General features: G+C 46.1%; 1 protein-coding gene across 8 annotated transcripts; it reads right to left on the bottom strand.

Moving 5' to 3' along the window:
* Positions 1 to 12,192: 12,192 nt before the first annotated feature.
* On the bottom strand, positions 12,193 to 67,715 carry ABCC5 (ATP binding cassette subfamily C member 5). Of its 8 annotated transcripts, none has more exons than XM_072640468.1 (31): positions 67,221 to 67,715; positions 63,451 to 63,634; positions 49,017 to 49,174; positions 48,701 to 48,856; positions 47,925 to 48,072; positions 43,202 to 43,435; positions 42,930 to 43,103; positions 42,354 to 42,501; positions 39,337 to 39,485; positions 38,666 to 38,773; positions 36,818 to 37,171; positions 34,854 to 34,925; positions 33,896 to 34,020; positions 33,696 to 33,768; positions 31,959 to 32,162; positions 30,937 to 31,080; positions 30,282 to 30,384; positions 27,942 to 28,126; positions 27,734 to 27,862; positions 27,299 to 27,445; positions 26,611 to 26,740; positions 25,949 to 26,102; positions 25,732 to 25,860; positions 24,869 to 25,055; positions 22,134 to 22,223; positions 20,144 to 20,333; positions 18,450 to 18,609; positions 15,602 to 15,680; positions 15,212 to 15,325; positions 14,765 to 14,929; positions 12,193 to 13,658 (listed from the first exon to the last, which is right to left on the bottom strand). In XM_072640468.1, exons 2-31 carry the CDS (start codon positions 63,577 to 63,579, stop codon positions 13,557 to 13,559), a joined length of 4,440 nt encoding a protein of 1,479 aa, XP_072496569.1. In that variant the 5' UTR covers positions 63,580 to 63,634; positions 67,221 to 67,715; the 3' UTR covers positions 12,193 to 13,556. The 8 variants fall into 8 exon arrangements, with proteins under 8 accessions (XP_072496569.1, XP_072496568.1, XP_072496570.1 ...); XM_072640467.1 differs by lacking the exon at positions 67,221 to 67,715 and adding an exon at positions 64,384 to 64,501; XM_072640469.1 differs by lacking the exons at positions 27,734 to 27,862; positions 67,221 to 67,715 and adding an exon at positions 64,384 to 64,491.
* Between the last annotated feature and the right edge of the window lie 3,667 nt (positions 67,716 to 71,382).

Below are 71,382 nucleotides of genomic sequence, written 5' to 3'. Positions count from 1 at the left end.
GTTTTTGTAATCCCAGTACCTAGTACAGTGCCTGCCTGGCACATAGTAAGAGTTTAATAATTGCTTAATGAATTGAATTGAATGTTGTATCTCTTTGAGGGTAAAGAGTCTTTCCTTCTTCCTTCCCTCCCTCCTTTCCTTCTTAGCTTCCTAGCTTCCTTCCTTCCTTTCTTCTTTGTCTTTGTACCCTCAGTCCCTAACTGCAATGCCTGGAACATAGTATGAACTTAATAAATGTCTGTTGATTTGAGTTAAAAGATGAAAATTATCCAAAGAGCTAAAGAGGAATCTTGACCTGTTCTCTAGAGGATCATGGGGCATAACATAACACAGAAAAGAAAGAGCAAAAGAAGGTCAGTTTAACCTTTAGGCCTGTGATACATATGGGGCTTTCCCTATTGAGGGATCCTCTGATTTTCTGAGGCAGAAGAAGGGATGGTATGTGGACCCACAAGCACCACATGGGAAAAGGCATCCTGTAATCACCACAGAAAAAAGACAGTCATTGTGGTCAGTGGCTTCCTCTTGAGAGAAACATAGGAGCTAGTCATACATGTTAACTTGACCTGAATAAGAAATGACACTGCTAGCCCAGGGCACTTCTCTGGGATGGGGCAGAGTCTCCCAAGACTTTTAGATTTAGAATGACTCCTCACTTCTGGGACTTGTGTAGAGCCAAATAATGCCACAGAAAGAATCAGGAGAGTACGATGAAATCCTGAGCAGGAAAATGGAGACATTATGGACACAAGAGCTTTTGTTGACTGCCGCTGATTGCCACAATAGAATATAAGCTCCTCGGGGGTAGGGACTTTGCCTTTGTCTTTGCTTTCATTAAGCTTATGCTCTGTACCAGAGTCTGTCAGGCTCCAGGGATATAGAGACAAAGGTAAAACATCTTTGTCATCTAGGAGATTCCATTACATTAGGGAAGATAACTGGCAGATTTATAGGCAGATACAAAATAGCTCAAAGTAGACCACAAAGTGATTGGGTCAGGGAGGGTATCAGCAGCTGGTGGAATCTAGAGAAGTCTCTTGTCAAAAGTAGATTTGACATTGTACACAGTAACAGCCACAGCCTTTGATGACTGATTTTGATAGACTTGGCTCTTCTCAGAAATGCAAAGACCTAAAACAATTCCAAAAGACTCATGATGGAAAATGCCATCCACATCCAGAGAAAGAAGTATGGCGTGGGAAAGCAGAGCAAAGCAGACTTTTCTGTTTGGTTTGGTTTTTCTTTCTCATGGTTTCTCCCATTCATTATAATTCTTCTATGCAATATGACTAATGTAAAAATGTGTTTAATAGGAATGTATGCGTAGAGCCTATATCATATTGCATGCTGTCTTGGGGAGGGAGGTAAGAGGGAGGTGGGAAAAAATTTAAAACTTTTGGAAGTGAATGTTGAAAACTAAAAATAAATAAACTAATTTTTTTAAAAGAAAGGTTTGAACTATAGAGGGAAGGAAACTATGGATGGATTCTAAAAGACAGATGTGGAAAACGGATGAATTTCAGGCATAGGTTCAATCAGTGCCCAGAGTCAGGAAACAGGCAGAAAGTCTCGCTGCCCTGATTATACCACATCTGGAGACTAGGTTTGATTCTGGATGCTTAAATTAAGGAGAGATTTTAATAAATTGGGGAACATCCAGAGGATGGGAACCAGATGGTGAAGGGAATTGTGTCCAGGTTAGAGTGTTTCACTTGGAGCAAAAATAGTGACAGACATAACAGCTGCCTTCAGAGGGATTAGACTTCTTTTGGGCCTCAGAAGGCAAAACCAGGAACAACAGCTTGGATTTGCAAAAAGGACAATTTGGGATTGAAATCAGACAAACTAAACAAACAAATTTAGCAAGTTAACCCTAAACTATTTGAGTAAGTCATTCATAATCAAAAATTAGAAATGGATAGCAGACATGACATCAGCACCAGCTAGGATAATTTTATCCAGAACAATTAATTGGCCAGGGTAAATTAATTGCCACAGAAAGGAGACCAAAAACTCATAGCAAATTGCTTACCAAAAAATACAGAGTTAGCTGCTGAAGTTGGCAACTGGATTTGAATACAAACTCTCCATAGAATCTTATGAAGAAAAAAGATAGGTGATTGTAGACAGTATTGTCTTCTAAAGTAGAGAAAGGTAGTGGAGGATAAAACTAGCTTAAAGAAACCTTGGCAACTCTATCCAATTAAACAAAGTCATCCCAAGGACATTCAAAGAAGAAAACAAAAAGATGAGCACGAGGAAAATGGAGAACTTTTGTAAAAATCATCATCGTGATATAGCTTGTAGCTTTTTCCCTGTTAAAGATTGTGGAACCTCTATACATGGCCCCTACGACCATCCTAGATTTGTTTATAAAAGAAGTAGAAATAGCACTAATAAGAATAAAGGGGGCGGAGCCAAGATGGCGGAGTAGAAAGACGCACATACACATAGCTCTGAACCCACAACCCATAGAATGGCTACAGGGAAGTAACTCACGGCGAATTCCGCACCGAGAGGCCACGGAACATTGGAGCGAGGGAGATTTCTGTTCCAGAGAGACCTGCAAACCTCTCGCGGGGGGGGGGGGGGGGGGGGTCCTTCGCGCTGCGGACTGGGCGCCGGGACTGGGAGCTGAGTGCAGCCCTGCCGCGGCCGCGGCACCGAGAGGAAAAGATCCGAGCAGGCTTCACAGACAGGATCTCCAGCGGCCACGCGGGTCCCTCCACCCACAGAGGGATCTGCAAACCTCTCGCAAAAGGTCCGTCGCGCTGCAGACACAAAGCCCAGCCCAGACCTGCTGCGGCCACGGCTGCGGCACCGAGAGAAACAGATCCGAGCAGGCTTCAGGGACCGGATCTCCAGCGGCCGCACAAGTCCCTCCACCCACAGGTGACAGGGGTGGGTGAGAGAGTCTCTTTGGCGGGTCGAGAGGGGAGTGGGGTGCCCCCATAATTCAGCCCCCCCCCCCCGGGAGGTAGAAGCTGAGAGGCGGCTGCAGACAGGGGCTCCCCAAGCGGACGGGAGCTTGAATCCATTGCGGAAGGTCTGTGCATAAACCCCCTGAGGGAACTGAGCCTGAGAGGTGGCCCTGCCCCGATCTCAGCACCAGAACATAATCTCATACTGAATAGCAGCCCTGCCCCCGCCCAAAGCCCTGAGGCTGGAAGCAGCATTTGAATCTCAGACCCCAAACGCTGGCTGGGAAGATCAGGAGGCGAGGTGGGTGTGAGGAGAATATTCAGAGGTCAAGTCACTGGCTGGGAAAATGCCCAGAAAAGGGAAAAGAAATAAGACTATAGAAGGTTACTTTCTTGGGGAACAGGCATTTCCTCCCTTCCTTTCTGATGAGGAAGAACAATGCTTACCATCAGGCAAAGTCACAGAAATCAAGGCTTCTGTGTCCCAGCCCACCCAATGGGCTCAGGCCATGGAAGAGCTCAAAAAGAATTTTGAAAATCAAGTTAGAGAGGTGGAGGAAAAGCTGGGAAGAGAAATGAGAGACATGAAGTCAAAGCATGAACAGCAGATCAGCTCCCTGCTAAGGGAGACCCAAAAAAATGTTGAAGAAATTAACACCTTGAAAACTAGCCTAACTCAATTGGCAAAAGAGGTTCAAAAAGCCAATGAGGAGAAGAATGCTTTCAAAAGCAGAATTAGCCAAATGGAAAAGGAGATTCAAAAGCTCACTGAAGAAAATAGTTCTTTCAAAATTAGAATGGCACAGATGGAGGCTAATGACTTTATGCAAAACCAAGAAATCACAGAACAAAGAGAGAAGAATGGAAAAATGGAAGATAATGTGAAATATCTCATTGGAAAAACAACAGACCTGGAAAATAGATCCAGGAGAGACAATTTAAAAATTATGGGACTACCTGAAAGCCATGATCAAAAGAAGAGCCTAGACAAGAATAAAGGTGGGGAAAAGCTGAATTGAACAGTGTGCACATGGAGAAGATGGGTGTTAAAGTTGATACAATTATGAAATTATTGGGGGATCAACACACAAAATAATAGAAGGAGGGAAGGATACCAAAGGCACAAGTAAAGTCTTGGGCATCAGTCGATAGAATGTTGGACTGAAGTTGAAAAGACCTGAGTTCAAATTCAAACTCAGACTGACTTGTGACTAGCTATGTGACCTTGGGCAAGTCACTTAACCTCTCTCACCCTCAGTTTCCACATCTATAAAATGAGGATTAAAAATAGCCCCTGCTTTAAAGGGTTATTATCCAATGAGATAACCTATATAAAGTGTTCTGGAAATCTTAAAGCTCTGAGAATGCTAGCTGTTGTTATTACCTATATAATGTACCTGAAAGACGATCAATAACCACCAAGCTCTATGTATGCTCTATTAGCTACATAAAATCTTTGAGCATCATCTATATGAATCTGGGGCATCCTTGATGAAAGTATAAAAGGGAACCTTCACAAGGCTTTCTCAAGCTATATGTGATGATGGACCATATTTTTACTCTTTTGCAATAAGCCAAAAAAGTTGAGAATATATAGTCTCCAGAGGTTATTATTTGTTGATTATGAAAAACAATATATTCTAAAGGAACAAAAATGTTCCTTTACAATAAGGTGTCTCTCATCAAAATCATTCAAAATTCCTTGAAATATACGAGAGCAGAAATAACTCAGCAATGTATGGAGGCAATCCATCTTTTAATGATTTCCTATTAATCCTACATATAGCTTGCTTTGTATATATTTGCTTGCATGCTGTTTTCCCCAGCTTAGATTGTAAGCTTCTTGGAGGCAGGGACTGTCTTTTGCCACTTTGTGTATTCTGAGTGCTTAGCACAGTGTCTGGCACATAGTAGGCATTTAATAGATATTGATTGATTGATCCAACACAGGGTCTAAGTTGAAGAAAGATTCCCTGTAGAGGCTCAAATCCTTTGGAAGCCCCCATTTGCATGGGATACTATGCTGATATCAACAAGACCCAGAGCACTAGAGTTTCTTGGAAAAGGTCTGAAGTAACTCAAAAGAGTTTGGCTTGAGAGCTATGGAAGAAAGAATTGGAAAAGAAATTTATGACTTGGCACAAGAGGTACAAAACATTGCTCAAACAACAAATTCCATGAAAATTGGAATGGACCAAATAGATGCCAATTACTTCATGAGGCAACAAGAAATATTAAAACATAGTCAAAAGACCGAAAGAAAAAAAAGAAGAAAATATAAGGTAGCAACTAATCTGTAAAACAGATTTTGAAGAAAGATATTAAGAATCATTGAACTATTTGAACACCATGATCAAAAAGAGCCTTGACATTCTATTTCAAAACATCTTAAGAGAAAACTGCCAAGGCAAAGAAAAATAGAAAGCATTCACTGGTCACCTCCTAAAAGAAACCTTTAAATGAAAATCCTGAACCAAAATCTAGAGTTTCCAGGTCAAACAAATTGCTGCAAGCAGCCAGAGAAAGAATTCAAGCAATAAGGAGCCACAGTCAGGATCACACAAGATTTAGCAGCCACCAATGTAAAGGAGCAGAGAAATTGGAATATGACAATCCAGAAGGCAAAGGATATAGGCTTACAGCCAAGAATCATCTACCCAACAAAACTGAGTATAATGCTACAGGGCAAAATGGACTTTTAATGAAATAAAGTACTTCCAAGCACTCTGATGAGAAGACTACAGCTGTGGAGAAATTTTGAAGTTCAAACATAGGAGCGAAGTATTTAAGGTGAACGAACAGTGACAAAGGACTAAAAACTGCTCATAATCTAACTCTAATATGGAGAGATGATACTTGTTTCTCCTATCTACTCTACTGTCTACTACTATCAGCAGGGTTCATAGGCGAGTCCAATTCAAGAAAGGCTGGGAGTAGTTCTATTATGTCTTGATGATCTTAAGAAAAGAATGAAAAGTGAGGGGAAGAGGAATACACTGAAGGGGGAAAACAAAAATAAGATTAGAGAAAATTATCATACAACGAGAGTGCTCAAGTAGATATCTTTATGAACAAGGAGAAAAGGAGGGGAACAGCTGACACTTAAAATTCATTTTCTTCTGAACTAGTCAAAAAAAGGAAGATTACAGAGAGAGAGAGAGAGTTGGATAAACAAATATATTTCATTCAAGAAAGAAGTAAGAGGAAGAGAAGAGAAGAGGGAGAGGGGGAATAGATTAAGGGAGGGATTAGTCCTAAATAAAACAAACTCTAGAAGTGTACAAAAATATCTACAGCTCTTTTTGAGGTGGCAAAGAATGGGAATTTTAGAGAGTATCCATAAATTGGGGAATGAATAAGTTATGTGTTTATAAATAAGTTATGTATATAAATGTGATGAAATATATTGTGCTAAACTCTTATAAGCATAATGAACAAACAGATTCCAGAGGACTAATGAGGAAATCATGGTACCCATCTCCTGATAGAGAAGTGAAGGACTCAGGCAAATAATGTTTTGGACAAAACCAATGTGACAATTTGTTGTGATTGACTGTACATGTGTTTTTCTTCAGTTCTCAATGAGGGAGGGGGAGGAAGACTGTTTAGGGTGGGAAGATAGGAAGGTAGAATTATTAAACAAAATGTTTTTCTAAATTTTAAAAGTTTACCTAGAGGCAAATTTAGCCTTGATGGAAGAGTAAGGGGGACATGGGCCTTTGTCAAAGCATGAAAAAGTTTGCCACCTCCAGCCTGGCAACTACAAATATTGCTAAGTGTCCCTCTGAGGTTTATCAAAGTTTGAAGGTACTTTTAATAAGTAATACACACTAAAGATATGTTAGGTGTTGAAAGGAATTCTCTCACCTTACCCTAGCTAGGAGTGAGAACTAGAGACTTTCCGTTGAGGGGAAGTCAATTTTTAAAGGTCTTAATCAGCCACTAGAGATTTAGACTGGGAGCAGGAAGGATTCCTACTTAACGAAAGATAGGAATATACGTTGATTCGACACTGGGGCAATGTCCCAAGAGTGATGTGAATTCTCAGCATCGCAGAGAGCTCCAGCAGATGGCAGCATCAGAGCAGTAGAGAAGGAATGGATGGTAGCTTGGGAAGCAGAGTGGGGTCAGGGAGTCACTGGCTTTGCAGGTATTCCAGCCATGGTATCTTCTTTATTCATATACATGATAATGACAACAATAACTGTCCGAAAGGTATTCCCTCTCTTGCCCATGAAGACTTCTTTGGAAGTTTGCACCTCTCTCTATATTTAGAAGATGTGGGAAATAATTCTGCTATTTGATTTTCCCTTGTTATCAGCCTATCTCCACTTAAACTGACAGGATGCTATATATTCTGTTCCTTTAACCAGGTGAAAACATGTCTGTTGAATCAATCAATCAACAAAAGACTTCAGAACACGGATTCTTAACCTATAGTCTTTGACCTTAAAAATGTATTTTTGATAACTATATTTGAATATAATTGATTTCCTTGATAACTGCATGCAGGGTAGCTAGGGGGCATCATAGTACGCAGAGCACTGGGCCTGCAGTCAGGAGGATTCACCTTCCTAAATTCAAAAGCAGCCTCAGACATTTTCTTTGTAGCTGTGTGACCCTGGGCAAGTCACTTCACCCTATTTGCCTTAGTTTCTCAATCTTTAAAATAAGCTGGAGAAGGAAATAGCAAACCACTTCAGTATCTCTGCCTAAGAAAACCCTCAATTGGGTCATGAGTTAGACACCACTGAAAAATGACCAAACAAAAATATGATCATATGTATTTTATTTTATAGATTTAAAAACATTATTCTGAGGAGGGGTTTCACCAGATGACAGACACACAAAAAAGTTGAAGAATTCCTGCTTTAGACTAATGGTGAAAGGTCTTTGATTAATTTAGAAGTCCTTGAAAATTATCGCATGAAATGGTCACCCAGGAGGTAATAGGATTGGTCCAGGAGACTAGTCATGCCCTGTGGGTTTATATAAAATAGCAAGCCAGTTCAAAGGTCAGGAATTTAAGCTTCTGACATGCTAGGGTTGAACACTGCTGCCACATCTCAGAGAAGGAATTGCTTGGGGGGAGAAGAACCCTGCCCTGGCCTTATACCAGCTAGAATTCGGTCTCTTTCCTCAAGCCCAACCCTGCTTGACTCAAAGCAGATGTCAACTTCAGAGTCAGAGGATTTTAGACTTCCTTTCTGAGTTCCAGTTTTAGCAAGGTTCCTGGAACAGCTGACAAAGTCTACACTGGGACCTGAGGACAAATGGAGAAAAGGATCCTGGCAGAAAAACCACATCAAAGCTAAAGTTAAATGGCTGTAAGGGGACTTCAAGTTACACCCTCCCAATGCGTTTTGTAAGCTTGGGCCCACATTCCCCTAAATTCTGCACCGATTCAAGGTGGGACCATGGGGAAGACTTTGAAGGGCATATTTTGTACTGTTTTCTCTTACTATTTGATCTTCCTAAGAAACTCCCTCTAATAGCTGGCTGTGGCTAACTAAAAAAAAGGAACCCCCACTATAAATGTCAACCATCAGCCATCCACACACATAATTCAATGATATCTGCCTGTTCTCTTTGAGTTCAAGCTGGTGTGTCCTGTAACATTGATAATGTCACTGGATCACAGATCTGAAGCTGAAAGGGGTGTCAGAAGCTACTGACTACAACCCCCTTATTTTACAGATGGGGAAACTGAAGCTGAGGAAAAGGGATTTGTCCAAGGTCTCAGGTGGCAAGTATCAAAGGTGAGATCACAGATTTTGAGCAGAAAGGAACCTTAGAAGCCATCTAGTCCAGCCCTCTTATTTTACAGATAAGAAAACTGAGTCCCTTCTCAGGATGGTAGATTTACAGCTAGAAAGGACCTTAAAGGGCATCTAGCCCAGTCAGTTCATTTTACAAATTAGGAAACTGAGGCCCAGAGAGTGACTTGCCCAAGGTCATACAGGTAGTGTCTAAAGCAAAATTTGAACCTGCCTTTCCAATTCCAAGTACAGGTTCTATCTCCTCCCCAGGTAGGGAGTGGGGCTCTGTGTGTGTTTCTGGCACACTAATGCTCATGCCTGGATTGGCCAATGGATTCAGGAGGGCTCAAAGCAAGGCCCTCTGACTCGCAGCCCAGCAGCTCCACATGACTCCTGGGTAATTCCTGCATGGCGAGTTTTGAAACATACCAGAAGTTTCTTTTGTGAAAATCCCTAAAACCACAAAGATGCTTCCTTTGCAGCAGCCACCACCAAGTGCACCTGGAAAGGGGTGGCCCACAGACACTATGCTGGAGAAGCAGATAACGCTGAACTTGAAGCCAAAGGATCTGGGTTCAAATTCTACCACGATGACCACGGTGAAACATGATCCTGACAGTGACTATGGGCTTTGAGAGGGGGAACCAAACAAACATTTTGGCACCTGGCCAAAATGGGAACTTCCTTTGCTGGATGACACATTTTGTTACCACGGTTTGTTTTCGTTTTTCTTCCTTAGGAGGGGAAGTAGAAGTGAGGGGGAGAGAAAATTAATGTTATTTATTGAAAAATACAATTTAAAATTTTTAATTATAAAAGAACAAATTTCACCTCTGAAGCTTACTAGCTATGTGATTTTGACAAAGTCATTTAATGCTTATGAGTTTCAGCTTCCTAATCTGTAAATGCGGACCATACCTACAGTCACAACCACCTAAGATTGTTGTGAGGCAGCCACATGGTGCAGTGGATAGAGCTCTAGGCTTAGGGTTAGGTAAACCTGAGTTCAAGTCTAGCCTCAAATACTCAGACACACCAGCTGTATGACCTTGAGCAAATCACTTAACCTGTCTGCCTCAGTTTCCCCAACTGTAAAATCGATGTGGTTAAAGCACCTTCTTCTGATTGTAAGGATCAAACAAGGTAATCTTTGTAAAGCGCTTAGCAGTGTCTGGCACATAGTAGGAGCTTAATAAATGCTTGTTCTTTTTCCCCTGAAATGAAATAGGCAAAATGCTTGACAAACTTTACACTGCTGCCGAAAGGTCAGTTATTCTTACACAGCGCGAATGTCTCACCTTGGTATTATTATTTTTTGCACTTTCCAACGTAGTTGTAGATCTAGGTTCAGAGCTGAAGAGGGTCTTAGGGGTCACCTAGGCCAATACCCTCATTTATAGATAAGGAGACAAGCCCAGAGAAGTGGTGTGCCTGGTGTCATGGAGGGACTACCCAGCAGGGCCAGAACCTGGATCCTCTAACTCCTAACAATCTTCTCAATACACCATGGCAACTCATTTCATTAAAGAAATAGCACCAACTGGTACAATCTCATGTTCAGTCATTTTCAGTCATCTGACTCTCTGTGACCCCATTTGGAGTTTTCTTGGCAGAGATACTGGAGTGGTTTGCTATTTCCTTCTCCAGTTCATTTTATAGATGAGGAAACTGAGGAAAGCATGGTGAAGTGACTTGTCCAGGGTCACACAGCCAGGACATGTTTAAGACCAGATTTGAACTCAGGAAGATGAGTCTTCCTGACTCCAGGCCTGGCACTTTACCTGCTCACTGCATTTCTTCAGAAAATACTCAGGGAATTTCATTTCTAGAAAGGAAGCTAATGAAAGATGCTGGTTGACTTAAATTGGTTTGGATTTTCATTGGAGAGTTTACAAAGGTGAAGCAGTAGTTCCAGTTTTAATTCCTCCTCTTCCTCCCTACCCCATACTTCTAATGTTCCCAGTTTTCCTAACAATCCACAAGGATTAGACCACTTGAAGGCCCTCCTTCCCTCCCCATCAGTTCCCTAAGCCTCTACCTGCCGCTCAGAAGATATTTTTGCCCTCTGTTCTTGGGTGAATAAACAACTACACTTTAAGGGACAGTCCAGTGAAAACTGTTTCCTCTCCCCCAGCTTGCAAAGGGCAAGGATGACACCTATGTTTTTATAATAACACATGGTTTTTGGTCATAACAGTTCAGCAAGCCCAGCTGATTTAATCTGTAAAATAGATCAAAATGCTGGCACTGGATCTCTCTGGGCCCTGGTCTCAGACAGGCCTTCAGCAGCTGCCCTCTCCCAACCCATCTGGCCTGTCCATGCACTCATTCCTCCCTCCAGGCTAGAATGGATGCCTGTGACCCTGTGCCTTCCTTTACGATTAGTGATTGGTGTCGACCTCTCGCTCAGTCTCAGCTGTCTTGCTCTCGCATTAAAGTCAAAGAGCTGAGAGGGTAGGCAGCTCCAAACTACAAGACTGTAGGAAAACTTCAATTTTCACCTTAGCCTCATTCCCAGTGGTGCTCTGAGCAGTCTTCTGAGGCCCAGGTGAGATGGTACAGCAAAGAGATGTTTTTCTTGTTTTGTATTTGAGGGGCTATCAGACGAAAGAAATTTGTGATTTCATGGAAAGAGGGAGCTAACTCCTTCTGTCAGAGCTGGTCAGCCCCTTCCCTACTTGAGGACAAGGGCCTGCTGACGGTCTCAAGGCCCAGGTAGGTAGGAGGCCAGTTCTTTAGGCCATGGCTTGCCCATCGTTCTGGTGATAAGTGTAGCGCTGGAGGCCAGCTCAGTAGCCAGAAGTGGAAGCAGGAGAACAAGACAGTAGGTTTGTTCAAGGCAAGACTCAGACTTCAGAGAACCCAGCACATCCTTGATGGGGACCCGCAGCCTTCATTACCCTTTCAGAATCACTTGGATCTGACTAGATTGGGTTTGCAAAGTGGGGATGGAAAAGCCATGTTGGGCATTGGAAAGGCTATCATCATTGATCCAGAGGGTAGAGCAGTAGCCAATTGCAGCTTGATGCCAGGAAAAGATTCTGAATGACTCTCCAAGCAAAAGGGGCTGATTTGGCAGCAGTTTCTTTTTCACTGCTTCAAAAATGACCAGTGCTTGTGGTACACTGCAGAGGACTTTCACTGACACAGCCCTGCTAGTCTGAGGGCTCTTACTCTTGCTTATCCTCATTATAGGGCCAAGTGTACCAAAGGAGACCAATGAAATTTCCCCCCCCAACGTGCCATACTCAAGGGGAGCCTAGCTTTGCCAGGAGGCACCATTTCTGCCAGGCCTCCACCAGTTGAAGTCACCCTGGGTATTAGTTTCAATGAGGACCAGCACATCCATTTTTAAAGCTCCTCTGTCGATCACTTTCACCCCATCCATCCAGATGAGGTGGGCTAAATTCAACCTGCCTTGACATGACTGCACCTAGGGCCAGCAACATACCACTGGCTGTGGCAGTGCCCACCAAGGAAAGGTTAGTGACAGAATCACCCTGAGAAAGCACTTTGTAAAACCCAAAATAGTTTTATTTTCCCCCCAGATATTTGTTTCCACAAGGAATTTAGCAAACATGCTAAGGTTATACAAATTGTCTAGCAGACAGAAACATGCAGCGCTGATTCCTCAGCCCATTGCTGCTAGATAAGCAGCAGCCCCGTCCCCCTGAGAGAGAGGCCCCATGGCCCTGGGACGGTTCCCAGAAATGTACTGTAGGTGTGTAGCACATAGTTGTCAACCACCGGAGGTAGGTCTCTTGACAGTTAAAAAAAAGGCAAACAAACAAGCTTCTACTTCAGTGTGTGACGGATCCCTCAGCAGGAGCAATTCAATGTGTTGCAGGCTTTGGATTGCAAAATCCTGAATTCTATCACAGAGTAGTAGTGTGGAGTGGGAGGTTGGGGGACAGGAGAGCTTCAAAGTACCACCTGAAAGCCGTCCCCCTTCTCCCGGCCAGCAGCGGCTGTGGTGGCCACTCAGCACCAGCCCCCAGCAAGGAGCTGGAAGGAGGGCATGAGGGCATGATTCTTCAACAGAAAAGTGTGTCCTCTGCTGTGTGCACTTCTGAGTTTCCCATTGCTGATGGGAGGCTGCTGCTATGGGAGCTGGGAGCTCAGGCTGTGGGCTGCCCCTGCCCCCCACCATGGCCACCACTCCTTTGACCAGTGCAGCCAAGTGAAAACAGAAGGGGAAGCAGGAGCCCTGAGAGTGCATCCGATGTGAGCCCCGCAGCCTTTGGCAATCGCCCCTTCCAGGACCCAACCTCGTCAGGAAGGCTGTCGAGAAGCCAAGACCTTGGCCTCCGAAGGGCAGACGGCTGCCACGCTTTACATCCATTATGACATGTAAAACATCTGCCACCATGGACAGAGACACAGGCTTTAAAAAAAAAAAAGCAAATCGCCAACATTTATACAGTCTGAGAGCAAAACCAGATCTCAGTACAGCAAAGTGTAGAGAAGGGATAGACAGGAGTATGCCCTATGAGCACAGGGCTCATTTGAATAGAAAATAAAGTTTACATTTTCATTGTCAATATAGGCTATGTACAGAAGTATGTAGAGATAGAGCTACATGGATAAAGCTTCATTCTAGGCCTCTGAGACATTGATAATAATGGTTCCCTGAACCTTTAGAGTGCAAGTAAGGACAAAAACAAAGTTTAGGTTTGTATGAATATGGAATAAATACAATAATTAAAACATGAATCTCCCTTATAGTGAAACACAAGCCAGTCCTGAATTGTGTCAAAGTTTAAAAAGTTGGGCAATGCAAGATCTGGGTCTCAATAGGAGAAAAAGTGATGCAGGCCCCGCCCCAGGCAGGGGATGTTAGGGGATGTTTCTAGAAGGCAACACCCAGCTGTGGACATCAGCCCTTGACAGCAACTTTGTTCTCTGCAGCAGCAAACATAGCATAGAATCGGGAGCTATCGTTGGACAGAAGCACAGATGGAGTGTCAAATTCCACCACCTGGAAGAGAGGAACAGAGCATGGACACGCCCATCATGGCTCACAGGACCCAGCCCTAGCTTGAGAGGCAGCCAGAAGCCTGGGCTGAGATCCCCTAGAGGAAGCCTTCTCTGGGGGCTTCTACCTCTCTCCACACAATCCAAGCAGGGGGAAAGCTGGGCCCTAAACAACAACAGGGCAGTGTTTCCCTGAACCAACCCCTTCTTGCACCTCAGGTGAAACCCGAATGTAACCTGCAGATCTGCCAGGCTGCTCCATGGGCAGCGAGCTCCTGGGCTCTTCACAAGCCTTTGCTATAAGCTCCATTCCACACTTTCTCATGAAAAGGGAAAGCAGGGAATGGATTCCACCAGGCAGTGCTCACTGCCAGGTCACACAACACTGGCTGCCCACAGAGAGCCTGCAAAGGCACCGCAGGCCAGTATCAGGCTCCGGCCCCACTGCTCCCTCCTGGGAGGACTTTGGAAGAGTCAACTCTAGGCCTGTTTCATCTATAAAACAAGGAAGTTGGACTCAATGTTCTGAGTCCCTTCCACTTCTAATAGTCTATAAATTTTTGCTTCCTCTCATTAAACAAGCACTTGGCATCCAGAATATTTCTCAAATACCTCACACACAAGGGGCCCTCAGTAACAACTAACTCAGGAGGCTGCTGCTGTTCACAACAAAAGATACTGGTGTGAAAGTGAACTTCAGCGTGGGAAAGAGAATTTCAGGATGCCCTGATTTCTTCCACACCTACCTCCATGTGCCCCTTTCACATGAGGACAGCCAGGCCCAGGCCCCAGGGAAGAACCCTTCCTCAACATTTCTGGGGCCTGAGAGCAGCCTGTCCTCATTCTCATCTACCTCTGTGGCCCAGTCAAGAACCTGGATGTCCAGCCACCTCATCTGCAACCTTTAAAAGTTACGAGTGCCACCTTGACTGTGTAGTGCCAACAGTGACAAAGCAATATCAGTCTATCCAGGAAGAGACTCTCCAGCCTTCCTCCAGTCAGCTTCTTAAAGCATGTCATCAGCTGCCTCACAGACATCATCTTGGACCTTTTAACAGGGGTGAGAGGGGCAACATGCAGGATGAGGCCCCTTGCGGGCTTGTGCTCTACCTGACCCTGCATCAGCACCATGATCCGGTCAGAGCCCAGGACAGTGTGCAGGCGATGAGCAATCGTTAACATGGTGCAGTTGGCAAAGGCCTCCCGGATGGTTTCTTGAATAAGTAAATCAGTCTCAGAATCCATGGCTGCCGTTGCTTCATCCAATATCAGGACCTATCAATGGACCAATGTGTGGTTACAGGCCAGTGGAAACCTTAGGAGTTTTTAACAATCATTTGTTTCAGACACAAGATCTAATCTGTCGTGCCCATCAAGAGAGCCTACATTATCAGAAGAGTGTAAATCATCAGATTTACGGAAGCAGGGGTGAAAGCTAAAGCCGACAGCTTCTTCATCCGTCTGGGCACACTTCCCAAAACCGCCAGAAGGTCTGGAAGGAGAGGAGCCTTGAGCACCCTCACACCCACACAGTCTTCAGTCACCCAGGGGCCTTACCTTACAGCGGCGCAGCAGGGCTCTCGCAATGCACAGTAGTTGCCGTTCGCCCACTGAGAAGTTATCCCCATTCTCCAACACTTCAGACTCAAGTTTCAGAGGTAGCTGAGCAACCTAAAGAGATTTAGGAAAGGAAATTCAGCTAAGGTCAGTGGACCGACTCCACCCTCCAGATCTTGTCCGATGTCTATATGGGAAGCAGGAGACAGATCAAGAGGGTCAACAGACAGCCTAAATTGGCCCTTACAAGCATTTGCTCAGAAAAGAAATACTTGGGGAGGAAGCAGGGCATGCCTTTCTCCAAGAGGTAACCATAGATGGGCAACTGCCCACTTCCAACTGAGGCAAAGAGTCAGCATACCCCTTCCGTCCCCCTTCTTCTCTACTTACACATTCTTTCATATGTGTTCTTTCTAGAGCATCCCAAATCTGGTCTTCACTGTACTGGTTGAAAGGATCCAAGTTTGACCTGGGCAGGAGGGAGGAAGGAAGTAGTCATAGGTTTTAGGAGCCCAACATGATCATAGCCATGGCTTCCCTCCCATGGCAGAAAGGGAAGTAAAGAGCATAAGTGAAAGCTGAGAGATCATATAAGCCTGTGGACAGCTAGAGTAACATCACATCTTAGAGGGCAGAAACTGAGTCTAATGTCACAGGAATATAATCAAGTCCTCGCTCCTGACTGAGAGACTCAGCTGGGCAGCCGACCAAATCAGGATTCCCTCAGAAAAGAGAGAACACAAGGAGCCCGAGTTGGCACAGCCCAGGGCCACATGAAGGAACGGAGATCAGAAGTCCGAAGGGGCGATGGTCATGACCAGGCTTCTCTTGCCTATTCCTATTGTGAAGAAACTCCCACTGTCCAGCGCATGGGGCCAACTCTGCTTTAAAATCATCTCCCCTCTACTGTCCCTCAGAAAGGTTTTCTGACATCCATATGATCCATTTAATACCATGCCCCATACCCAAACACAGACACAAGACACACATGCAGACACATGTGCACACATCATCCACATGGCTGTCCTCTTTCCTGACCACAGCACTTTACCAACTGCTTCCATAAATGGCTCAAGGTGATTTTCACTGTGCCATCCTCAGGACTTTCCTCATACATACAATACAGTAAGCCATCCTTCTTCAGCCACACTCCAAACATGACCGTGCTTTAGGTGCCTTCAACTCTCTGGAGTGGAACTAACCACAAGCTCTTGGCCTTGACTTCCCTCATTCTTAATAACTGACTCTGCCTGAATCAAGATCCTAAAGGCCCTTGACTCAGAAAAATGAAGCTCCTTCAGGGCAGGAGTTGCATCATGTCTGCCTTTGTCTGCCCAGAGCCTGGTACAAAGCAAGTGCTTAAAAGACTTTTGCTTGATTGGACTGGAAGAGGCCTAGGCTGCCGTCCATGGATCCTGCCCCTTAATACTGCCCAGTGGGGATGGTCAGATGTGGGCATGTAAAAATCTTTCAGGGTTGGGGAGAGGGCCTTGTCTTTGTGTGCCCAGTGCTTAAAACACACCTGACCCCTTTAAGTGCTCCATGAATTCTTGAATCAGTGAAGAAGCTCAAGAGTGGCGGGCATTCAAGAATGAGAGCTGACCCTTTCGTAGCTTTTTAAGTCGTTCTCTCATTTAAGCCTCACAACACCCTTGGAAAGCAGGTGCCCCAGTGAGGAAACTGAGGCAGAGAGGTTAAAGTGATTTGCCCCAGGTCACATCAACCTAGTGAAACTCCTAGCTCCCTCCAAGACTCGGTTAATATGCCACCCTCCTACTTAGGCCTTTCTCGATTTCTTTGTTCAGTCGCTTTTTCAGTCTTCTCCAACTCTTCATGACCCCATTTGGGGTTTTCTTGGCAGATGCTAGCCCAGCAGCATCCTTAACTTGAAAAGTGAAAATCAAGATCTGGGGCACAGATCTTGTCTACCTTGGTAGGCAGACAACCTACCAATAAGCAAGACTGTCACGCAAAAGGAATTCTGCCCTACAAGCTTCTGGGTACCATCTTGGCCCTGGCAGAGGCCATGTTCCAAGAGCCTACCAGGGACCTAAAGCCCAGGATTGCTCTTGGTCGTCTCCCCTATTCTCCAACCACTCAACCAACACCCACACCAAGTCAAAGTCACCACTTCAGCCACCATGCAGCACCTGCAAAGCCAACATCCTATCTTCATCAGTGGTTTGTTTCAAAGATTAGACCCCTTCCTCTTTCAAAGTAAAAATCATTCATTGCACTTATGATGCTTCTAAACTCATCTCATCTCCCCAATTGAGGCATTTCAGGAAAGGATCCCACCATCTCCTCCTAAGTTTGGCTCTGCCCCATCCCACCCTTTCCATTGATCCAACTTCTTTTAACATTCTGCCTTTCCTCCTTCTCACCCATGCTAATAGCCCCTAAGTTGTGCTCCTGGGACTAAGAAATTCTTCCATTTCCACACCATCCTTCACAAAGGTACCCAAAATAACTTCAGTCTTCTCGAAATCCTCCAGTAACTGCTCCTTCTTGCATTTAGGACAGAGAATGAACTCCTTCGCTTGCAATTTAAACCTCCTACACTTGGATTCCCACTTACCTTTCCAAACTTTTTTTCCCCATCACTCCCTTCACATAATACTCTACCTCCCAGCCAAGCTCTTTCTTTTTGCCTTCAAGATGTGGTCCAAGTGCTAAGGAAGCCTTTCCTGCCATGATCCCCACAGCTTAGGCTCTTTCCTTCCCCAAACATTTTACCATTCCCTCTCCTTGGCCCCCTCACACCCAAGGTTGACCTATACTTATTTATTAGATTTTACCTCCTCTTCCATAAAGGAGAGGCTCCTCTCCCCATTCCCCTTCACATCCCCCACCCCACCTCCTAGGCCTCTAGGCTTCACTGGAATTCATTGTAGTAATGTCAGTTTCTCATGCCAGACTTCGCACTTGGTAGATACTGAATGAACATCGGTTGTTTGCTACACTGAATCTTCTCTTCCACCCTGTACTGATGGCTGGCCCTTCCGTTGTATCCCTATGGAATCCCCTAAATTTGGCCTTTTCAAATCCTACCCATCATTCAAGGTTTACCTCACATGACAAAGAAAGCCACCAAGTAAAGCTCTGTCAAGAAGGCTCACCACAGAACTGTTTGAAAACAAAGCCCAGAAAAGACTCACAAGAAAATACAATGCGACATTTGCATAAGTTTTTGAGGTGACTTCTCAAAGCCTCCTCAGTTTGGTACAGCCTTCCTCACCTGACTGTGCCACTGAACAACACTGGCTCTTGAGGAATGATAGAGAGTTTGCTCCGGAGATCAGCAAGCCCAATGTCATTGATCTTCACCCCATCAATTTTGATGCAACCTCCTGAGAGCTCTACCAGGCGGAAGAGGGCCATCCCCAGAGAAGATTTCCCTGGTGAGACAAGAAAATGAAAAACAGTTTAACCCTCACATCAGTTGACAAAATCAAAGATGTTTTTTGTTCAGATTTCCTATAACTATTAATCATGTAACAAAGGCTTATAAAAAGTATCAAAAGCTGCCCAGTTTCTATTCTGTAATGGAGGTTAATTAAGTTAAATAGAGAGCTTGACAGAGACTAAATGTAGGAAGGGATTTGTCTCATTCATCTCCTGAGGATCAGGTGGGGGAAAATCCCTATTTAGTAGGAGAAAGACAAAAGTTTTCTGTTTCTCAAGTAAAGGGCCATTTTGCATCTTTGTACAGAAGAGACAGCTGCAGAGACAGGTGGAGGGAGAAGGGATCTTCTAACATCCATGGTCCTGGGAAATGAATACTCCATAACCTGAACACCAAGAGCTGGGCTGAGGCTACCAGGAAGGCCTTCAACAAAGTCCAACAGAGGCTGAGTGGAAGGAACCACTCAGAGGGATAAACAAATGAAAGAAAAACATTTTTGGTTAAGAAGAATTCAATAAATAGATCTGGGAAAATGTGAGGAAGCTCATGGCTTGATCTGAGTGAGCTTGAGGAAAAGCTTGCTTGCAAAAAAAAAAAAAAAACGTTTGCAGCTCAGACTGAGTGACCAGGGGCTGCTGGAACCACAGGGTCCCAGGGGGTGTCAAAAAGGCTTCCTTTGGCCACTGACTGAAGAATCTAGGTGCAGGATGTGCAGTCTGGACAGCAAAGACCTGGGTAGGAATGCCACCTCTGACAATTGGGCCTCAGTCTCCATTTGTAAAGGAGCCACTTGACACTCAGCTCCTCCATGCTGCCGGAGGCTCAATGGAATCATGTCTGTGCTGGTTTAAGGAAGTGATGGTCTGCTAACATGAGGTAAAGAATTCAACGGCTTATAGAAACTGGCTCCTGAGATAAGAGACACAGAGAAAGGGATGAGGAAGCCAATGGCTAGGGAGGCAGAGAGAATCTTGGAAAACTACAAAGAAAAGCTAACATAAGCCTTTAGAACGAATACCTAGTTCACAGAAATCCCTGGATGCAGTTGAGAGTTGAAGCCTGGGTCCCCAGGGATTCACCTGATCTTCTGGGGGTGCCCCAAGGTGGATGGGGGCCTGTGTCTGTCTGTCTGGTGGGAGGCAAGCAGTCACCTAGGTGGAACAGCCATTGGCCTTGGGCCCTTATCCTCCTAATTTCACTTCAGGTTGACAGTGCTTAATTTCTGACTCTCACTGCTGGCTTTTGCAGCATAGGCTGGCCCTTGTCTCTGGGACCTGGAAGGCCCCTCTCATTGGGCCAGGGCCTCTTCCTTTTTCTGGTTCTCCACTTCCTGATATCAGGATTCCCAACAAATCTGAGTTGATCCCACCTCTAGTTTTCTGTTTCTGTCCTCAAATAGAAGCCTGAGACCATGTGTACCCACTTATTTGAGAAGCTGGACTGAAGGATCCAAGGGCCCAAGTGGACCAAAGCCCAGAATGTAAAGAGAAGCTAAGGTCATTTCCCCTCCTGCCACGGTTCCTCACCTGAGCCTGTCCGCCCCACGATACCAATCTTCTCCTTGGGTTTGATGGTGAAAGACACTTTCTTTAGGACAAGAGGGAGGTTCTCTCGATACCTCATCTCTGCATTCTCAAAGACAACTTCTCCTTCCTGAGGCCAATCTGGAGGGGGAGCCTTGTTTTTAATTCGAGCTGGTGCTTCCAAGGCCAGAGTCTAGAGAAACAACAGATTCTTTAGAGCAAGTCACAGACCCCTTGGATAAACAGGCCTTCCTACCCATCTCAGTAAAAGCAGCAGTCATAGGTCATCCCTACTCCCACTGAAGAACAAAGTCTCCCAGTATTTAAATACTTTTTTCACTCCAGAAGCAAGACTATTCAATATAACAGAACGGCCATGTTGGACAGCTCATTTATTTATTTTCCAGTCCTGATTTTCTTCAGCTTTTGGACTAAATGAACTCTAATAGTCCTTTCAACTCTAAAGTTATAGCACTTGTGAATGAAAAGCCAATCTTCATCACCAACAATGCTTTAGCCCCTTGTGTGGTTTCTGAAACCAGAGTCTTCATGCCTTGATTATCCCCGCCCCCCAACCCAGCCCAGCAGTTAGCATTGTGACTCAAAAGTGGCGAGAATTCTGAAGCACTGCATTAGCGACTAAGAAGAGAGCTAGCGGATCATGTCCAGGCTACAGAACAAGAGATCCAAATAGACTCTGGGAAAACAAGGTCCTATAAAGTCAGGCCAAACACTGGCCAGGTTAGAGAAAAATATATACCTGTGTTTGTTTTTATATGCAAATTTTTCCTAAAGGTAATAGTGTGGAACTGGTACTCAGAAAGAAAGGAGCAAATCTGCATTTCTCTGTGGAGGGTAATCATCTGTTAGCTTGTATCAGATGTCAAAGCAACAAGTGGGATCCCCTCCTCCTCTTGTGAAATATGTGCAAGTCATCCACAGGTATATCCTGAGTTAATCTTTATGGATGTAATTCAGCTCTACTGATAGCTACTTAACAGATACAATGTGGAAAGCACTTAGATGACAAAGACCTGCTATGTGACCTCAAGGATTTGATAAATGTTTAAGAAAAAATAGACAAACACAAACCGAGGTCAAGGGAGAATGGAGAAGTGTGCTTGTAAACCAGCAATTTCCAACTTGTGATCATTTTTCCTTCCAGGTTAAACACTATCATCAGTTTTCCAGATCTACCTCAACCACACTTCACTTAACCACTGTTCCCCTGGAAAAGGCATTTTACGTTCCAACTTAAAGACTCCAGAGATGCATCCTTTCCATTCTGACAACAGATCCAAGAACTACCACATCAAAGATATGGTAACTCTACAGCTTCTTGGGAAAAGGTTCCTTTACCATGAAACAACAGGTTGTTACCACCCCAAACAGAGAGAGCCTAGACTCCTTTATATATAGTTCATTCCTATGTCAGGTGCTCCAAAGAAAGGGATTTTTAACATGCCTGTGAAAATTACATTCAAAAGACATTTATGAAAATTTAAGCATTGCTATATGTATAATGAAAGGCTATGTGAGCAAGAAAAAACTTTTAAATTTACTAATTCTACTACGATCATGTTAGAACCTAAGTCACCTGAGTATATGACAATCATAATCTGTTGCTTCTCAGTAAAATATTCCACATATGCTGAGAAACAAAAATCTGGAGTGGTAAGTAGGTGACACTGATGGATAATTTCAACATTGGTCAAAACGAATGACTCAGAATAATGTAAGGAAAATATTGATTTGGATATTGTTATATAAGCCAAGTTCCATAAGCTCACATTAGTCAGTTGAACTCAGTCCTCACAGAATCAGTAACTGCATATAGGGGTGACTTTCACTTCTCTGAGATGTACACCATATGTATGACAAAATATGACAGAAAAATCTATTTTTCTTCTACTTATTTTACTGTGTCCAAAACCAGAAAGCTACTTTAGGAAGGCCCACAGGGAAGGAAAGACCAACTCCAAGGTGATCTGACCTTAATGTAATGATTAATCCTCTCCACTGATGTGAATCGAGCTTCTGTCTCTGATGCCAGTCGCACTGTAAACTGGAAGAGCCCTGTTAGCTGTTGGTAAGTAAAGACAGTAGAGATGAAGGAGATGGTTTCAGATAAACCTGGGAAAACATATCTAAACTGATACAAAGTGAAGTGAGCAGAACCACAAGAACAATCCATGGGTAATGGTAACACTGTAACAACATTAAAGACTTAGTAACTGAGCAACACAATTCCAAAGGGTGGGATCATGATGAAAGAAGCTATCCACCTCCATAGAAGGGACAGATTCAGAGGGCAGATGGAAGCACACTTTTCCCCTCTTTCTTTTTCTTACTTTTCTTTCAGAACCTGGCTAATATGGAAATTTGTTTACAAGACTATATTTGCAATGGCTTTTATTTTTCTTTCCTTCTCAATAAATGAGGGAGAAATCAGGGATGGAATTTGGAACTTAAAATAAAATCGAATTTTTTTAAAAAGACAATAGAAACAAAGCCCCTTATGGCTCCCTGCTTGCCACTAAGTTTGTTCTAATTTAGCATGATGACCAATTCTTTCTAAACACAATTTCACCCAGATGGAAACAAAAACACTCCAAGCATTATGAAGAAATGATGAATTATAATTTTCCACATGGATTTTATGGGTCTTGTGATTCTTTTTGCCCCTTGTCCTGAGAGCACTGATTTTCTATGTAGACCAACATTCTTATTCTCACAGTTATACTGAATCACACATCAGACTTTTTAAAGCAAATTGTTTCTTTTAAAGTTTTTTAATTGACATGTTTTGTTTACAGTATATTTACAGAATATTCCTACTTCATGAGACTGATATCTCTTATAATAAAAGAAAACAGGTACTATTAATAATACAGTAACTCCATCTGAAAGCATATTCAATTTTTTCATTCTTTTCTCTCCCTCCTAATTCATTCCCCTTCCCCCGGACACATTTAACTTGGAGGGGGTGGAGGGAAGAGAAAGAAAAAAGAAAACCAGTTTCTTATAACTACAGTCAAGCAAAGCAAATTCCCTCGACTGCTATATGCACAAACATTTATGTCTCATCCCAGATCCTAAACCCTTCACCCCTGTGTAATGGAGGATGTTTCATCCTCATTGTACTACTCCTAGTTCTTACAGCTTCCTCATCATTACTTTCCTATAAATGATCCTCCCAGCTCTGCTCATTTTAGAGAAGCCCTCACCACACTTCATTTCTTTAACACTGATGTCACAGCATAAACTGCTCTTTGGTCTTTTGGTTTTGGCTCGTTCACTCAGTACCAGTCCCATCCCAGTTTCTCCCTATCACCCTGAAATCAAGAGTTTTCTCATTTCTTACTGCACAGCAGAATCCAACTCAGCCATTCCCCAATTTATGGACATCTCATGAGTTTCCAGGGATTTTTGGTTACCACAAAATTAGCTGTATTATAAGTATCATTGTACATTTAGGGCTTTTTCCTCATTCTTTAACCCCTTTTGGGCATAGCTGGGTCAAAAGGGATGCTCTATTGAGTGACTTTTTGTGTACAATTTCAAACTGTTTTCCAGAATGGTTGTACCCATTCACCAGTCTACCTATAAAGCAGAAATGTTCCTGTTTTCCCATGCCCCTCCAACATTGATCATTTTCCTCTTTTTTTCAATCGCTGCCATTCTTATGGGTATATAAAGTAAAATCTCTGAACTATTTTAATTTACATTTCTCTTATAGTGATCTGAAGCAATTTTTAACATGGCTAGGAATAGCTTGGTTTCATGTGTCCTTGAAAACTTCATATCTTTAGACCACTCATCAAATTGTAGAATGGCTTTTCCTTGTTTCAAATTTCAATCAGTTCCTCAAACATCTTGGAAACAAATGGAAAAAAAATGTTTGCAGTAAATTTGACTGATTAAAGTCAATTGTAACCATCACCATTGGCAAGGCCAACCTGCTAGTCCCTGGAACAAAAATGTAACTGGAGACAGCAGATAAGTGGAAAACAGGGGGCTGGCAGTGAGCTGGGCCGCAGCAGGACTTGAGCATGAAGCCACAAGAGGCTCTCCTCCATCTAAGCTCCCTCATCCTGGGCAACTGAAGCCATATCTGGGTGAATTCAACATGCCTCTGGGATTATCTCCCAGGTTTCCAGGTTCCTTGTGTTAGTGACTACTGGGGGATAGGAAGGGCCTAATGACTTGAGAACTGTGCTTTCAAGTCCTTCAGTCTTTATTAGAAAATACAAATAACTAGAAAACTGGAATCACGTTGAGAATACATTCTTTCTTTAAAAAAAGTGGGAAGAGGATAATAAAGGGGGAGCTCAAGAGAAAGGGGGCCTTGAATACCACTTTTTTGGCAGAAATCTTTACTTTCTAACAGTTGTAAATACCATCTTGTTTTTAGAAAACAGTTTGGCCAAGAAACGAGTGATGCTTATCCATTGCCAAGTGCAGTCAGTCAATGTTATAGCCCTGTCCTCAGCAGATCCTGAGATTGTCTGCATCTGGCAGAATCATTTGAACAAATCTGCCACTGTGTTAAAGCCTTGTCTCCAAAACCCAGGATGGTGCTATTGAGAGAGCTGCCCCACCCTCCAGGGACTGGCAGTCCTCTCCCCTCCCTCCAGAGGCTTCAGAAATGCCTTCCCTTACCTATTGACCAGTCAATGAGGGAGGGAGAGAGGAGGCATGGGGTGAATGGTTTGTTTGGATACCAACCTGGACAGCATAGGAGATGGCAAGCCCTGCATAGGCAGGGGGGATCTGGCCGTGCATGAGGACAATCATTAGCCCTGTAGTGGTGATCAAGGCGATGCTGATCACGTCCAGTCGCACAGCCAGCCACCGCATGGCACAGGTGAACAAGAAAAAGGGAGCTTGGTTATCATCCAGAAGCTCCTGGTACCTGGGGGCCAGAAGAGGAGCATGTTAAGCCTTGGGGTTCAGCCCATTCACAGGGGAGCCCCAAGGAGCTGGGATTGACATCTGCAGCTAGCTCAGCACATTCTCAGGGAGAGTGGGGAAGGTGAGCAGGCAGCAGAGAGGGAAAGGGGTTGGGGGCCAACAATGACTTGTGTAGGCTTCCCAATGAGGCAGCAGAGTGAGCAAAGCTTGACTTTTTGCAAACCAAAGGCTTTAGGGCAATAAAAGAAACATGCCAAGATTAGAAAGCTGGGCTCTGCAGTTGGGCAGAGATGACAATGTAGAAGTTGGAATACCCTGGATCCAGCCAAGGCAGGCAGGGTCATGAGGTCCACCCACATCTGGAGGGTATGGCCAGTCTACGTGAATATGCCTCTCACAACTAGGAGATTAAAAGATTAAGCAGCCTGCCTTCCAAGGGTAGACTGGTTTTTTCCTTCATTATTTGTTCAGAGATTCCCACAGAGCAAATGAATCTGAACTGAAACATGTTCTGCTAGGCTCCCAATGCTCTCAGGTCTCGCCCAAGCTCTAATCTCAAAGCTGCCTTAAAGAAGCTTCTGAAGATGCCAGAACTTTTAGGTTCACAATCCCTGAAGGTAATTTGCCATCCAGGATGGTGACTGCCTCTCTAGCCCTCAGCCATATGCAGCACTAACCTGTGCAGAAATTCCTGCCCTCTGTTGTAAGCATGGATGGTGGCAAGACCCTGGATGCTGGAGGTGATGTGGGACAGAAAAGGGGACTGAGTGATGTTGTCCAAACGTTTGAGCTCTCGAATCAGGACCCTGGAGAGGAAATGGGGCAAATGTCAAGGTGGCAGCACTGAGGCGGGTTAAGTGCTGAATGTCTCTGTAGAAATGAGAAGTCTTTTACCTGGAGAGAACATGTAAAACTGCAAAGAAAATGAAGAGGGGCAACACTGCTGCCAGGAACCAGGGGAAGACCCCTGCGATCATGCCAACACAGAAGAATACCAGGATAACATTCTGGATAAACATTTCAGCCTGGAATGGGAGGCGGACATCAACTGGGGAAAGAAGGCAAAGAACAAAGGATGACACACACCTCTGAGACCAGAGAACAGCAAAATCACAGGGCCCAGTGAGGGGTCCATGATGTCTGTTCTCTTACTTTTTCTCAACCTCCAAATGGCAGATCTGTTCTCCTCTATGACCATGGGGATCCCCGGAGCAGCACTGAAACTACTTTTGAGGGAGCTCTAACAAGTGGGGTCAGGTTGGCAGGGCCCGTAACCTGGCATAGCCTCTCTGGGCCTTCGCAGAATCTACACTATTTGCCCAAATGCAAATTTGAAATTATTTTCTGAGCTACTTAATCAAAAGTGACAAGTGAAATAAACTTTCAGGGCCCTCAGTTGCCAGGTCTATGTGGAAGCCACAGCAAAGGCTGTGAGCCCAAAGCAACTCATTGAAAGAGAAATCAGAAAGGAGAAAGAAGGGAGAAAAGGGAGGGAAGAAGAAAGGAAGGACCGACCTAGGCTGAGTTCTAGGAGCCAAGCAAAGAACAAGAAATACCTTCATCCATGTCTTTTGAGAATCGATTGAGGATCCTTCCTGTGGGAGTTGTATCAAAGAACTTCATGGGGCTTCGAAGAATCCTTCGAAAAAGCTCATCATGGAGCCTGGAAGAGGCCCTCAGTGTTCCCTGGGTAGAAGAGCACAGGACAAAAGAGAAACTGTTGGGAGCTTGCAGGGCATGACTCTGGGTTCCTCCCCCAAGGCTGAGGACCACCCTGGGTCAGAGATAACCTAGTTGCCCCTCACCCTTCCTTCAGGTGCCTGGATCCAGCCAGCTCGCCTCAACCATGCTTCAGCCTGTCCAGTGATGTCCAGACCTACAGGGCTCACAAGGCAGGAATTCTGCCATTTGCCTGGCTAATGCATGGGTACCACTCTATCCCCTGCTTTCCACTTATTGCTTAGGAAGTAATAATTAAATCAAGATTACCACAGTTACGGAAATAGGAATTGCCTCAGGGCCCCCTGACAACCTTTCTGGGAACCCTAGCCCCCTTAATAAATGCTTGTTGATTCTTGATTATTTCAAGCAGCTTACTTCCTAAGACAGAAAGTAATGGAACAAAGCACTTCTGAGTAACACTAAGAGGTCCTCTATCACTACAGCCAGGGCCAGCAGAGAGTTAGAGAGCTTCCAAGGGCAAACCAACATCCCTAGTCTCTAAACGAGGGACTGGACGTCTACCTTGACAAAGACGACTCCCCGAACAGCCTTCAGAATCAGCATGAGCGCCATGGAGAGGGCATAGATTCTAGCGTAGTAATGCATGTGAGGGTTGTCCTTCATACTGTCACTCAGCAGGGTCAGGTTTCCCCTTGTCACCGTCGTGTTCTGTTTGGACATAAGGCTTCCAAGGTTAAGCTTTCATGGGCCACTTCCTTCTTGACTCCTGCAGCCAAGAGCTCTCACTAAACACTATTCCCATCTCAAAGTGGGGCTGTGAGAATTAACTGGATATCACCTCAGGGAAACCGAGGTGACAAAGGGCAGGGTTAGTGATTCTGTGTTGCCCCATTTCTTTCCCTGTTCCTGGGTGAGGGCAGGACAACATCCTGGGAATACAGCTCTCAGACCCTCCAGTTGGGGGAAAACTGACTCCTGGCCTGGTTTCATACTTACTGGGAACTCTGTTCCCCCATTAGCTGGTCGGTGATTTTTCTGCCTCGTGAGTTTAGGGCCTGAGCTCTTCCGTCCTGGGGAACCCTGGCCATTCGCTTCTTTTAAATGAAAACCAAAGAGGGTTCCCTCCTAAGGAATCCCTCTAGGATAGCCACCAAGATGGCTCCTTTCCTAGCCTCCCAGCTTCCACAGGTCAATATGCCCTTACCCCACTGCCTTGTTTGATCCAGTAACTCAACCACCAGGTGCTGAAGGCTGTACTGCCCACATTCAGGATAAAGAGAGACAAGATGACCAGGAACGCCAAAGGGCCGCCAGCGGCCTGGATGTAGGTGCCATATACAGACCAGGGGAGAGAGCCTTGTCCTTTCTCCTCTTGCTGCATCAGACGTCCTGGTTTAAAAGGGAGTAAAACAGGAAGAGAGACACATGAGCACCAGAACCAGGTCTTATGGATACTCATCTCCAAGGTTGGGCTCACAAGCAAAAGTCCTTTCTACCAACTAGCTACTTATCTATTCCTAACTCATCAGGACTTCAAGGAGTCACAAGCCTTCTGCCATCCTGGGCCGTCCGACCCTCCCTGGGGTCTAGGGTTTCTCTGCAGAGAAGAGGCTCAGCCAACCCTTGGCACTCAAGAGACAGTTCAATGAGCTGCCATGGCCAAACACCTGGCACTCTCTAGCTGGTCTTTGGCTGATAAGATCATGTCCACCCCCACAGCCATCTTCTTTTCATCTTGAAGAACGTGACAAGTGCTTAGAATCCTCCAGTATGACCTATGAGAAGCCAAGACAGCTTGAGGATGAGGAGGGGGCAGCACATCATCACAATCACATTATAGTCAATGTGCCAGACTCTGTGCCAATTGCTGGAGAAACAAAAGGAGGCAAAAGATAATTTTTGCTCTCAATGAATATATACAAAGCAAGCTACGTATAGGTTAAATAGGCATTAGAAGTAAGATGGGTTAGGGAAAGTTTCCTGTAGAAGGTGGGATTTTAACAGGGACTTAAAGGAAGCTGAGGAGGTCTGGCATCAGAGCAGAGAAGGGGAGGGAAAGCCAGAGAGAAAACCCAGAACAGATACAGCCATGTTGAGCATCAGGCCAAAGGGTAACTGCCAAACCATACTGCCCTGGGGGGGAGGGGGGAGAAGGGGGCACCGTGGCAGAAGATGTCTCCAGTCTGCCATGTTGTTTCGCTGTTCTTCATCAAAGGTTATTGGAAAGAAGCCTTTTTATGGGGAACGAGCTCACTGGAAAGGGGAGGAATCTAAGGGGGAATTTATACCAATAAAATTTGATAAACAAATAAAACCTAAGTATTGTCTCAAGAAAGAAAAGCTTGAAAGAGCTCTCATCAGAAAAATGAGCCATGAAGGTTCCTGAGCGAGCCAATCATCCCAGGAAAGACACACTCAAGAACTCCTGAAGCATTTCTTTTCCTTAACTTTACTTACCTATTCAAAAGAAGGGGGAGGTAGGTAGGAATGGGGAGAATGATAGAGGACAGAAGGGAAGAGGAGATAGGGAGGAGACAAACCTAAGCAGGCAGGCTGGTTCTATCATGGTCAAAAACCTGTAAGCAAAGTTTCCCCAAGTCTTTTCTGGGTTTTGTTGTTGTTTTTTTTCTTGTATATTGAAATGGTTGTGTTTGTAGATGTTTAAATTCATAAAAAAAAAAAATTAGTTTAAAAAAGATGTCAAGCAGTTGGTTTTGGACATGACCAATAATAGAAATTTTTTGCTCAACTGTGCTTTGCTATGAAGGTTTTATTTTTCTTTTCTTTTGGGGGGACTGGGGATGGGGGAAGGTGAGGAAAAGAATAAATTCTTGATAATTGAAAAAAATTTTATTAAAAAAACTAAGAAGACAATAGATGTCGAGGTGTGGTGTTTCTGTAGCACTGGTACTTAGGAATCAGCTTCAGTTGGATGAGCCTGTCTTTACAGGACAGTAGGCCTGGGATCCTGTCATCTGCAGCCCACTCTCCTGTAATCCTCCTTACCTTTGAGGAGCTTGTTCACTCCTCAAGAACACCCTGTCTTCTGTCCAACCCTCCACCTCCACTCTACCTCAAAGCTCTAGGCATGTAGTCCTCATTCCACTCTGACTCCTCCCAAACCTAGGCCTCGCTACAACACTGTGGAGCTGCCTCAGATGCAAGCTGCAGCTTCAGCGTTTCTCCAGTCTCAGTAACAGCTGCACTCTGGCCTTAACGGTAACAGATACAGATGTCAAGGTGCCATTGACCAATGGGGCTGGTCGACAAGGAACCACCCAGTCACAAAGGTGCCCACAATACTCTTACCTACCCCCACCCCCCCTGCTGGTCACACAGCATAGCAAAGACCAGGAATGGGTTTCCAGGGTTTCTCGTCATATAGACCACAATACACCTGCCTCTTGGCCTACTGAGATCATGGCTGAATCCCTACACCTCTGCTATGTCCTCAGAAGAGACAGATGAGTCATCAGAATCACAGTCTATGTGGCTAATGATACAGATCCACCTAAGACCACTAAAACCTGGATGAGGTCATTACCTTCTTCTGGTTTCACCACCTTGTCCTTCTTCACGGATCCCACTTTGGGGCCCTTGTCTTGTGGCTTCTTCTGGGAACCGCTTGTGTCTTTTTTGGAGGTGATCTATTACAACAAAAATTGACTCATCACACCATTGCCAAGCAAACATTCACGTGACGACTGGAGAAGCCACTGAAGACCAAAGGGGCCCTCTCTGTCTCCTCATCTCTTCCCCCCACCCCACTTCTGCCCTACCCTACTCTGATACCTCAAGGGTCTGGTGGAACAGAAGGAGAGTATGACTAACCCACATGTAAGAATCAGGACCCACATCTGGAACTCATGTCCTTTTTCTTTAGGATGAGGCACCAATATAACTTATCTAAATTAAGAACTATTATACCCAAATTGAGTATTCTTTCTTCACATTTTTTTTAATCTGTCTCTCCTCCTCTTCTATCCGTCTGTCCTCCATTGGAGACCAGGGTAGGATGGCTACTGCTCACCCCTGCCCAGCCAGTGGTGCCATGCTGGCAGTGACATCACAGTATGACCCCACAGGAACCCTAAGACAGCCCTTGGGCAAGAACTGCAGGGACCGGCTCCCATCTCAACTCCTTTCTGAGCCACTGGAGTTACACAGATCCCAGAAGCAACGTGAATCCAGCAGCTCACCTCAATGTGGGGGGTCTCTCCCAGGAGCAGGTTATTAAAAATGGCGGCATAATCGCCATTCAGGTCCATCAGCTGCTCATGGCTGCCACGCTCGGTGATGCAGCCCTCCTTCATGAAGATCACTTGATCACAGTCAACCAGGTACTGAAGAGAAACCAGGACAGCAGAGATGTCAGGCCCTTTCCCAGCCCAGTCACTGAGACGTCATCCTACTGAGGGTCCCTAGCAAGACGGTTCACAACCATCTCCTGGCATGGCTCCAGCCATTTTCCCGGGCTGTCCCCCATGCCATGAGAGTGTCCACTCTCCTTCCTCCTCTCTGCCTCATTTTAGCTCCTCTGCTTTCATTCAAGTCTGCTGCTAGAGGCCCTTCTCAGTCCTCCTGAATCTTGGGGCCACTCCCAATTTTTCCTCATCTATATCTTGTTTGAATATGGCCTTGCCCATCAGACCGCTATGTCCTCAAGGGCATGACAGTGTGTCTTCCTTGTAGCCCTAACACTTGGCACAGTGCCTGGCACTTGGCAGATGCTTAATACATGTAGCTAACTGCCTCAGTTAGAAGGGAGTATCACTTCCCTGATGCCTTGTCCAGATACCATATGGGTGCTGGACCAGAATCCTTCCTTGCCTACCATGTTCATGCAGACTTGGGGTTAGCTGAGCAGGCAGTTCTCAGTTTTCCTTAATCGCCACAGCAGATGATGATGTATTCAGACATTTACAGAAAAAAGCTGTCTGCTTCACAGACGCCACATGGAGCAGCAAGACTGAGCAGATTTGATGTTCTACCACGAGCTTTGCACAGGTTTGCCAAATGTTCTCTTACCCTTGTCCCCAAATTCACAGGCCTTTACCTGTGGATTCTAACACTAGCACCCTTCCCAAAGGGGACCTTTTTTCCCCACTTGGCACTGGGACTGATTGCAATTTATTAAGAAAAGAAAGAACTTTAAAAACCAAAATCCCCATGTCAGGACTCCCAGGAGCCAGGAAAGAAACTTCAGGAGGGGACCAAGTACCTGAAGCTGGTGAGTAACAAACAAGACAGTCTTGGACTTGAGGTATTTTCGGATGGCACTGTTGAAGATGTGGTTGCCCACGTGGGCATCTAAGGCACTGAGGGGATCATCCAGGATGTAAATGCTCCTGTCACTGTACAAGGCTCGAGCCAGACTGACCCTTTGGCGTTGTCCTCCACTCAGGTTGGCCCCACGCTCACCTATCTGGAATGGAATGAGGAAATTCAGCATGGCCTCCAGGCCACCTTCCAAAACAGCACCAAAAAATCAAGCCAGGAAAGCCAGCAAAGGATAGTGGGGTTCAACAAACACTTACTAAGTTACTAAGTGCTTTGAAGGAATCAATTTGCTTACAATGGAAAACTGGCTAATAGCCCTGGCTGGGATTAGAGTTGGCTCCTTAATCCACACATCCAGAACTGAACTGAGTTACATAGGTCTCTCTCCACTGTGGAAGAGGGGGTACTGGGAGACCGAGGTCCCAGGGAGTGGCCCACTTCATAAGAAGACCACCTCCTTTCTTCTCTTGGCACTTTGGACTACGAGGACATCTGTGCTTCAGAAGGAAGGTGGCCCCCTCGGAGAGGAGGCCAGTGGTCTGAAGACGGCAAAACACAAAAAGGGGCATTTCCAGCTAGGGGGACTTAAAGGAGCCCATGGGCTCTTCTTTGGGAGAGAAAAGCAGCTAAAACCCATTGTACCAAATGTACCAAAGGGAAGGCCATTTAAATTCACAGAAAACTAGAAGGGTAATAAACTACACTGATCAGCTCATTCTAAGCCTCATTTTATAGAGTAGCAGCAGCCTGTAAGAGGGACATCAGACCTCACACTTCACCTTTCAGAAAGACACCGACCTCTCTGGGTCTTGGTTACTCATGTATAAAACAAAGATGGTTTTTTTCCTATTTAAGATTTTATTTTTTTTCCCCAATTACATATAAAAACAATTTTAAACATGCACTTTTTTTAAATTTTGAACTCTAAATTCTCTCTGTTCCATCCCTCCTCACCCACCTTTGAGAAGGCAAGCAATCTGATACAGGTTAAACATGCTTACAAAAGGTAAAGAGACTTTTGTAAAGATCTCTATAAAAAACTGAGGCCCTCCAAGACTTACTGGTCTGTCCAAAGTCACAAGGCAGAGCCAGGTGTTCAACCCAAGCCCTCTCACCACTATTCTCAATGAGTTCTTTGCTCTAGATTTTCGGCTGACTCTAGAACTAGATCTTGCCTTGTTCTAGGAGGGTGTGGGCCCAGGGCTCTTCAAGCTTTCCCCATAATGGCCCTGTGAACTACTGGATAAAGCATCCTTGAGATGCTTGGGAAAATGGTAGCTCTTGGAGAGTGGAGAGCTTGCCCCTTATCCCAGTCAGGAAAGAAGGGGCTGAAGGCCAGTTCTGGCTCGGGGCCCCAGACTCCAAGTCTGGCCTTATCCCTGCTGCATCCACCCTCCTCTCAAACAGTGGCAGGAGGCCAAGAAACGGGAGTTTCAGCCTTGCTTTGCCCAGGCATCAGCTCCCATGAAGCTGGCCTGAGGGGGCATGGCCCAGAGAAGAAGAGGCCCTCAACCCTAAGCTGGTGTAAGGTCTGCTGCTTCCTATTTGGGTAACCTCGGGCAAAAAGCCAGGGGTTTCTGTCAAAAGGGGGGCTGGGACTCCATGACCCCTGGGGTCCTCTCCATCCAGTCTAAGCCAGATGCCCTGGGCTAACAGCACCATATTCTTCTTAAGGTACCTCAGTCAGGTCACTGTTAGGAAGGATGGCTAGATCAGGTCTCAGACAGCAACCATTCAGCACAGCGTTGTATCTGAAGGACACAAAGAGGCCTGGGGTCAGAGACAGGCTGCAAACAGGTGCCACCACTTGAGGTTGTCTCGTCTCTGCTGACCCCCAAGAAGGCGAGTCAGGAAGGTCAGAAACCAAGCATTCCTTGCCTTTCTTCATCAAACTCCTTCCCAAAGAGGATGTTGTCTCTCAGAGTGGCATTGAGGATCCAGGCCTGCTGGGCCACATAAGCAAAGGTCCCATTAACAGCAATGCTGCCCTCTAGAAGGGTCATCTAAGGGGGAAGAGAGAGAGACTGCCAAATGGCATCACACCCAAAATGACAAGCTTCACTCAACACACCCAACATTTCTTAAGTGCCTACTGTGTACAGAGTATGGACCCTGCCCTTCAAAGAGCTCACAGCCTACAAGAGGACAGGGAACGTGACTCACACCAGCACCAAAGAATAAACCACAAGGCAGTCCAAAGACTGGGGAGAAAAAGAGGAAAGTCTGTTAAAAACTCCCAAGGGGTTCTTCAGGTATGGGCTCTGGTACTGGTTTGAGCAGCTCAGTGAAACCCAAGAGTGTCTCTTGCTTTCATGGATGCCTGTGATTCAAAGGCATGTGGGGACCTCTGCCAACAGCCTGTCTCTTCACTGACACCCTAACAAGCCATGGCACCCACAGCCAGCCTAGCTGTGAGAATGCTATTCTGTGGGCAGACTCACTGAACCACAGAGCAGGGGAGGCTTGTGCCCGGCTCCCCCGGGGCCTGCAGCCCCTCCAGCACCAGTGGCCCTCCATGGAGATTCAGTCTGGTCCCAGAGGGTACAAGGAAGAACGACTGGGTTGGGGGGCCAATGACTGTGTGGAATGATGAAGAGCTCTGCATGCAATGAAAACTCCCTGGATGATTTTTGTTTTTAAAAAGGGCACACAGGAAGCAGGATTGTTACAATCTCAGGGTGCAGTTTACAGGGAGCTGCCATCAGCGATGAGAATCTACATGCAAGAATGTCCCTTCCCTACTAATTCTTTTAAAGAACAACTCAGAAATCAAGAATTCCCTGAGGCGAGTGAAGGATGGCAGAGAGCAGTGCCCTGGCTCGGGACAGAATCTCACCTGGCCCAGAATGGCGGAGATGAGGGAGGTTTTCCCACTTCCCACGCTGCCACAGATGCCAATCAGTTTTCCCTGGTCCAATGCAAAGAGAAACATGATCATTAGGGGACAATGATGCACTATGGAGATTTCATTTCTCCAAGCAGACGCATGGCTGTAGCTCACTGGGAGCAGTCACAGCAACTGTACTGGTTAATATGGGCATTAATTAGAAGCCTGATCTCCTTTCCAAGGCAGACTGCCATTCAGAAACTTCCTGTGGCTACACTAGGTTAAAACAGATGCAACTTCTCCCTCAAATGGACATGTATGCTGTCTGCCAAGTAGAAAAGTGAGTGTGCTTAAAATGTGAAGAACCACATCCAAATCAGGCTCTGGCTAAGACTCAGACAAACCTCTTGACCTCTTTTTCCCACCTCCTTCTGCTGGACAAAGGTAATCCTTTCCCCTACATTTAGGGGGAAATGGAAGCAAAGACACCAAAAAGGTAAATGTGTTTACTAGGGTAGATGTACTAGAGTATAGCCACCATGGCCACATCAGCTTCACAGCTGATGCTTTACTGCTTTGAGGGTCCCGAAGAACAAATTCTTTTAAAGAGCCATCATCAAAAGTCTCAGCTTCTTTGACTCAGTACTTGGTTTCATGCCAGCTTAAACATTGGACTGCTCCAGCTGTGAGCTGGGGCCTTGGATTTCATCTCCCCAGGCCTTTGCAAGAGGTCCCCTAGAACCTTGGGTTAGAGAGCAGCCTCCAGATCCTAGCTCCCTAGATGGTTCTGAACAAAACAGGCCCCTTCTCTGAGTCTAATTCTTCCTATGGAAAGAGAGGGCATTGTCCCACATCTGTCCACTCCAGGCACAGATGCTGCATGGACCTACTATGTGCCACTAGTCTGTGGCGTGGTCTCATATACATCAGGATTTCAGGGGGCCTCTTTCTGTGTATCTCCTGATACTCTGAAAATGGATTCTTGGATTTCTAGTACCTTGCATCTCTAAAGCAGTGAACCCTGCTTTCTGTAATTAAATAAGCTTAAAGTCTCTAAAGTACTAGCTGGTTATTTCACCTTTCCCTTAATGTTAGTAAAGGTACCTCAAAAAAAAAAAAAATTCATATCCATCCTTCCCTCCCCAGCAAAAGAACAGAACAAAGTGAGATTTCAAAGTTTTTACATGTGTCTGTAAATTCAGACTGGTCAGTCTTTCCTTATTAACTTCACTTGCCTACTTGAGGACTGAACTGCTATTTTAGTTGGTAAGCCCAAGTTGGGATGATCCCTTTCTTCTAGCCCCAAACATGAAGGTGCCAGGATCGGGGCCACAAACATGCTTTGAATGGACAACTTTCCCAACAGAGACAAGAAATGAGACTGAAGACACCTTGGGGCGAGGATTATGGAGAGAGATGTTCTACAAATCTCTGCAAGGCATCCTGAAAGCAGGAAGCATGCCCAGACTGCACTGAAGTCAAGGAATCACCGCTGGGAGGAAATGAGCCAATTCACTGTTTCCTGATCCTGAATACCAAGCTCTGAGTAAGATGATTAACTGGAGGCTGGGATCTGGGCTCCCTTCTACCTTGAAGAAATGCCTGCATGTTGCAACGCTGGGAAAAGTGACTTGCTATCTTATCCTTCCCTGGGAAGCCATGGACATGACACACATGTACTCAGGGACCTTCTTTGCATGCAAGGCAAAATAAAGCACTACTATTAGAATCTGGAATTGTCTAAGTAGAGAACAAAGAAGTTCGTCCTCAGATAGACCCATGAAAGACAGACTGGCAATATTGGTACAGGAGTGGAGGAAAGGACGTTGGGCTGCCAGCTGGGGGCAATTAGTTAGTTTGAAGCTCGTATGGTTCAAAGCCCTTTATAATCAGCAGGGGAGTTCTGGGAAGCAGAGACAAGCCTTGGCTCCTCTCTCTAGTGCCTGCGCTGAGCCCCACATGGGGTACCTTACCTCCTCAATCTCCAGGTCAATGTTGTACAGCGTCCTCTGAAGGCGGAGATTAGCCAGACGGATGGGCTTGCCCTCTTCCTCTGGACTGGGACGATCATCACTGTCCACCAGGAGGTGACCCTTCTGCTCGGCCAGCACAGCCTGCTGCTGTTCCACGTGTGGCAGCTTGGCCTTCTCTCGCCTGCCCTTGGCGGCCTTCTTGCCCTTTTTCATTTTGGGGGTCAGTTTTGGCGAGTTCTGGATACTGGAGTGGGAGGAGTCCCACGCCAAAGTGGCATTTCTCACCTCTATCGTGATGTGAGGACTGGCTGGTTTGTTCTTTACCGTGTGAACCTCTTCCATTAGAAATAAACTCTGATAGGAGTCGTGAGAGAGGTGCAAAGATGGAACACTCAATCAAGACCGGGGGCACAAGCCTAGGGGCATACTCATGAAGCAGAACACAGTGCGTTAGAGAACGGGACGGCGCTCAAGAGCAAAAAGGCCCCATCAGTGTAAAGCACGCACGACCCGCTGCGGGCCCGAGCATTAGGGGACGCCAAGAGGAGGCCACTGGTCATCGGGCGGGACAGTATGGTCGGCGGCTTCTCTCACAGACAAGCGTGAACGATGGCAGGTGGCATGCTACAAGAGCAAGGGATGAGATCAGCAGGCAAGGACAGCCCAGACTGCTGCGCCTCCTGTCTGCCTGCCAGATGGGAAGGGGCAGAGAAAGGAGAGCAGGGTGTGAACTCAGACTGGAAGGAGGAAACAGTCCCCGGGCTGGGGGAAGCTGCCCTGGGCAGTGGCAGGCCAGGCACCCCAGGATTCTAGAGGCCAGGGTGTCCTAAATTGGCCTTTCCTCTGTTCCAATCTCTACAAAACAAGGACCCTGGCACAGCCCAGCCTTCTCATGCCCTACAGAGAAAGGGGCAAGAAAGCAGCTTGTCAAGCTCAGTATATCCTGCTATGAGACTTGAACCAGGAATACTGAGCCTCAGGACAGGACTTGAGCCTGTAAAAGTGACCTTGGCAGCATTAACCCTGCCCTGAACCCCCTACTCCACAAGTCACCCTGCTTTCTCTTCTTGTTATAAAGAATACTTGGTTCTAAGAAACCATTTAAGGCAAGGGTCCTCTGCTTAGCCTGGACTCTGTACAAAGCACCATCTAGCACTGATTCAATTCAGCAGATTGAAGTCTTTTCAAATGGAGAAACTTGAAGTATAAGCCTTCCTTCCAGACCCTTGGCACAGTGTATACTTTTTTCCCTTAAAACTAACTTTCCTGAAACACTAAACTTTTCTCAAATGCTTCCTTATCAATCACAGAGCAATGCAGTGGACCTGGGGGCCTTGGACAAGTCACTTAGCCTCTGAGCCTCAGTTTCCTCATCGTAAAACAAGGTGGCCCCCAGGCAGCCCTAACTGGTCATCTTGTTGACCTCCCTCTCTTCGTTAGCTGTCTCCACTTGCTGTGATCCTTTCCTGCCAGAGTGAGCCCAAAGGCAGCACCTCAGGAGAGGCACCCTGAGCTGGGGCTGCATCAGGAGAAGCAGGCCTGGGGTCACAAGGCAAGCAGCAGCAGCTGTCTTACCATCCTCCCTGGGACTGACTGACCAGGCCTCCCTCTGGGGGAGGATGTAGGTGAAAGGGATAAAGAACAGCAAGAGGGAGGGGAATCCAAACGGAGTCAAGGAAAGTAGCTAAAGGAACTCTGGGGATTCAGCTTAACTAGGAAAGATCTGAGGGAACATGGTCACCATAGCAGCCAATCCAAGTTCTAGACCCAAGTGACAAGATGGAAGAGAAGGCAGAGGACACTAGCTAAGGCACTGAGAGAAGACAAGATGGCAAAAGGGCCACGTACCTTAAATCTCTCAATAGACACAGATGCCTCTGAGAGAGACTTCACTGAAAACGGGGTCACTTTCAAAGCAAATGTCATGGAATTGAAGACAGTAACCACTGTGAAAGCCTAAGAACAAGGAAAAAAGAAAGATATGAAAACATGACCTTAACCCTCCATGAACAGATGCAATCTAGACTTCCTTGTCCATAGGGCAGAAGCACTTACCCTTTGGGCAGCCTGGTGAAAACCTGTGGATCCATTCTCAGAGTAATGGCTATTTTTTAAAATTTTTATTATTCTTATTTCATTAAATATTTTCCAATTGCATATAAAAAATGTTTAACACTCACTTTTTAAAATTTTGATTTCCAAATTTTCAGACCAATGTTTTTAAAAGCATAAGGTTCTTAGGTTTACAAAGGAAACCAATTACCGTGAAGTACAATTACCAAAAGATTTTTAAAAACAAGGTTCACAGACCGCAGGTTAAGAGTCCTGCTGTGGAGGGCGAGAAGGGAGGATCCAAATCATAGAAAGCTTTTCTCCCAACCCCATTCGCACCATGCCAGTGTCCATGCCCACAAAAGAGACCCCTTCTCCATTCCTTGGCTTATCAACCCTAGAGGGACAACACTATTCAACCACATGCCTAATCAAATATCCAACGCCTTCCAGGAAAGCCCACTCACCTGAGCAGCAGTAAGATCATAGCCACAGATCATGTGCACAGAAAACGTCACCACACTGGCGATGACCACCACAATGGGGGCCACGCCAACAGAGATGCTTTGGAAGTAACCAGCCCGCTCTAGAATCCTGCGCTCCTCCTCTCGGATTTCTAGGAAGAGAAAGCAAACTATCAGAACACCAGGAGCTAAAAGAAAATTTGGGGACACAGGTCTACTTGTCACAGCCAGACATCTATCGAGGTCATGGGCCAAAGGTACTGTGAGGGAAAAGCCTGGCCACCCACAGCTCTCACAGATCCATCATCATAATTTGTGGCATCAGAAATTTAGAGCTGGAATGGGCTTTCAAGGTCATCTGATTTAATGACTGAATTTTACCAGTTAGGAAGCTGAAGCCCAGGGTTACTTGAGAAGTAAATGCCAGTATCATCAAGATCCTCGGCTCCCACATCTAAGCCTCTTCCCACTCCTCCTCGATGGGTTTCTCATGGGAATTGGTAAAGACAAATGCTTCCCCTCACCGTGCCCCCACTTAACATAGGAAGACCTTTAGGAGAACCTTGGTCTGACCCATTTTCCATCGCTATCACCCAACCTTTATCTTACATATCTATGCCCCGATAGAGCTTTACGTGCCCAGAACTTCCAGAACTTTCCACCTCAAGAACTGTCAAGGCATTTTCCATTCCATCTGATTAGTCTGCTGATCTTAAATTAAAAGCAGAACTTTACATTAATAACTGGTTGTGACCCACAGTTCTGGCCAGTGGTGCCCAGTGCATTAATTTTGTTTCATCCCAAATTTTGACAGACATGCTGGTGCTTTTTTGATCAAGTTCAGACAAATGCTGGACAAGGACAGCGTAAGGGACAGAGTTGTGGCCTACCACAGGCAATACAAATCCATCAAGTCATGGGGTTGTTATAGGCTTTGACAAATGTCTTTCTAGGATTTCTGCCCACTTTGCCAGCTCTCTACTGGACAGAAGTTTAGAAGCTTTATGAAGCTGAGTGGTGAGAAAGAAGGATCAATGACAAAGTTCTAACCCTGTCCTTGTCAGTAAATTAGTTCTGTGAACCTCATCAGGTCACTCCCCTGCCAACTCTCAATGTCCTCACCCTAAGGTCCTGTGACCCAGTGACTACAGAATTCACAATTTCCAACCTGTCCGGTAACAAAAGCCATGGAGAGGACTCTTGGAAGATGGCAGAGCAGAGTAGGTCAGAAAATTCTAAACTCTTTAGATCTGCTCCACAAACAAAACAAAACAGTACCTTAGGGAGAATGTAGAGAGCAGTGAAGATAAACAAGAGCTGGGGCAGAATAGTGTCCTCCTGGGACAACTGGGAGATCCAAAGAAAAATCTCAGGACCAAGGTTTGGTCCCTGTGAAGAATAAACACCTTCAGGCTGGTTCTACTCAAATAGTAAGGAGGAGGCGGGGAGAGGGGGCCCAAGCTGGGTTGGGAAGTAGCCTCAGCCACAGCTACAGGAACTTTCACTTCCGGGATAGTGTAGGGGATCTAAGGTCTGGGCGAGAGCAGATTAAATGAACCTCTGCTGAGACCTGGGCAAGAAGGAACCAGTACACTCCTGGTAAGCTGACTGTGGGCACTTAAAAGAGAGTGGAGTTCTTGGTTTTGGTTCCAGGCCAGAGGGAGAATTGAAGGAAAATCTGAGGCCAGAGATACCATCCACTCTCCCCCATCCCCCAGGACTAGAGGTGATTACAAAATATAAGTTGCTACAATTTTTTTAAAAATGAGCAGGCAAAGGAGAAAGATACAGAACCACACAACCGCAGAAAGTGACCACAGGATAGAGATCAGGGTTCTTCTTTAGAGGAGAAAACTGAAGGAAAAAAGTCTCTCCTACCCCAAAGAGTAATGTTAAATAGTCATCTGCCCAAAAAGAATTCATAGAACTTAAAAAAGACTTTAAAAATCAAATGAGAGACTGAGAAAAAATTAAAGGAAAAAAAACAAACGAAATCCAAGAAAAACAAAATTATAAGAAAGTGAACCAACTGGAAAAGGAGATTCAGACTCTTAAGGAAGAAAACGACTCCTTGAAAATCAGAATTGAGTAAGGGGAAGCCAGTAAGAGACCAAGAAATAATTAAAGAATGAAAGAGAAGAGAATATGAAACATCTCATAAGAGAAACAACTAATCTGGAGAACAAATCACGGAGAGAAAACACAAATAACTGAATAATAATATAAACAAATAACCTAAATTACTATTGTTTTAGACTATTTAAAATAACTAGATCGTATGAGGTTGGAATATTGTTGCAGTGCAGGAAATAACGAGTTGGTAGACTTAGAAAAATATGGACTCAGACTTATGAAGAGGTTATCCACCCTCTGAGAAAGACAGGACAAATAAACACAAAACAGTCCTAAACAGATGCACATGGATGTATGTTTATATCTGAATGTGGTTATAGAGATCTAAGTACATGAGAATCTAAGTGTATATAAACCTCTAGGTATATGTATATGTGTGTGTGTCTGTGTTTCTACATACATATATGTATATCCGTGTCTAATTGCAGCATTCTTGGGAAATGGGGGGAGGGAGGGAGAGAGAGAGAGAGAGAAGGGGAGTAATAAAAGAATAAATTCAAAAGTATGCAGCAGAGAACAAAAGAAAATCTATATGGAAGCAAAGAAAAGATGCCCAGCTCTGAACACAATGCATAGTATTTATCAAAATAGGCTTTCTTGAAATGGAAATTTATTACTGTATATTTTGAATCCTCTTACATTCTGCTGTGCACAACATGCTTTTATTTTTTTTACTTATTTTCTATTTAGGTTTTAATATTTGTTTATAATGTTTTTTCTTTTCTTATTATATATTTAAGTTCTATTACTTAAGTTCAAAATTTTAAAACTATTTGAGAAAGAAAAAAGCCCTGGGAACCCTCCCTTCCCTCAAGTGGTTGGGGTACCACCCCAATAAAAGCCTTCTCTATAACTGCAGTCTATGAGACCCCCTTCTGGATACTCACTTTGGACATTCTGAGAAAACGCTTTGACCCAAGCATACATTTTAATAAATTTAATGTAGTTGAGAACTTCATTCATTTTCTGTACTCGGTCGTCTGTGGCTGCCACAGCTTTCCTTCTGAAATAAGCAGTGAGCCTCGAGACAAACATCTGAAAGAAGAGACACTATGCCAAGCCAAGGTCGCTTTGAACCCAAACACCGAGAAAGTGAGTCTGCTGCTTCAGGCTATCATGAGGAGGGCCCGAGGAGGGTTGGCCCAACTGTTGAGGGTGTCCCTGGCCTGGGCTGAGCCACTCGGGTGGGTCTCCTCCTGCCATCACTAAGAAGAGGGACCATGCCAGAGGCCACAGGTTGCCCACCCACCAAGGCTTTCCTCCAAGGCCTCCATACTTCTGCTCAGGTCAATATTCCTACTCTACCTGCTCTAATCAAGGAGTCACCTGCTTCCAGGAAATTCCCAATCAATCATATCAGAAGCCTCAAAATTTAAAAACCCAATTAAGACAAATGAATCCACACTGAGAAAAATGCAGCAGGATGAAGACAAGAGTTGAATATATTAAGACTGCTCACTCACCATTGCTGGGTAAAAAAGGAGGAAAACAAGTGATCCAAGGATGGCCGTGGGTCCCAGAATAATGACATTATAAACCATGCCCAAGATGGCCACAATGGGACCACCTGCTAACAAACTGCCCACTGCTGCGGCCTCAAACATCCTCAGGCCGTCACTGGAACACAAGTTGATGAGCTGAGAAACAAAACAAGCCATGGGAGGCCTTGGTCAGAAACAAAGCCCTCACATGTGAAGGCAGGAGAAAACATGGGGAACAAGGCCAGGCCACTCACCTCCCCCAAGGACTTCTCTTTAATGTTCTTCAGCTTCAGGATCTTCTTAAAGGCCATGGTCAGGATCGCCCCTCGAAGGCGCACCGCGGTACGGTAGTTCAATGCCCATGTTAACGTCAGTGACCAGGAGCGGATGATTTCCGTCAGGAAGAGCCCCAAGACTAGCAGCAGACTGTAGGAGAGGTTAGACTCTGTCCCCTGCGTGTACTCCAGGAGATGTTTCACCATAAAGGCCTACAGGGAGAAACACAGGCGCATGTCAATGCCTCTTCGATTCTCCTGTGCAACTCAACAGTTTTGTGTTAAGTTAGAAAGAGTGGGGAGGCTCTCACTCTAGCCAAGAGAGAGAATCCATCCCGGAGACCAATTATCCTGTGTGGAGACCTCCCTGCCCCCAGGAAATAATTTGGGGCATTTCCCAGGGGTGGGGGGCTGCATCAGAAACCCTGTTGCTTCTAGAGAACACCATCTAAAACCGTCACGTCTTCTAACTTAACATAAACCTGTCTGTGAGCCAAAATGAACATGAAGCAGATCCACTCTTAAAATAAGATTGACCACATTTTCACACATTAAAAGACATTTCTTTAAGTGAAATTAAGACCTTTTTTGGATTGTTTCAAACGTGCTTAGTTGATAAAAAGGAACAGTGTACCTACAGTTGTACTGGGGAAGAGTGAGAAGAACATTTGCAAAATATTCCTGAAAATAAACATCAGCAATTTAATTGCATAGTAGAAAAGGGCAGACATAACAGACTTCCCCACCCACAGGCCCACCCCACTCCCTAAGACCTCCCCAAAACAAAAACATGTTACCTCAGGTAGCATATCCCCAACACCACCTGCAGAGGGAAAGCAGGACCGCAGCTGGCCGCCTGCAGCTCTGGGGCCTGTGACGCAGGAGCACACACACACTCACACAAGGCACATTCAGCAGCACTATTAAATACCAGCAACTGAGGAGTAACGCACTTTTATTGAAAATAAAAAAACACAAGGACCATGTTCAAAGAGCATGTCACAAAGGCTATACAAGGGGAGCATTGCAATCACATACAGTGTAAACATACAGAGTGCTGTACAGGGCTGGCAGCTAACAGGAGGCCTAGACACACAGCAGGTACGTAAGAGAACCAAGTCTGCGGGGACGATGAGAAGCTGGCGGCAGCACCCCTGCCCACGAGCTCACAGCTTGCAGAGCCGAGCCTCACGCAGGGGCTTGGCAAGAGGGTGGAGAAAGACCTGCTCCCACCAAGACCTCGCTGCAAAGGCTCTAAGAACACTCCCTCTAGAGCTGCCCTGCTCCCAGTGGCTGGGGCTACTGGTTCAGGAAGAGCCCGAGGAGCTCCCTGGGCTGCTGTGCAAGGACCCCTGAACTCTAGGCCCCACAGAGCACTGGGGACAGATGGACTCCCTTCACAGTCTTTTCAAGTCTTTGCAGCTAAAACAGATCTTGGGGGAGGAAAAAAAGAAGAAACAAGCCACTCCCCAACCCCCAAAGAGAGAAAACCTCACTGAACAAGAAAAAACTCACTAGGATAAAGCTAGCTGCAGCTGTGAGCCTGCACCCAAGGACAAGGGCAAATGGAGCCAGCAGGGGGTGGTTTTTCCTGGGGGGCTAATGCGACGCCCAGAATTCCTCCTGGATAATTTGGTATTTTTCATTAGTGCTGCACGTCCACTAGATTCTAGGATACTCCCAGGCCAGAATAGGTTTCATACTCAGCTAGCGTACTCCACCTGTCCCCTCCCTGGGTTTCAGACTGGCCTCCAATGTTGGGGTCCCAACTGCACGCAGCTGGGTCGTGGTTTTACTAGGGAGGAGATTGGCTTCTTTTCCAGTATTCCATCCAACATGTGGAACTGAGTCACTGAGTGGTCAGGGCCAAAGCCCCTTTTTCCTCCTGTGAAGTAACTCAGTAAGCAGGCGGGGCAGTAACACCCCGTGATTGGTGCCAACAGTCTCCTCCAAAGGAAGGTGAAAGACAGCAGGCTGGTGAACTGGGCTCTTGCCTTCTAAACACCTCTGCCCAAATGCCAATATTCAGCACCTCCCGGGAGCGGGGGAGGGAGGAAAAAGGTGGTTAAGAGACACAAATGCTTTGATTATGTAACATGTGCAAAAGGAAAAAAGAGCAAACAGTAAATTAAAGAATTTCTAAAACACATTCAGGTTTTCAAAAGTTACATTTCAAACCATTTCAGCATGAGATAAAAATGAAAAGTTTTCATGAAAAAATCCAACCAAAACTCAGAAAAAGAAAAAGAGTCACAGCGTTATCATTTAAACTTAAATAAACTGGAAAAAAGTTGAGGTTGTTAGCAAGGCTGGCAGCATTCAGGGTCTGGCTCTGGGAAGCATTCTCGGTGAATAAACAGGACCTTACCTGTACTCTTGGCGAGAGAGTCGGCCTTGCTTGATTCTCTCATTCTGACCGCAGGCTACAGCCATCCTGAAAATTCTAGAGAACAGCTTCTGTCATTGGTCCCACTACAGAGAGAGCCTCCCCCGCCCCCCGACATCCAGCACCTGACCGCCCCAAACGAGCACTTGGGGACAGGGGGGAGAGTGGGAGACTTACCTCTAATGGCTTCCCACTCTCCCTTCCCCTAAAACGACCCCAGAGGAAAGTTAGCATTCATTGAACTCTGTGAGAGGCAGCCCCCCCAACATCTACAGGGTGAATGCTAAGCCTTTCCATATGATTCCCTGGGCAGGACTGGATTTGAAAGGGCAACTGATCCAGAAAAGCTCATAAAGTGCCAATGAAAAGCAGAGGCATTGAGCACTGCGGGGTGTCCACAAGCCAGGACTGTCACATCTTAAAGACAGTGGCCAGCCCTCCACCCACACTGTCGGGTCTCAGAAGTCCCTGGAGAGCCACTCCAGCACAAAGACACCCAAAATACCTCTGGAGAAGCTTCTTAGCTTGGAAAAAATGCAGAATAAGGACGCCAGAGGCTAGCAAACACTGAGGTTCATTGTGTCTCGGTGTAACTGCAGGCTTTCTGCTACCCAGCGGGGGAAAGGCAACAAACATACTCTGGATAACTGGGAGACTTTTTTGTACATTCTAGCGTAAGGTCTCAGTTTATTCAAGCTGGAAAAAAAAAGTGCCCAAAGAGCCAAAAAAGAGATGCTCCTTAAAAGGGCCTAAGCCCACAGGACGGCAGAGGCCTGTGGCCAGCGCCAATGCACCTTATCGGCCTCGCTCCTGGCATCTCTCTGTGATGCTCCATTTCTTAAAACGTCAATTCAGGTCTAAACCTGTACCCAGTATTTCCATAAGTTATCCTCTTGAGCATGAGCTGGATGCAGCCTGGCCTTGGGCTGTCAAAGACTCCCTTCTGTACAAGGAGGGGATGTTGTTAGCTAGACAGTACTTGCCAGACAGGACTTCTTACCAGAGCTGGCAGGCAGAGGGAGAACTCTCCCCCCTCTGAAAAGTGAGAGGGCTCTCTGATCTTACTGGTGAATGAAAGGGCTGACCCAAGGCTGGTGCCCCAATGCACTTGGCCAGAGAAAACACGTATGCAGGAGTTCAAGTCCATGAACATGCACCAGCAAGAGCCCCCACAATTCCTGGCCATTTCCCTGACATGACCTGTACTGGCCATCCAGCCGGGAGAGCCCAAATCAGAAGGGAAGGAGGGGGACTAGCAGGATGCCCAGCGCAGTTACCAGCCCCTGTAGTGAAGCAATGACAGAAGCTCTTCTTGGGGAAGGCGGCCGGTCCTGCTTAAACTTTGGCTGAGTGTGGTCAGTGACATCGCATCTAGCTACACGGCGCCATGTGCTTGGATTGACACCAAAGTGTTTTTACCATTCAAGAAAAGCAATTCTGTTTCAGGGAAAAGGGCAAAACTCTTAGTTGTAATTAACAAGGAAAAAACCACCTGGAACTGCTTTAACCTAGATCACCATGCACGGCAAGTGGGTACTTACCCAGATCATGAACCTCCAGCTTAGCCCCCCCTGGGAGAGGAACACTACAAGCAGTATGACTGCTCCTGAGGCCTCAAGGCAAGTTTGTAGAAAATAAACTTAATCAAGGTCTCCACTGCAAACCAGCACAGCAGGGGCAACAAACAGGTGATGAGAGAAGTTGTCAGTGTCAAGCTGCGGTTATGTGGTCAGCCCTGCCTCTGAGAGAAGCTGCTGGCAGTGCCCATCTGGTTACCACCATGCCCCCTGATCCACACAGATTGGGCAGCTCTGATGAGCTGATGCGTGTGCAGCCACATCTGGGCTCCGCAGCTGCAGGAAAGCACTCCTGACAGCTTCTTAGGCCGGCCCTCTGAGTGGAACCCTCTTGCTCACCAGCCGGCCTCACAGTCCACCTCTGCTTTCAGCCTCACTACCCTGACTTCCAAAACCAAGATTTTCACTCAGTGCCAACACACACTACCAGAGATAATGGTGCAGATCAAAACATAACCACAGGGCTTCAGCCCCAGGACAGCCAGGCCCCCTCTGCAGCACCATAGCCCTTCCATCCTTCTGCCTGTCCATCCAGGGAAGGGTTCGCCAGCTACAGAGAGACTGTCACTCACACCAACTACAGTCATTCCCTTCCACAGGTTTAGGGCTCCCTAAAAGTCACTAACTAGCCCAAGTGGATGCGCCAGTCCTGCAATGGAACTGGAGAATGTTAGCGCTGGCCAGGTGGTGAGCCCAGCTGGGCCCTGGGTGACTGTGGGAAAGGATGGGTCTGACTTACTGGTCCGCTGAAGCCAGCCAGCTGCGTGATCATCAGGCACACGATGGAGAGGACAAGCCGGGTGCGGCAGAAGATCCACACAACCCTTCGGAGGGAGGCAGCCTCAGGCCCAGCTTCGTTCACCTCTTCTTGCCACAGTCTCTCTAGTCTTGACAAGGGCACAGGTCCTCCGTTACCCATCTCTCCCAGGGAAGACACCAACCCTAACCTCCTTTAGGACTGGACTGAGAAGCTCACATGAGGGAAAGCTTTCCTTTCCGGAGGACTTAACAATGAAGGACAAAGTCTCACCTTCACAGGCTCATCCCGGGCAACTACAAGTCTGCCCTGGGGAACAGCCTCTCTCTAGAATCTCTGGAGAAATTCAACCCCAAAGCCCTTTCCTCCACCCAGCACAACTAGTCCTGAGGATAATGGGGCTGGGGACAAGACCCTCCTCCTTTCTCCAGGGTCCCCATCCCTTTCTGAAGGATCCTGCAGTAAAGCGTAAAACCAAAAACTCAATGTTTATCGTAGCGCGCGGCTACCACCCAATGCAGCAACATAACCTCCCTGCCGACTCAGGAGAAGCGGGGCTGAGAGAGAGAGAGAAAGCCCTTGGTTAAAACAGAGAGAAGAGCTGAAGAGGAGGTCAAGAAGGTCAAAGCAAAGATCCCCAGGGGACCCCAGGCCACCTTCCCACCCAAGCCCACAAGAGGCTAGCTTGACTGCTAAAGGCCCAAGGGCTGCATCCAGGTACACGGGAGGGAAGATGAAGGTGGACCAGACGCTCCTACCTTCTGCAGTTCACATCAGAAGACTCGTGCTTGGACAAAGACCACACATGTTCCATTAATAACTCCCCCTTCTTGTAAGCCACGAGGGCCAGAGGGCTGAGCCAAGAAAAGGTCATATAGGAGAAAAGCCCAGCATTGTCTACTGGGTGCTGGTGTCTACAGAGAGAAAAAAAAATCGCCAGACTAGCAAACAAGCCAGACATCGAGAATGCAGATAAGAAAAGCCCCCGACCTCAGACAATAATGGGTCTCCATATAATCTAATATTGTTCCCAATCATCTGAATAAAAGGGGAGCGAGCAGCCCAAATTCTTACTTGGAAGTAGTCCGGAAGGGCTTCAGGACACTTAGACCATGATGGTATTTCCCCTTGGGATGCTCACTGTCCAGGAATCTCAGCTGGGAATGCATGGAGACATCCAACGAGAGGCCTTCTACTCGGGCTGCCATCTCCAAGGCATCCTGACATTCCAACTGTGTGCAGACAAAGGGAGACAGACAGAGCAGGTTCTCAGACATCAACAAGAAAAAGAGATGCCAAAGGACATCACCCAGATGAGGTTGCACAAGCAGCTGAGTGGGTAATGGGGCAATTTCAGTTACTGTGGGAGCTTAATAATATACTAACTTTAATCTTACCATTTCTGTATCTAACCCAAGTGCTTGAGGACATGGCGAAGGGGCCTCCAAAGTACATCAGGACACAAATTTATTGTGCTCATTGAAAGAATGAAAAACCACACAACTGGGTAAAATAAAACAGAATCTACATCCCCTACATGGCACTGGTGAGGTCAAGTCTACTCAAGTCAGGAAATCCACCCACACCTATCAATGTCTTTTTAACTGCCCAAATACCAGTAGGAAAAGTGCTAGCTCTAGACCCAGGAGCCCAGACTTCTCCAGTCCAATGAGCCACCAACTTACTGGATGACCTTTGTTCTTTTAAGTTACAGGTCAAACCCATCTATAAAATCTAGCACAAAATCCAAGGACATCCAAAAAATGGGCTCAAATTAAAAGGGGGAGAAAGTGAATCCAGAAAACATGAGGTAGAGCTTCATGTGGATTCCAGGCAAAATTTCTAAACAGATTAAAAAACAAGTAGTTTCAAGGCACTTAGGGGAAAGTTTTCACGATCAGCTGATGTGAACCTAACAAGAAGAAATCTGGGTAAGTTTCGAAGATGGTGGAGTAGAAAGATGCACATATACTAGCTCTTACCCCACAGCCCATAAAATACCTGTAAAGAAGAACTCTCAACAAATTCTAGAGCAGCAGAAGCCACAGAACAAGGGAGTGGAGGAGATTTCTAGCCCAGAGTAACTTGAAAGACCAATGGGAAAGGTCTATCGCACTGGAGACAGAGCAGAGCCCAGCCCAGCCTTGGCCACGCAGCACTGGGAGGAGCAGAACCGAGCAGGCTTCAGGGACAGAATCTCCAGCAGCAGTGCAGATCCCTCAACCCATAGGCACTAAAGGTCAGTGAGGGGTTTTTTCCTGCTGGTCGAGAAGGGAGCAGGGTATCCCCAAAACTCAGGCCTCCTCAGGTGGCAGCAGTGGAGGCAGCAGCAGGATGGGGCTCCCAAGACAGGCAGTAGCCAGCATCCATTGTTGAAGGTCTTGGGGTAAATCCCCTGAGGGAACTGAGCCCTGTGTGGTGGCCCTACCCAGTAGCTGATCTTAATCTCACACTGAATAGTGGCCCTGCCCCCATCTAAAGCCCCTGAGGGATTGGAGCAGCTCATCTGAATCTTAGCCCCCAGTGCTGGCTTGGTGGAACTGGAGGCCAGATGGTTGTGGAGAAGAAACTCAGATGTCAAGTAACTGGCTGGGAAAATGCCCAAAAAAGGGGAAAAAAATAAGACCATAGAAAGTTACTTTCTTGGGGAACAGGTGTCTTCCCCCATGCTTTCAGATGAGGAAGAACAAGGCATACTGTCAGAGGAAGCCAAGGCCCCTGCCTCCAGGGCCTCCAAAGGGAACTAAAACTGGACTCAGGCAATAGAAGAGCTTGAAAAATGAGTTAGCAGCTTGCTAAAGGAGAACCAAAAAAATGATGAGGAAAATAACAGCTTCAAAAAGAGGCTAACTCAATTGGAAAAAGAGGTCCAAAAAGCCAATGAGAAAGAGGCTTTAAAAAGCAGAATTAGCCAAATGGAGAAGGTTCAAAAACTCACTGAACAAAATAATCCATTGAAAGAGAGAATTGAATTTAGGGAAATGAATGACTATGAGATAAATCAAGCAGTTAGAAAACAAAACAAAAAGCTTGAAAAAATAGAAGATAATGTGAAACATCTCATTGAAAAACAAGTGACCTGGAAAATAGATCCAGGAGAAACAACTTAAAAATTATGGGAATACCTGAAAGCAATGATCAAAAAAAGAGCCTAGACACTATCTTCCATGAAATTATCAAGGGAAACTGCCCTAATATTCTAGAACCAGAGGGTAAAATAAATATTGAAAGAATCCATCGATCACCTCCTGAAAGAGACCCGAACAGAGAAACTCCTAAAAATATTATGGCCAAATTTCAGAGTTTCCAGATCAAGGAGAAAATACTGCAAGCAGCTAGAAACAATCAATTTGAGTATTGTGGAAATACAATCAGGATAACACAGGATCCGGCAGCTTCAACATTAAGGGATCGAAGGGCTTAGAGTGGGATATTCCAGAGGTCAAAGGAACCGGGACTGAAACCAAGAATCACCTATCCAGCAAATCTGAATATAATACTTCAAGGGAATAAATGGTCATTCAATGATATAGAGGACTTTCAATCATTCATATTGAGGAAAAGACTAGATCCGTATAGAAAATTTGACTTTACAATACAAGAATCAAGAGAAGCATGAAAAGGTAAACGGGAAAGAAAAATCATAAAAGACTTTCTAAAGCTGAATTGTTTACATTACTACATGGAAAGAATATATTTATAACTCTTCAATCTCTTCTCAGTATTTGGGCAGATCGAGAGATTGTACATACATACATACATACACACACACACATATAGACAGACAGTATAGGGTGTGTTGAATCAGAAGAGATGATATCCACACACACACACACAAAAATAATAAAATAAAAATTAATGGGTGAGGGAGGAAAATATTGGAAGGAGAAAGGGAGAAATGGAATGAGGCAGGCTATAACTTATAAAAGAGATAAGAAAAATCTTGTTCAATGGAGGAGAGAAGGGGAGAGGGGAAAAGTGAAGTTACTCTCTCCACATATAGCTGAAGGAGGGAATAACAGGCTCACTAAATTTGATATGAAAATCTATCTTACACCACAGGAAAGTAGGGGAGGAGGCAACAAGTGGGGTGAGGGGAATGACAGAAAGGAGGACAAATGGGAGAAGGGAGTTACTAGAAATAAACACTTTTGAGAAGGGACAAATGCTGGATTTCAAGACCAAACAGAGAACTCCTGCACAAAAGTGATCTATCTGGTTAGCCCTGTACTTTGGAAGCTCCATGGAAGATAATCTGGGCACTGCGAGGGACCAGAATGCTGCAAGGCATCTCTGTTCTGCTCCCCTGCCTGGGCACTTTCAAGTTCCCAGAAGGCAGGCAAAGCTGTGACCTGCTGAAGAAGGCCCAGGCTGGGGTGCCCTCTGAGGCTGAGGGAGGCCAGAGCAAAGGCCAGATGCGCAGTCAGATTACTTTGGAGAAAATGGGTATGAGCATCACTACTGAGGAATAACCACAAATTTGAAGGTTGAATGGCAGCCCATCAGCACCTTGGTGGGAGGGACAAAGCTGGAAGAGAAACCTCTGAGAGAGTCTGGCAGGAATTTGTGAGGCTGAAGGGCATTAGCAAAGCCAGAGGTTACCCCAGGAGAACTAAGCCTTTCTTTAGAGTTAGCTTAGGAGTGGTCTTGGAGAGCACATGCTCTGTAATGCCCCAAAGATACGTGAAAAAGACAGGCTAGTGATCTTGACTTCACTTCACTGCACAATTCTAGAAGACATTATAAAGGAAGAGTCAACAAATGTAGAAAAAAGAGAGCCCCCTCTGAGAACAAGTCACACTAGGCTGTGCTCCTGAATGGCAGGATCTGGGGAATGGGGCAGTTTTTAGCAAATCTATGAGCGAGTATCTTGGGCCATCCTCGAGTTTACATTGTACAATGGAAGCCCCCAAAGTGATGGAGGGGACCTGAAGACTGCTTTACAAGAAGGTGCTCTGGGGAAAATATAGAGGTGAGGGTTGTTTTCTCTCCCTCTTGGATCACTGAGTACTGAGTACTGGGCTCAGTCCAAAACACCGCATTTCTGGAGGGATGTTGGTATGCTGATGGGTACCCAGAAGTAGCAGCAAGGAGAAGTGCTGCAGAGAGGCAGCCTCCATCATGCCAACCTTCAAAGTCTCTTCAGTTCAATAAGGGAGGACATGGCTTCTGAAGTCCTTACCAGCTCTGGATCACCAAATGCTGACCTGTGACCCAGTGGGTTGGGGAACCCTGAACTCAAACCACAGGAGTAGAAAAGAGAAAGATGAGAATACTTGTTGTGTCAATAGATACAATGATTAATTAGAACCAGAACACTAATGTAAAAGGAAAAGAATACTGTAAGGAGCTTCAGAAATCCACTTTAAGAAAGAATTAAAAAACCTTGCTCTGCTTAGCCCCAAAGGACTGAATTAGGAACAAAGGACAGAAGGCATAAAGAGGGAAATGCAGGCATAAGGAATAACTTCCTAAAAACCACAGCTTTATTTTGAGTTGGAAGGGTCCCAGGGAGAAGGAAGGCTGGAGGCAGCCTGCCGGCCTGGCCTGGCAGCCCATTCTGCTTTTGCAAACCAACTCACAATCTGTAATTCAGTAAGAGAATCTACAGGAGATGACAAGTCAAACTGAAAGAAGGGGTAAATAGCTGAACATGGACATTTGCTGTAAGTATGTATTGTATTCCAGTTGAAGGTGAGAGGGAGCCATGGAAGATGACTTCCAGGCTGGGCAGGCAGAACTTCTGCTCTGAAGGCTTCCTGAACACATTCAAGTGAGGGCATTCCAAGCTACTATCCCCATTCTTGGAAATCACTGAATCCCTGAGCATTCCAAATGGCCAGTGGATTACAGCTACTCACTTCCAACAAAATAATGAAACAACAGTTCTGTCGTGAAAGAGTCACCAGGACACTGGCCAATCATGATTTCAGAACTGGAAGGAACCTTCAAGGTCATCGAGTTCTCCTCTTACAGATAAGGAGAGACTGGGGCTCTGCAAGGTTTGACGGCTTGCCCAAGGTCACATGAGCAGACTCCAAAATCCAGCATTCTTTCTATCACAAAATGGGGAATTTTTGAATATAAGTAAATAAAGGGAAGGGGCAATGTCAATAAGAAGGAAAGCAAGATTTGTTGTGAAGAATCCCACTATAGGACTAAAAGCAGAAAAGATCTGCATCTTTTTTTTCCTGCCATTTCAAGAAAGCAAACTCACCAAGCCACCTTATGCTCATTTATTTCTGAATATTAATGAAATGTTTTCATTCATGGTTCTGTACCCTTGAAAACCAGCTTGAAATTCAGAATGATTTAAAGTTAAATTGAAACAGAGACTTATGAACAATTAACAGGCCTTTCAATCACAGCCTCTTAGTACACACCATTAACAATACACAGAAATACATTAAATGCAGGAGAGAACAGGTCTCTTATCCTAAGTTAATAAATGTCAACATTATGGGACTGAGAAGATACTGGAAAAGATGCTTAAGTTAAGGTTCCCTCCTCCTTGCAGGGGTCAAGGGTCAGCAGCTCCTCTCACTCCATGGACAGCCTAACTAGAAAAAAAAGGAACTCAGAACACTAGTGTAACCAGAAGGAATAATGAAAGGGACAGTTTCAGAGAAGCTTGGGAAGACTTGCTATATAGAGTAAAATGAACAGAACCAGGAGAATGTTTGTTATCTACAATAACAATTTTGAAAGAATAATCACTGATAGACTGTGTGACCAACCACAATTCCACAAGGCCAATGATGAAGCAAACTCCCCATTTCCTGAGACAACAGACAAAATACTCAATCAGATATTTCTGGATATGACCAAGACTTACTTCTGTTGACTGCATATTTGTTACAAAGGAGTTCTTTTTTAATAGGAGGGAGAGAAGGCTGGCAATAAGGTTGACCCTGGAAAACAAAAGCTCACTGAAACATTTTTAAATGAAAGAAGCAGAAAGAAGACCAGAAGAAAACAGACTAGCAGGATAATTCTGAAAGTCAGCTAAACTCATATACTTAAATTATTTTTATTTATTAAGTTTAGAATTTAAAAAGCAATTCTAGAGATGAAATATAAGCAGCCATAAGCAATCAAAACAATTGCTGATCACAGAAGGACATTATGTTAATGTTAAATGTTAAGCAATACAAGTTTTAAAATGACAAATATAACATTGTGATAGATGTCAAAGTATAAGATACTGTCAAACAGGTGGAATCCACAATGTTATGACTTCAGGGAGAAATCATCTGTGCTCACTCAGGTGACTCCAGAATCCAGCCAGGTCTTGAAGGTCTGACTGGTACATAAATACCAATGCCCTGGGACAGGCAGAGGCAGGAGGAAGAGTCAGAGGCAAAGGAAGAAACAGGAAAACACCAAGCCCTGCTGTTCCAAGGACAGCAAGAGTAGACCCGACAACCAGGAGGGAATTAGGCATCTGGGGGAGCAGGAGCTAAGTCTGAAGAGGTAGTTTAGGCAGGTCATCATATAGGTCAACTACCAAGTTCCGAGTTTGAAAGAGCAAAATATCCTGTATTGGCAGCCAAGGAAGGTTTCCAACTGTGGTCAGTGGTCAGACCAAATCCTAAGAATCATGTTCAATACCAGGAATCATTTCTGGTTTTTGTTTGGTAAAATAAAAGTCCAGGTAGAGTGCAGCTTCAACACAGCTACAGCAAAGCCCCAACCATGTCCCAGTCTGGTTCCATCACCTCAAAGGGTTCTCTGTTATCTCTACAATCAAACACTAACTTCCCTGCATATAAAGTACTTCGTGGTTCCCATCTACCTTTTCAATTAGTTAAGCACCTGCGTGCCTGCCAGGCTTTGCTCCAGCTGTCCAAGGTCCTACAATTATATGTGAGCCAAACAATCCCTACTCACAATGAGCTTACATTCCAAAGGCAAAGCCAGTAAGTACACACAAAAATGTGCACCCACATATCAAGTAGTGAAATACCAGCTGGTGTGGGAAGGTGGGCACCAGTGTTTGAGGGTCCTCTGCTTCATCTGGAGTGTGACACCTCAAGCATACACATTCCCCCCCTCTGTGCACTCTTTGATCCATCCAAATGGCAGCCCTGTGTGCATCCAGTTCCCCCAAAGCACAATCTCCATCAACCTTCCCTGGGAGCTTACATAGCCTGTGCCCTGCCCCCACCCACACACTGTTTCCTTCAAAGTTCTGCTCAAACTCTGCTCAAACACAAGCCTTTTATGATCCACCTTAACTGCTGGTATGTGCTCCCCCAAATTATCTCGTTTTCTATTTTGAATACGCTGGTGTGTTTATCTGTCCTACCTGTCATCACCCTCTATTAAGCAAGCTCCCAAAGGGAAGGGACCATTTATTTTTGTCTCTCTGTGCCCAGGATCAAGGATGGTGCCTGGCCCAGAATGGACTCCTGGTAAAGCCACTGATCCCCTCAGAGAACTGGCTTTCAGACGTGTTGATTTAAGACAGTGAAGCCTGAAGCAATGTTTTATGTAGGCTATACTCTCCAGCCAAGTTACTGTCAAGGAAGCTGCCATGGGCTCCTGGAAAGAAAAGCTGCCATTCAAATAAGTACTTGTTCTGCTGACACTTGGTACCAACAGTCTTACCAGCTTAGGCTTCCCCCTGGGTGTTGGTAGATATGAGAACAAAATAAACTTCCTTGTTTTGAAAGCTTTAATCATAATCTTAGCAAATTAGAAAACTGCTTTCAGGTGCTGGGATCAAATTTATAGGAAACAAAAACCCTAGAAGAGCAAAGAGCATTTTCTATTATTTTACAAACTGTAATCTCATGCCTGATCTACCACAAACAAGGATGGATTATCAGCCTAGAAATCTTTGTCTGTAACTTGATCCAGGATTAGAATGGAAGCACCTGGTATTTCTGAAGGGTTATGTGACTATGCATTAAGACAAGGTGAGACTTTGCCAGGATTGTCCACTTTAGTAACATATCCAATAGCTTTTATCCAACATCAGAAGACCTGCCTGTGTCCAGACCTCCCCTCACCGATTTAGGACATGGGTACCTGGTATTTAACAACTCTCTCAGGTTCAATGTTCCCACCTGTAAAATGAAGGGGGTGGACTAGATGACCCGTGGTGTTCCTCCTTTCATGGGCTCACCCCCATGCTTGGAATGCACCCCCTATTCACCTCAGCAAATCTTCCTGCCCCGGGCCTTTCTCTTTTCTTTATCTTGTAGCAGAATAATTTGTCCACAGTATCTCATAAAAGCTCCTAGAAGCTCCTTGGAGGCTGAAGCTGGTTGGATTTTTGGGGGGGTAGGGAGAATGTTATCCCTGGTACCTAGCACATAATTGGCATTTAGAATGTTTTCATTAGAACTGGGGCATCAGAGGGCAGATGAACAACTGGTGCACTGACTGGAGGTTACAGATATGGTGGGTGGGAGCAAGGAGGGAGGCCAAATGCAGTGACCTTCAGGAAAGGAATTCTTTGCTGAGCCTAGAAGGGGCCCCAAAGAGGAGCAGGGAAATGCTGTTAGAAGGTCCCTCCCCCAACTGGCCAGGCCTGGTCAGACCCAAGGGACTCTGAGAGGAAGTCCCCCAAGGCCTGAGGAAGCTCAGTTGGCATATGTTCAGCTGAGTGCAAGCCAATTAGAAGACTTCCCTCCCTACACCTCTGTACCCCCATCTATGAAATGACATCATTCATACAAATCCTGCCTTAAACTGGACCATAACCACCTATTACATTCCCACAAACCCATGGGCACCCACTCTAAGTCTTTGCCTCGACTTCCACACCATAAAAAGCTCAGTGCTGAGCTGCGTGCGTCAAAGGGTATGGACAGTTTAGTTTCTTTTCCTACATCGAAGGTCAGGCCCAATTCCCAGCACCACTGGCAGGGCCAATCTTCACAGTGACTGGTGTTTGCAAGCTTTGCCAATTTGCATAGCCACATTCACTCCACAAGCATTTATCATCCTCTATGACGTGCCAGGGAAACATGGTGTTTAAAAGCCTTGGGGCTGGGGGAGAAAGGGAAGGGGAGGTAGGCCATGCACTGAACATAGATACTGAATAAAGGGTAAAGAGCAAAGGGCTAAGGACAGAGGGCATCAGCAGAATCTTGAAGGAAATGGAGAATTCAACCAGGCAGAGGCTGCAGAGACCCAGAGTCCTTTTCATCTACATCCTCTATCAGGCATCTGAAGCAGGTTCAGTTCATTCACAACTCTTTTGAAAACTATTTCTTCCATGTATTTCTGAAGAGCTAAATCTTTTTCCCCTTTTAACATATCGGGGATGTGACCAACTGTTTGGTCAAATGACAAGATTACCTTCATGCCTCTTGTACACAGAGCCTGAAGCCTTCCCGGCAAGAGGAAAGGGTGCATCCACCTGTGGCCCCTAAAGACCCCGTAGGCCAGGATAGGCAGCGTACTATTCATCCCCTCTCCTCACTACTGACTCAGGATACAAAAGTGCCCCTACTGACAATATCTAGTCAATTTTTATCTGTGCTCAATATTTTTCTGAAATTTCCCTTACTATTGTTGCTTTTTTTTTTTTTGCTACATGGAACTGATATTTAATGTTTTGCCTAATTTTATTTTTCCCTAATTCAGTATTTTAAATTAAATTTTACTTAGCATCTATAATTTCACTATATTATGGCCTTTTTATTTCTTCCCCTTCTGTTTACTTCTATGATCCAACTGGCAATTAGGGCAAATTTATTTAGTTATCAAGAGAATAAAAGACTTTTAGCCTGACTTCAGATGCCCTCTACTGCAAAGCACATGGGGGGGACCCAAAGCCTGCCCCTCCCCCCCACAGCTGAGCTCCTCACCCTATTCCCCAGGCCCCACTCCCACAGTATTAGATTTCCTCTCAGAAAAGAAAAAAAGCTCATTACAGGCAAGTCTATCCTTACTAAAAAAGCAGGAAATCAAAGGCACTTGTTGGGTGTGGAGCTAATTAAGAGCTAATCCAAGCTTTAGAGGAGGCTTAATAACCCTTAATTGGCCATGGGGCTGGAAGGTTCTTCCCCCAGCTTAGGCCTGGAAAGGAGCCCTGGACACTTGTCTGAGGGTCAAAGGAGATTGCTAGGGAGGAAGAGGGGCCCAGTGTATTCCCACTTTAAGCACTCTATCTAGAACATCAGAATCCCCAGGCCAGCATCTTAGGACACAAAGTCAGCATCATCTGCTGCTTACTCCAAGACAGGCCAGGTGTGGGTTTCTGCTCCTTCACATCCTAGTCATGAAGAGCTATGGAAGGAAAGCTGCCGTGACCTATAAAAATGTCTCATGTTACAGAGGGACAGAAGGAAGGGTCCAAGCTCCAGAGCCAGGCTTTATGGAGAGATTCCTGGGGGCAACATTTTGAATGTATCTGTATCTGTACTTGTATCTTGTATACTTGCATTTCTTTCAACTCTGAACTAAAAAAACAAAACAAAAAATAATGACTGAAGTGTAGATGACAGGAAGGTTAAGAACCCTATTCTAGAATTTCTGAGGGGTGAGTCCCATGGCCTGATGGAGGACTGATGGAAGAACAGCTTAAAGTGAGGAGAGACATGGAAAAAAGGCTAAGCAAGGCCTGAAGACACTGCTAGAAGTGACTAAAAAGCTCCCACGGCCAGGAACATATACCATAGACCACAGAGGGCAAAGACAGTACACAACAATATTCTCAGTAATACTTTCTATGGCAGAAAAAAAGTGAAAGTGAAGCAGAGAGCTAAACAAATAGAAAATCACCTAAAAGTAACTGAATATTCTATTAACTGAGGCAGAATGAGTCAGCAAACAGAACCAGGATGATCAAGACTTGGGCTGCAAGTCCCTCCCAGCTGTTTCCTTATCAGCAAACACCTCCCCCCCCAGTTTCATCACAGTCCTGTAGACTTCATGTTAATCAATTAACCAACAAGCATTTATTAAATACTTGCATGAAATAAGGCAGACATTGTGCTAAGGTGGGGGACTGTAATGTTAATTAGAGAGTTAAAGATCTTCCCCATCCACTGACGGGTCTGCCCATTAAGGGAAGCTTGGTTAGGGGAGGCCCGCACCTTTTGTTAATTTCTACTGAGGCACTGGGTCAGAGGGTCCTGCCCTATGGCTCTGAAAAATGCACAAATATTCTGAGGTGAGGTGAGGTTTTGTGGTTTACTCACAGGAAGTGTTTGTTTGGCCAGACAAGACTCTGGGTAGCCGCTAAGAACCCTCTGGCTTTGAAAACTCAGATGCTGGTGCTTCTCTCTCTAGTAACTATGTATGTGTGGTCAGACAGCTGGATCTGTCTGCTGATCTGTGAAGTATGTATTGCTTATAGTTAGACCATTGGAAGCCCTGTCTCTTGATCTGTGTTTCTCTGAAGTTCAGGGTGCTGACTTTTCCCCTGAACTAAGTGAATGATATATGTGCTTGATTAAAGTAGATTGTTGACTCCTCAAAAGTTGCTTTCCTTTTAGAAAAGCAGATCTAAGGACCTGTACAGCAGGTCTTCCTGTGTATGTTGGGCTCCTTGCTGTTACAGGGACACAGCACAAAGATGAAACAACACTTGCCCTCGAGGAGCTTATGCTCAAGCGGGAGACAACAAGGACTTAATGAAAAGCAATACCAGAGTATTTAGGAAAATCCGTAGATCACTTAGGAAGGAGGGCAGCCTGGCTGCATGGCAATGTCAGCTGAGTGCCAGCCCAGCTGCTTTAGAGAGACCCAACACTTTCTTAATTTGAAAGAAGAAGTTGCTGACTTCGGTGTTTTTCCATCTTTTGCTAGGAAGCAACCTCCAATTCTACACATCAGGTCTCATCATTTCCCTTCAAACTGCTTTTCCTTGCTGCTAGATACAAAAAGAGTTCCTATGATCAAGACCAGTCCCCAAAGCCACCTTGTTCTGAGCCTCAAGTCGAATACACTAGAAGGAAGCCCCCAAGCCTTTCCCCACAACAGTCACCCTGCTGGGTGGCCACCAGAGAGCCAGGCTTTAGCAACAGGCCCATCCCAAGTAACACTCTGAGCTGCTCATGATTCCCTGGGCTCAGGAGGCCCTGAGGACACCTGCACTTGGAAAGGATCATTCATTCTAAAATCCATTCTGCTGTGTCACTGGCAACAGCCAAAAGAAAACAAAGCGCTACAAAGGCTGAGAATCCAGAATTTCCCCCATCCCTTCTCTTCACAGACTCAACAGGAACACAAGGATCCTGAGACACTACAGCATGGCCCAATGAGGGGCTTCATCTTGTTCCCTTCTCTGGCCCTCACAGGATGGCTGGTCATCAGGTCAGAAAATAATTCAAACACGACACACAGCAATACAGACTGAATCTGCCTAGAGCTGATGCTGCAGCTCCAAACAGGAGTAGGGAGGATCCAGACAGATTTTTACTATTCATTTACATAACTCCTCGGGGTTCCCCATTTCCCAATCATCATTTGAGTTGCTTCCAGCGAAACTAATTCAGTATTTTACATGTCACAGAAATCAGCCCTCTTGGGTTAAGGGACAAAAAAAAAAAAAAAAGATTGAGAATTGTAGCACATTTAGTAAAAAAACAATACTGTGCTTCTTAGGGTCTCACCCTATTCCTTGGACACTTCTGATAACAAGTCACTCTCAGCTGCAGCAGAAAAGGTCTTTTTTAAAAAGATGCCCCTTGCTCCTTACACTGTGGCTGGCCAGATTCCCTTGTCTGTATTTTAGAGGGGTGAGTAGGGGTGGGTGTGTGAGAAAGGTGGGGGGTGCGGGAGAAGGGAGAGGACACATGCTATTTAGTCCCAGCAAGAGATTGCCCTGACAGCAGGACCTGGCACCTCATGGTGCCTTGCACATAGTAAGTGCTTCAATGCTGATGAATTGTAAAAATAAATTCTTAAGAATTAAAAGCTCAGAATTAGGTGATACCATTGCTAAAAGATTACCCTAAAAATATCCTCCCACAAAATGAAAAGATCCCATCTCCACCACACCCATCAATCCCCAGCTGCCTTAACAAAAAGAAAAAAAGAAGAATTTCTCCAACAAGGGAAGAATGACTGACTAAATAGTGGTTCAGTAATAAAGCAGATCCTGGTGAAGTTAAAGTAACAAGTCTAGGGACACAGATACTTCCACCAAGTGAGGCCAACAGGCCTCAGCAGATCTGCAGCCGCAGACCAGGGGCATCCAACCTAACTTTGTTCAGTAAAGATGCCTAAGCTGAAGGGAAGGCCCCAAAGAAACTGGAAAAGGGGACAAGAACGAACACAGTTTTGTTTACTGCATTTTACATGGATCCATTTTGTAAGGGACAAAGGGGACTGACTGTGTCATCACTGATTTTCAGTCAGTTAATGATCAGCATAGCGTCGTGATGAGAGAGCCACAGAGGCCTGGGTTCAAGCGCAGACTCTCACTGAGACAAGCTGCTGGATTCTGGTAGAGACTCCAAGATGCACAGGCAGAGAGTAAGAGACCCTTAGGACCAGACCAATGTGGTTAAAAAATCTTTAAAATCAAGAATAAGACAAGTATGGGGAAATGCCCTCAGGCAAACTGTATGGGAGAGAAGACTTTAAAATCAGGTTGATCTAAGCCTTCAAACACATCCTGACAGGTCAGCCTCTCAACTCACCCCCCCCCCACCCCCCCAAAGAGTGCTCTGTGTTGGGAAACTCAGCTACTTCCAAAAGAAAAGTACAATCCTTTAAAGAGGTAAGATGTTTAATTCATTAATCCTCACCCAAAAAAGACTTTTAACCAAAGAAACTCAAATCTTCTTGCACCTTTCTCCAAATGCACCTGTCCCACTTACCTTGGGAAGGAGTCAAAAAGGTTTGATTTTGCCTAGAGGTGACTATCCCTTAAATGTGGGTCTGTCTAGATAACAGGTAACATCTAACCCTTCTGTAAACCACTTGTATTCCAAAGACAAAGGAAGCACAGAACAATGTAAGTGCAAATTTCACTGGACTAAATCAGTACTTTACGGATGTTCCTCCGCTCATTCAGTTTTTTGTTCCTTAAATTAAAATTTTGAAAAATGAGGCTTCATAGATTTTATTGCTTTAATGTTTTGGGGGTGGTGGGAGAAGGCCAATAAAAGGGAAGAAGCAGGAGTGCTAAGGAGGCAGTGCGGGTGGGGAGGCTGCTGGCCAGAGGTCCACCTGGGTATCAGCTGTGGTCACACAGCAGGACACACTGACCTGGAGTCTGGAGGTCTCAAGCCTGACCCAGACAGACTAGGTAACCCTGGCAAACACATGACACAATGTCCCCAGACATCTCTGGGACTGAGGTAAACAGAAGCTGATATCCTCAATAGAAGGATTCCCTACAAGGGACTCCCCAGTTTGAGACGAAACGAACAAATTATTGACGCATCTCTATTTGTCATCCTTCTCATGCAGAGGTAAGTATAAGGTTAGCAGTGTGACCTATATTAGGTTCAGAACATCTGTTAAAATGCATCCCAGAGCTTCATGTTTTCCAAGACCCCAGATGTTTAAAAAAGAGAAGGGGGAGGGGAAGACTCACTGGATGTGTCTGCTCATGCTCGGTTCGTTCACGCTCCCGGCGCTGCCCAGAGGAGCCGGATCTCTCCCTCACGTTCCCATACCCAGGACTGGGTATAACATACTCTTTTCCCATATCAATATCCTTCATCTTCTTTGACACAAAGTCCTGGGGTTCACAGACACTTGGTTCTGCCTCAGAATTTCTGAAAAAAATTTCATTAAAAGTGGAATTTGTTAAAGCTCTTAGCAAAGAAATTCCTTCCACAAGAAAAGCTGATGCTGCTGTCCTTAACTAAGTTCTACAAATATCATTTCACTTCTATCTTCTCATTTTAAAAGGTGGGAAAATAGAGCCCGGATCAAATTAAGTTTGATTACATGTATCCAAATTAGGTAAACACATTTTAGAAAAATACATTATAAGTCAGTCAAGGAAGTAGGTAATGCTAATTGCTGGTAAAAAAAAAATTGAAAAATATCTAGAAAAGTCCCAAATCTCATTATTTATGCATCAGCATATTTGAAAGACTGAAATAAAATCAGCCTAAAGCATGACTAATGACAGGAGCTTAGAACTGCTGGAATCATCCTGAGATGGAAAAGTACCGGAGCTGACCTTCCAGACCCCACTCAGAGCAAGCCAGTTGGGCCCAAAGCTCCCTGAGGACTCCACCCCTGACTGTAAGGTCTCACTCCAAAAATGTCCAGGGAAAATGCCACAAAGAGCATCCTTGAGCCTGCAGAGCCTCAGCTTCTAGAGGACTCCAGCAGCATCACCCAAGATAATTTGCTTCACATTTTTAAAAAAATAAAAGAAAAAGGAAAGGGAGTATCCACTCCCCCCCCATCCAGGCTGAGCCCCTCAGCACACCCTGATCTCCCCAAGGCTCCCCACCTCCCCATTTCTGGACTCTGACAGACCCCCAAAGCCTGAAGTTATTAAAAGCAGCACCTCTCTACCACAGCCCCTGACTGACACAGGAAGTACTTGGTGGTATTCTGGTTCATAATTCCACTGTTTCTTTTTCCTCTTCATGAAAATAAAAGACCAGACTCCAAAACCTCAGAATGTTTTCCCTCAAAGAAACAGGATATTGGACCAATGTGAACAGCAGGCAATAAGGAAGGCTTCTCTTGCAGAGGTCAGAACCAAATGCTGTAATCTGAGTCACTGAAGCTGCTTGCCTTAAAAAGGGTCACCTTGGCCAGACGGCTTGGTGGAGCTCAAGGGCTTTTCAGGATCCCAACACCAATCAGCCAAGGCTGAGCTATAACTCAAGCAGGCTCATTGGCCTGAGTGCCCACTCCCAAGTCAAGCTGCAGCTTGAGGTTCCAGTAACCTTTCTGGCCCCAGAAAGCAGCTTTATCCTCACCAAGAGGACCACCTGGGAAAAGGCAAATACTGGTTTCCTTCTGGAAAAAACCTCTACTTCTCACACACAAAAATACATCTCATTCTGCAAGTTAGAACAAGCACACAGAGGTCTATCAATTCATCCCAGATTCCAACAAAGAAAAGACATTTTCCATCTAAGTAAAACAAGGTCAATATCAGCTGGAGCTTTCTACATTCACAGAGAGCACAGAGCATTCTCTCTAGCTCTCAGCACAATGCAGTGCATCTACCTAGGACCTGCTAAACGCTCACAAACTTGACAGAGGGTCTTACCACTGACCAGGCCCCCTGACAGGGGCAAAACAGAAACTCAGAGAAGCAAATATAAAGTAATTGTGGGGATTTGTTTTGCTTAACTACACATATTTTTTACAACAGCTTTGTCTTTTTCCACGGTGGGGAAGACTGAATAAAATTTAACTTAAAAAAAAATAACTGGGGATAGGACACTAGCCATCTAACAGAATCAGGCTCCCACTGCCATCACTCCTGAAAAGGTCCCTGAGAAGCTCAGAACAGGCCTCAGGAGAAAAGGCAGCAGGCTGTCTTAGAGGAGGCTGGGTAAGGAGAGGGAGGGACAGCCTAGGCAAAGAAAGGGATGGAGCCAAGCAGATTCTGGGAGCTCCAGAAGTGAGCTATAGGGGGGCTGGCAGTGACTGCTCGCCAGGTTGTGTAAGTGAGGGCTCTGAGTCCACACAAGCATTTATCGGGCTGCTTTGAAGAAGGGTGCTGGGGACAATCACCAAAACGCTAAGTCCCCTGCTTCAAGGATTTTCTCTCCCTTAAGCCCTATGTGTCATGCTAGATGGTTAACCTCCACCATCACCTCTATTATACCAGAGCTTTGTCCTCCCTCCCTTGAAATCCCAGACCAAACCTGGACAAAGACTTTCCTAACTAACCCAAATTAAAGTCAATCATTTAGAAAGCCTCTGTGTCCTTGTCTCCAAACCAATTACAACTATCCATCTCCTGTTTCGTTCCTATCCCTTTCAGACAACTCCAAATCTGTTCCTGAGCCAGATCCATCCTTTCTTTTTCCTGGGTACCCCACAGCAGTAAGTGGGAAGAAAACACTGGAGTTGAAGAAACATCCAGGGTCTTGATCCGAATGCCTGGGTGAGCCCTCTAGACTAATCCTCTTCTATAAAAAGTGTCAGGTGGGAGGTTCCATCCACCCTCTGAGGGGTCGGCTTGGAATCACCCTGCCAGAGGTAGAAAGAGGGCACAGCCACCTAGGGTGGTGCATCTGCAGCTGCCACTGGCAGAGGCCAAAAGCTGTCTGGCAGTCTGCGGCCCATGCCAAGACGAAGGGGACATCGCCTGGTCTGGTCCATAGCCTAAAGGACTGGTCAGTGCGCCTACACCCAGGGGCCTGGAGGGGCAGCTGTGACCCTGGACCAGCAGGCCCTTCTTTCCCTCTCCATGTACTTCCCCAGCCTTGGGGTGGGGGACTGGAAGGTCCTCAGGACCCCCTCCCAATCCTAAGAACTTTAGAGTCAGGCCGAGGACCTCCCGGGGCCTCGCGCACGAAGGGGTGGGGGCGTTTGGGGGCTCCATTTGGGACCTCACGAGCTCCCAGCCTGGGCAGCTAAGAAGGGGGGGCGGGTGTGTGCAGGAGCCTCAGTTTCCCCTTCTGGAAGGCCATCCCTGAAGCCCGCGGGCACCAGACTCAAAGCCCAAGCGCTACTACTTGGGCCTTCCCGGCACCCGAGTTTTCTCGACCTCAGTTTCCCCACCTGTCAAATGGGAGGGGTGGGGTGACCTGGAGGCCCTCGAGTCACACACTCCCACCGCCGCAAGGGAAGGATGGGGGAGGGGGCAGAAGGGTCCATCCAAGGGCTCGCGCACTGGCAGGCGGCCGCGAGGAGGCGCGTGCGCAGGCGCGCAGGCCCGCAAAAGGGGGCGGGGGTCGAAGAGAGTCGGGGGCGAACGCGGGGGCGCGTGCGCGCAGGGAGCCCTCGCTCGAGTTCCCTCCGCCCCCGCCTCCCAAAGGATGGGAAATGGCCGCGAGCGCGGCGCCCTCTGGCGGCTGCGGCAGGGAGAGCGCTTCCGACCCCCCTCTCTCTCCAGTCTCTCCTGCCTCCCCGGCCCGGCCCGGCTCGACCCGACCCGGCCCGGCTCCCTTCCCGCGGCTCGAGACCACGGAGACCCTAAGTCCGCGCCCAGCGGCCCCGGACTGCGCTTTCTCCGCGGGTCGGGGCCCAGGAGGGGACCCGGAGGCCGGGGGCTGCTGTGCGGCGGGAGCCTAGCCCAGCGCCGGCTCCAGCTGCTGCCCCTACCCTCACCTCCCACCCCAGAACTTAGAGGGATCCCGGCTCCGTCAGACTCAACCCGCAGACGGGCCTCGCGGCCGCCCTTCATCCCGCCCCGTCCCGGCGAGCGCCACCTACCTATCCCCACCAGCGGCCGTCGGACCGACAGCCGAGCATCAGCCCCGAAGCTAAAACAAGCCCTTATAGCGGCCCCGGCCGCCGATGCCGCCGCGCCGCGCCTGCGCACTGCTCCAAGCGCGTCCCGATGGCTGCCGGGAAATGTAGTCTCAGCGGGGCGCGGCCTGGAACTCGACACGGTCCTACGATTCCTGGTGCCAGACTACATTTCCCAGGAGGCGCTGGGGGCGGGGCTGGAAGAGGGGCAGGCAGCCCCACCCTCACAGCGCTCCGCCCAGCTCCTCGCTGGGGCAGGAGAGGAGATCTGGCTGGTGCTGTTTTAAAGTGGGAGACGCCTGCGTGAAAACCCCCCAGACCTGTGACCATGGGCGGGCAGGACCGTAGCAGCAGCCCCTCCCTCCCATTCCTCCTCCCCAAAGCTGCCCAACTTGAAGCCGTCACTCGCCCGCTGCCAAAGCCCCGTGGCTCCCTATTGCCCCAGGCATCTCCGGGGCTACCTTGCCGCGTCTGCCCGCATCACTTCCTTGCACGCAGCCCACGTTCCGGCCAAACGGCCCCTTTTGCCTTGTGACCTCACAGAGGACACCCAGACTGCTATGCCCATGCCTTTGTATGGGCTGTCCCCGCGTTCCTAGAACGCGCCTCTCCTCACCTGGACTCGTGAGGTTCTGCGCTTCCTTCTAGACCTGCCTCCTCGTCCAGGAAGTCTTTCCTTCATTTCTCCCCGGAGCAGCTGCCTTGCCACCCTTCCTCCCAATCACCTTAAGCTTCCTGCAGCTAGCTGTCAGCCTGCAGGAGAGGAGGCTACTACACCCTCCTGCCAGCTTGGGCTGCTGTGACTCACCTGGTGTGCGGGGTGCCAGTCAGAGCGAACTCCGCTCTCGGAGGAAGGCGGGCGAACCAGGTGGTGGTTACCTTTTCTAGAGTGCAGGTGACTGTTCCCTTTGCACTTTATTTGGCTTTATCTTCCATTTAACCTTCCCCAAGGAGATGTGATAGATGTGGAAGGAGGGGAAGAAAAGGCTATCGGCCCCCACCTGCGAGGAGGACAGACGGGTCAGATAGGGCTCACCCTTTCTCTTCAGCCTTGCCCAACTCTCCCTCGGATCCTCCCCTCTGTCAGGCCAGCCCAGAGCTGGCCAGTGAGGTGGGCTCTGATAGAGTCAGACTGGACAGCGTTCAGAGCTGGCCTCAGACACTCAGCAGCCGTGTGACTCCAGGCAAGTCACTTCATCTCAGCTTTTCCTCCACTGTAAAATGGGAACAATAACAGGGTTGTTGTGGGGATCAAATGAGACGATATTTGTAAGCTATAAAATGCTGCCATCACCACCCTCACCATCATCATCATCACCACCACCACCACCACCATCATCATCATCACCATCATCACCACCACCATCATCATCATCACCACCTTCATCATCATTACCACCACCATCATCACCATCACCATCATCATCACCATCACCATCATCATCACCATCATCACCATCACCATCACCATCATCATCACCATCATCACCATCACCACCACCTTCATCATCATTACCACCACCACCACCACCACCACCACCATCATCATCACCATCATCACCATCATCATCATCACCATCATCACCATCACCATCATCATCACTATCCCCATCATCATCATTGTCATTATCATAATTACTCCATCCCCTCTCATCTTTTCCAGCAAATTGACCGCCCCCACTCTAATATTTAATCTCTTTGTTCCTTCCCTATCCATTCATAAATGGTGGATTTGTAGCTGCCCACAAACACACCCAAGGTTCCCCCCACCCTTCATAAAACAAACCCTCGCTCCCCTCCCATCTTTACAGCATTCCCTAGTGGCTGCTCAGCCCAGCCTCTTGGCTTCCTTCAAGACTCAGCTCAAGCTCCACATTCTACAGGAGGCCTGAGGCCATTGCCTTGGAGGTTACTCTCCATTCACTCTACATTCTCTTGGGTACTGTTGTAAGCTCCTTGATGCGGGGATTGTCTTGACCTTTTTCTGGTTTGGGCCTGGCACCCAGTAAATATGTCCTAAATGCTTGTGGACAGATCAATCCCAAAGTAAAGGAGACAACAGCCACAGTGTTGTCATGACCTCCATGAAAGGGTCCTGAGGGCTGAAGGGGACCAGGCTTCCCCATTACAGCTAAGTTACCAGATGGTGCCAATGGGCACTAAGCCACATTTCTTCTCAGTTGTCATAGTGCTTCCTTCACAAGAAATGGGGCAGGGTATCATTTTATACAGTAGGAAATTGAGGCTAAGAGACATAAAAGGTTTCAGAGGCCCAATGGAAAGAGTCCTGAATCAGAGGACTTGCGTTCAAATCCTGCTTTCACTACTCAGAACCTGTATGATCTGGGTATGTTATTTCCCTTCTGTGCACCTCAGTTTCTTCATCTGTAAAAAACATAAAAAATAAGGAAGGTTTCACTAAATGGCCTTTGAGGTCCCTTTTACTTCTAAGTCTGTGATCCCCTATGCTTCACCCAAGGCCACACAGCAAAGAGAAGGAGTGGTGAAACCCAGAACTCTTGACTATCATTCCATCAGTCCACATTATGAAGCACCTGCAGGCACTGTGCTAAGAGCTAGGATTAGAAAAAGAGTCAAGAGGCAGTCGCTGACCTCAAGAAGCCTACAATCTAATGGGGCTGATGACATGCTGACAAATGTACACAAACAAACTATAGCTGGGTGAGGAGGAAATAATCCATGAAGGGAGGGCTCTAGGATGAAGAAGGCTTGGGGAAGGCTTCTAGTAAAAGAGGAGATCTAGTTGGTTTAAAGGAAGGGAGGGGGAGGTCAGTAGTCAGAAGGGAGGAGGAAGGGCATTCCAGGCCTGAGGGACAACCAAAGATCATTCCCAGAGCTGAGAAATGGAGGGTCTTGTTCATGGAATAGCCAGGAGACTGAGTCACCGGATTGAAGAGTATGTATCAAGCAGTAAAGTATAATGAGGCTGGAAAGGGAGGAGGGCTTTGAGTGCCAAAGAAGAGCATTTTGTATTTGATCCTGAAGGTAAGAGGGAGTCACTAGCAGTTACTGAGGGAGGGAGGAGCTGACATGATTGGACTTGTGCTTTAGGCCAATCACTTTAGTGGCTGAGTGGAGGATGGACTGGTATGGGGAGAGACTTGACATAGGCAACCCCCCAGCTGCTATTGCAGCAGTCCAAGTGCGAGATGAAGAGGGCCTGCACAAGGGGGAGCAGTGTCAGAAGAGAGAAGGGGGTACATTGGAAAGATGCCACAAAGGTGAGATGAACAGACCTTGGCAACAGCCTAGATGTGGGAGGGCGAGTCCAGGATAATGCCCACATTGTGAGCCTGAGGAACTGGAAGGATGGTGGAGTCTTCTACAGTAACAGGGAAGATAGGAATGGGGCTGGGTTTGGGGGAGAAGATCATGAATTCTGTTTTGGACATCACTGAGTTTAACATGTCTACTGGACACCTGGTTCTAGATGTCTGAAAAGCAGATGGAGATTGGAGATTGGAGGTCAGCAAAGAGATGGGGACAGAAGAGGCAGATCTGAGAATGTGTCATCAGTAGACAGATGGTAATTAAATCCATGGGAGCTGATGAGGTCACTAAGTGAAGTAATAGAAGAGAAGAGGACCCAGGACATAAATAATGCTGAGGGATACCTGTGGTTAGAGGGCATGATCTGAAGGACGATCCAGTAAAGGAGACAGAGAAAGAACAGTCAGAGAGGGAAGAGGAGAACAAAGAGACATGAGTCTTCAAAAACCAAGTGAGAAGAGAGTCTCAAGGAGGAGAGAGCGATCAAATGAAAAGAGGACTGAGATTTAGGAACCAAGAGATGGTTAGTAACTTTGAAGAGGGAAATTTTGGTGGAATGATAAGACTGGAAGCCATTTTGGAAGGAAGTGAAAAAGAGTGAGAAGAGAGATTAGCTACAAAAGACAGAAGAAAGATAGGATGATCATTGGCAGAGATAGAAGGATCAAGGGAGGGTTTTTTCAAGATGGGGGAGACACAGGCATGTTTGTAGGCAGTAGGAAATGATCCAGTAGATAGGGAAAGATTGCAAATAGGTAAAAAGTAGATGACAGGGAAGACAATCTGTTGTAGGAGACAGGATGGAATGGGATCAATTGAACTAGTAGAGGGGTTG

The sequence above is a fragment of the Notamacropus eugenii genome, chromosome 2 (assembly GCF_028372415.1).
Source record: "Notamacropus eugenii isolate mMacEug1 chromosome 2, mMacEug1.pri_v2, whole genome shotgun sequence".
NCBI lineage: Eukaryota > Metazoa > Chordata > Mammalia > Diprotodontia > Macropodidae > Notamacropus > Notamacropus eugenii.
Note: the sequence above shows the minus strand (reverse complement) of the source record. Positions and strands in the feature narration are given on the sequence as shown.

Coding starts and splice junctions, on each gene's coding strand:
- ABCC5 (XM_072640467.1), bottom strand. CDS start 64,439: ATGAACCAGAATACCACCAAGTACTTCCTGTGTCAGTCAGGGGCTGTG. Junction 42,502..42,929: donor TCCTTTTTTACCCAGCAATG/GTGAGTGAGCAG, acceptor CTCTTCTTTCAG/ATGTTTGTCTCGAGGCTCAC. Junction 25,056..25,731: donor GGGCAGGAATTTCTGCACAG/GTTAGTGCTGCA, acceptor TCTGGCCCCCAG/GTACCAGGAGCTTCTGGATG.